Source organism: Bombyx mori, chromosome 17 (assembly GCF_030269925.1).
Source record: "Bombyx mori chromosome 17, ASM3026992v2".
Classification (NCBI taxonomy): domain Eukaryota; kingdom Metazoa; phylum Arthropoda; class Insecta; order Lepidoptera; family Bombycidae; genus Bombyx; species Bombyx mori.
The window spans coordinates 203,626-270,373 of record NC_085123.1 but is presented as its reverse complement, the minus strand read 5'-3'; the positions used below and the strand labels follow the sequence as shown (position 1 = coordinate 270,373).

The 66,748-nt window shown below is 41.8% G+C and overlaps 1 protein-coding gene, 2 long non-coding RNA genes and 1 other non-coding gene across 4 annotated transcripts; 2 read left to right on the top strand and 2 right to left on the bottom strand.

Moving 5' to 3' along the window:
* Positions 1-9,214: 9,214 nt before the first annotated feature.
* Positions 9,215-11,294, bottom strand: LOC134200384 (uncharacterized). Its single transcript, XR_009975279.1, has 2 exons — positions 10,994-11,294; positions 9,215-9,288 (listed from the first exon to the last, which is right to left on the bottom strand). It is a non-coding gene; the product is annotated as an uncharacterized LOC134200384 (long non-coding RNA).
* Positions 11,295-26,520: 15,226 nt separating this feature from the next.
* On the top strand, positions 26,521-36,419 carry LOC134198675 (ecdysone oxidase-like). Its single transcript, XM_038016821.2, has 4 exons — positions 26,521-26,684; positions 29,294-29,438; positions 30,316-30,449; positions 34,744-36,419. The coding sequence occupies exons 2-4, from the start codon at positions 29,327-29,329 to the stop codon at positions 36,253-36,255; spliced, it is 1,758 nt and encodes a 585-aa protein (XP_037872749.1). The 5' UTR covers positions 26,521-26,684; positions 29,294-29,326; the 3' UTR covers positions 36,256-36,419.
* Positions 36,247-36,332, top strand: Mir2800 (microRNA mir-2800). The gene has a single exon (NR_107386.1). It is a non-coding gene; the product is annotated as a microRNA mir-2800 (primary transcript).
* An 803-nt stretch (positions 36,420-37,222) lies between the features above and the next one.
* Positions 37,223-44,655, bottom strand: LOC134200401 (uncharacterized). The gene is made up of 2 exons (XR_009975300.1): positions 43,313-44,655; positions 37,223-37,877 (listed from the first exon to the last, which is right to left on the bottom strand). It is a non-coding gene; the product is annotated as an uncharacterized LOC134200401 (long non-coding RNA).
* Positions 44,656-66,748: the final 22,093 nt, after the last annotated feature.

The following is a 66,748-nucleotide window of genomic DNA, read 5'->3' as shown; positions in this document are numbered from 1 at the left end:
GCTATTTCAGCTACCCCTGGAGGGGTAGGTGAGCTCATGGGCTCAACCTGAGAGAATTTGCTAACACTAGCCCTAGCAAGAGTAATGCTTCGCTGAATCTACGACCGGATCAGAATCGCAACCCACTGAGAAGATCCGACGAGAAACTCAGTGGGCTATGTGTATGGGTTAGTTCGCTTAGAAATCGTCGATTACGACGAAGAGCTTGATGAGGGCGGTGAACAGTGCTTGAGAGGTCTAAAAGCAACAAGAGTGAATCCGGGGGATCTGACAAGACAAATTTCTGGCAACGGCGGCTTTGCGTTGCCCCGTTGCGGTCGGATAAGTAATTAGCGGCCGCCACGATAAGAGGGCTATGTGCCGCGCTACTTATTCAACTTAGCGTTCTGACGCTGTCTTAAGATACTTACGTATCGGTACTAAATTTAGGTGGTCCTGTAAATCCACATTCCTCACATACGACGGTGCTCCTACAGCTATCCTGCAGAAACGGGATTGGATGACCTGAAGTGAGTTAATGTGTGTACGGGCCGCGTGAGCGAACACTACGCTTGCATAGGTCATGACGGAACGTATGCAAGTTTTGTAGAGTGTCACCTTGTTATGAAGGGACAATTTACTTCGCTTGCAGATCACAGGGTACAGTCGACCGAGTAGGAACGCGGCCCGCTCGCGTACTGACTTCATGTGGGTCGAACGATTGTGAAGAAGAAGGTTTATGAATAACACAACTAGATTTATGTGGGCCATACCACGCGCGTGTTCAATAATACTATCGACGGAATATAGCTTTTTTTTACTAGTTTGGATTCAAGTATGTATTAGAATATAATATCTTATAGTACCCATGTAAGTCTATAATGATCGTATATCACTCGATGATTCGGTGACGCAATACTTAGCGCCCCGGTTCCGACGGTATATCCAACCGCGTTATTAAACTTCTACCCGTCCAACTCATCGTGATGTTGGCATCTATTTTCAATGCCGCTATGGCGAACTGTATCTTTCCCGCGGTGTGGAAAGAAGCGGACGTTATCGGCATACATAAACCCGGTAAACCAAAAAATCATCCGACGAGCTACCGCCCGATTAGCCTCCTCATGTCTCTAGGCAAACTGTATGAGCGTCTGCTCTACAAACGCCTCAGAGACTTCGTCTCATCCAAGGGCATTCTTATCGATGAACAATTCGGATTCCGTACAAATCACTCATGCGTTCAACAGGTGCACCGCCTCACGGAGCACATTCTTGTGGGGCTTAATCGACCAAAACCGTTATACACGGGAGCTCTCTTCTTCGACGTCGCAAAAGCGTTCGACAAAGTCTGGCACAATGGTTTGATTTTCAAACTATTTAACATGGGCGTGCCGGATAGTCTCGTGCTCATCATACGGGACTTCTTGTCGAACCGCTCTTTTCGATATCGAGTCGAGGGAACCCGCTCCTCCCCACGACCTCTCACAGCTGGAGTCCCGCAAGGCTCTGTCCTCTCACCCCTCCTATTTAGCTTATTCGTCAACGATATTCCCCGGTCGCCGCCGACCCATTTAGCTTTATTCGCCGACGACACGACTGTTTACTATTCTAGTAGAAATAAGTCCCTAATCGCGAAGAAGCTTCAGAGCGCAGCCCTAGCCCTAGGACAGTGGTTCCGAAAATGGCGCATAGACATCAACCCAGCGAAAAGTACTGCGGTGCTATTTCAGAGGGGAAGCTCCACACGGATTTCCTCCCGGATTAGGAGGAGGAATCTCACACCCCCGATTACTCTCTTTAGACAACCCATACCCTGGGCCAGGAAGGTCAAGTACCTGGGCGTTACCCTGGATGCATCGATGACATTCCGCCCGCATATAAAATCAGTCCGTGACCGTGCCGCGTTTATTCTCGGTAGACTCTACCCCATGATCTGTAAGCGGAGTAAAATGTCCCTTCGGAACAAGGTGACACTTTACAAAACTTGCATAAGGCCCGTCATGACTTACGCGAGTGTGGTGTTCGCTCACGCGGCCCGCACACACATAGACACCCTCCAATCCCTACAATCCCGCTTTTGCAGGTTAGCTGTCGGGGCTCCGTGGTTCGTGAGGAACGTTGACCTACACGACGACCTGGGCCTCGAATCAATTCGGAAATACATGAAGTCAGCGTCGGAACGATACTTCGATAAGGCTATGCGTCATGATAATCGCCTTATCGTTGCCGCCGCTGACTACTCCCCGAATCCTGATCATGCAGGAGCCAGTCACCGTCGACGCCCTAGACACGTCCTTACGGATCCATCAGATCCAATAACCTTTGCATTAGATGCCTTCAGCTCTAATACTAGGGGCAGGCTTAGGGACCCCGGTAACCGTACTCGTCGAACTCGACAAAGAGGTCGACGTGCAACCTAACCCATGCATCAGCCCGCTGAGTTTCTCGCCGGATCTTCTCAGCGGGTCGCGATTCCGATCCGGTAGTAGATTCATTCGCGAAACAATTGCTCTTGAGTTGTTAGGTCTCCTTCGGAGGCGCTCGGGCAGTTGTTAGCAAATCCCACCCCTCTTGGCTGAGCCTTTGCTCGCCCACCTGTCCTGGTGAAACTGGAAAGGCCTTCGGGCCACCAGTAAACTTTCAATCATAAAAAAAAAAAAAAAAAAAAAAAAAAAAAAAAAAAAACTTAGCGCATCTAACTTATGGGCTTAGAGTCGTAGGTTCGATTCCCACATTGAGCAAACCTTCGTGTGATGAACAAGAATGTTTGTTTTTTGTCGAGGTGGTTAATCTTTTTATATAGTTCCTCTGGTTCCAGGTGATCGAGTATCACTTGTGCCCCATTGCTTGTCACTTTAATATCAATGTCGTATGACCTTACCCCGTATGATTCTTGCATCACACTGCTCAGCAATGCGCGATCGATTGGTCGAGGAGGATGAACCTACAACTAAATTCTCATTCGATAAACAATTCGCGTATACCCTCCTCCACACGTAGCAGTAGTCTCGGTACAGTGGTCACCTTGAAACATGAGTTCAACGTGTAAATTGCATTAGATCGCAGTGCGGAAGGTCGCGTGAGACTGGAATAATTCGCACGGACTCTGTTTTCTATATTATATGATTTACGTGACGTCACGTTAGCAACCGTTCACTATATGCCATTGTTAATGTTCAGGGCGATGATTACGTTTAAGTCGCTTGTTAATGTGGCAGCGAGATATACGGTATGAGGATTGCTTTAAAGCTGGTGTATGTGTGACTGTCCCAGTGGCAGGAGATATTGTAAGTGTGGCATAGCAGTTTTTTTTTTTCGTTGATGGGTGGACGAGCTCACGGCCCACCTTATTTTAAGTGGATACCGGAGCCCATAGACATTGACAACGTAAATGCCACCACCCACCTTGAGATACTGGTGGTCAGATCTCAAGGTGGGTGCTGCATTTACGTTGTGGATGTATATGGGGTCCAGTAAACACTTAACACCAGGTGAGCTGTGATCTCGTCCACCCATCTAAGCAATAAAGAAATAAAATAAAAAAGATATAAGTTCTAAGTTCTCAGTATAATTACAACGGCTGCCCCACACTTCAAACCGAAACGCATTACTGCTTCACGGCAGAAATAGGCAGGGTGGTAGTACCCACCCGCGCGGACTTACAAGAGGTCCTACCACCAGTAAATAGGGTTTCGGAGAACATTCAAATTTGTTAAGTATTTCATTAGAAAAGTTGGTACATGCCGGGGGGATTCGAACACCGGTGCATCGCTCAACACGAATGCATCGGACGCCTTATCCTTTAGGCCACGTAGACTTCAATATAAAACTTTAGAATACTATTGAGACTTCGAGCTTATTTATACCTAGGGGAGGTTACGGCATTCACGTTGTGATGCCAATAGACTCCAGTAACAACTGTACACCGGGTAGTAGGCTCAATCACCCGCCTCCGCAACAGAAATAAAATGAAGGAATAAATGATGGGTTCCTTTCATAATTACCGTTTAAATCACGCTTACAAAATAATTTAAACAAAGAGTAACAGGCCAATACACGCGGGCCGTTGATTCGCCACTGCAAACAGACCACTGCAGGACACCGTCCACTGTCGCTAATTATAAAACGATATAAACGATAGATAATGACTAATAATATATTATTGGTGTTCTAAATAAACAAGGTAACAGAAGTTTAATGACTAATCTCCGAAACACTCTTGACGATGCTTAATCTTTTTTTTATGGGTGGACGAGCTCACAGCCCACCTGGTGTTAAGTGGTTACTGGAGCCCATGGACATCTACAAAGCAAATGCGCCACCCACCTTGAGATATAAGTTCTAAGGTTACAACGGCTGCCCCGCCCTTCAAACCGAAACGCATTATTGCTTCACGACAGAAATAGGCAGGGTACTTGCGGACTCACAAGAGTAATCTGTAAAATTTCTTTATTAATTCGATGAACCACCAACATGCGTTTCTAAACAACTCAATGACTTTAGAACTCGATTAAACCTGAGTTTAACTTTATACAACAAGTTTCCGCATTTATGAGATTTGACAAAAAATAAAGCTGATAACTAGTCAGGTCATATGTATTGTCACACAGTAAAAACTTTTCTTTTAGAATGCTGGCCACAAAAAAGTTTATTGAATTCGAATTTCGAATTGTTCATGAAAATAAAAATGTATACTTTTAGAATTTTACTCATTTTTAAATATGGAGTGGACGCTTAAAGAAGACCGTGTTGCAGTTATTGCGTTGCATCGTTGCGGTTACGCGCCAATTCAAATTTTTAACATACTGAAAAATTTGAATATAACCAAAAGATTCATTTATCGTACCATCGAATGTCAGAAACAGCAATGCTGAATCAATTTTGAAAATCAATGATAAAATAATAACTTCTCATCAAGAAGTGGCCAGTGCCTTTGAGCGCTACTTTGCTGATATCCCAGCTTCTACTACAAAATCTTTAATTTCATCTCCTACCGTCGCCGAATCATTACTGCAAGATCATGTTGATAAATGCAGTGTTAACTTTAAGTTCACAAATATTGCTATAAAGGACATAATTGATAATTTCAAGCTCATTAATATTTAAAAAACTGGTGATTTATGGGGAATATCAATTAAGGTTATAAAATCCATTATTGATATAATCGCACCTTACCTTGCTATAATATTTAATTACTGTATTGATAGTGGTGTGTTTCCTGATCTAATGAAATATAGTAAAATAATACCTCTGTTTAAATCTGGTAGTACTTTTGACCCCACTAACTTTAGACCCATTTCAGTACTACCTACATTGAGTAAAATTTTTGAAAAAATTATTTTGGAACAGCTTTTGAACCATTTCTATTCCAATAACCTGCTTCATAACAAACAATATGGATTCACTAGAGGCCGTTCGACTATTGATGCAGGTGTAGATCTTATTAAAAATATTTTTCAGGCTTGGGAGGAATCGCATAATGCCATTGGGGTATTCTGCGACTTATCTAAAGCTTTTGATTGTGTTGAGCATAATACATTGTTGAGGAAATTACACCATTATGGTATTAGGGGCGTTTCATTAGAACTTATTAAATCTTATTTATCCGGAAGAATCCAAAAGGTAGACGTTAAAGGAAAGAGATCTTCCGGTGTCTTACTTAATATGGGTGTTCCTCAGGGTTCCATATTGGGTCCTTTCTTATTTCTTGTGTATATCAATGATATACCAAAGTTTATTGAAACCCGTCACGAGGTCGTATTATTCGCTGATGATACATCCTTATTGTTTAAAATTAAACGACAATTGGAAGATTTGACGATGTGAATGATGCTATCTTACGCGTGGTACATTGGTTTAGTGTTAATAATCTGTTATTAAATAACAAAAAAACAAAATGTATAAAATTTACCACACCTAATGTTAGACATGTAGACACTAATATCATTGTAAGTGGAGAGACACTGGAGCTTGTTGATTCGACAGTTTTTCTTGGTATAACAGTTGATTCCAGGCTGCAGTGGGGTCCTCACATATGCAAGTTAGCGAATAAACTTAGTTCTGCAGCGTTTGCGGTAAAAAAAATACGAACGTATACTGATGAAGATACGGCACGTCTAGTTTATTTCAGTTATTTTCATAGTGTTATGTCCTATGGCATTTTGCTATGGGGCAATGCTGCCAATGTCGAAACTATTTTCATCCTGCAGAAGAGGGCTATTCGTACTATTTATAATATGCACCCGAGGGAATCCTTGAGGGACAAGTTTAAAGAAATCAAAATTCTAACTTTAGCGTCCCAATACATTTTTGAAAATTTATTGTACGTGCGTAAAAACATTGTAGAATTCCCCAGAGTCTGCGATTTGCATAATGTGAACACTAGGAACAAACATAGGCTTGCGTTGCCGGCGGCTCGAATTAAGAAAATAAGCAACTCTTTCAGGGGGCTGGGTGTACAACTTTTCAACAAGATCCCACAAAACGTTCAACTACTACCTGTTCATAAATTTAAGAAAACTGTCAAGGAACGTTTGTGCAACAAGGCATATTATAAAGTTATGGATTTTTTACTAGATGGCACTACGTGGGAATGAGGCGTTCGCTCCTGGCCTTTTCATTTTTCATTATTATTATTATTTATTTGAATTGTATTTTTTTGACTTGTTTTTTCGTATACTGTAATATGTTTTCTTATTTAAAAAAAAAAAGAAAATAGTTGAGAAAATACAAAAAAAAAAAAAAAACCCGCTGAGTTTGTTTCGCCGGTTCTTCTCAGGACTGTGGCTTTTTTTGGTACCGGTGGTAGAGTTAGCATTTTCTTTTATATTTTGACATTCAACAAGTGTGTTTTTGATGGCATCCAAGTTGAAATAAATTATTTTGAATTTGAATTTGAATTTGAATCAAACGATACAATGAAGACTCTAGTGTAGATGACAGGTCAAGAAGTGATCGCCCTCGATCTATTAGGACTCCAGCAGTGATAAAAGCTGTGAAGGCGCGAATTCAAAGAAATCCCAAACGTAAGCAGAAACTGTTGGCCCTTCAGATGGGGTTAAGCAGAACCACGGTGAAAAGGGTGTTAAATGAAGACTTAGGGCTTCGGGCATATCGAAGAAAAACAGGACATCGTTTGAATGCTCGTCTAATGGACCTGAGACTGAAGAGATGCCACGCTTTGTTGAAGCGGTACGCGGGAAAAAAATATCGGGAAATTCTTTTTTCGGATGAAAAATTTTTTACCGTAGAAGAGAGCTACAACAAACAAAATGATAAGGTGTACGCACACAGTAGTGAAGAAGCGAGCAACCGTATTCCGCGTGTCCAACGAGGTCATTTTCCATCCTCGCTCATGGTATGGTTGGGAGTTTCGCATTGGGGCTTAACAGATGTACATTTTTGTGAGAAAGGTGTAAAAACGAATGCAGTTGTGTATCAAAATACAGTCCTGACGAACCTTGTGGAACCTGTTTCTCCTACCATGTTCAATAACAGGCACTGGGTATTCCAACAAGATTCGGCGCCAGCTAATAGAGCGAAGAGCACACCAGACTGGCTGGCGGCGCGTGAAATCGACTTCATCCGGCACGAAGACTGGCCCTCCTCCAGTCCAGATTTGAATCCGTTAGATTACAAGATATGGCAACACTTGGAGGAAAAGGCGTGCTCAAAGCCTCATCCCAATTTGGAGTCACTCAAGACATCCTTGATTAAGGCAACCGCCGATATTGACATGGACCTCGTTCGTGCTGCGATAGACGACTGACCGCGCAGATTGAAGGCCTGTATTCAAAATCACGGAGGTCATTTTGAATAAACTTTAGTGTCATAAGAATCTATGTTTTGTTAAGTTCATTTTGGTATATGAATGGTTACATAATGAATAAACCTGTTTCAATTATTTTACTATAGGTATAATTAAACTATAGACTAGGTATAATTAAAATTAATTTTCTGGTGGGATCGGTCATTTATTATTTTAATTTTATTATTTGCAACTAATTTGGATAATGTTCTAACGTTGACAAACAAGACCGTAGTCATCCGAAACAACAGACAACTGTAAACTTATTATTATCAATTATATTATTGAGGCCCTCTTTGTTAATAATCTCTATTATATTATCAATATTGGATTAATTCAAGTTTCTATTTTATATAAGATGAGGAAATTGAAAGGACTGCGAAATGAAACACGGAAACGTCCATGATCTTAATAATCTCAGACGGACACGCGAGCGACACCGTTTTTAATACCGGGTTATTAGTTTTGACCAACGAAAGTGATGGCCACGACCACTCTTTTTCTACATCTGTAGCGCTGCGTGGTTAAAGTTTACTAGTCAATATGTATGTGTGTATGTACATTCTTCTTCTTCTTACCGTATCTTTCCATTCAAGCCTATCTTACGTGACCTCTGCATATTACGTGCTCTTCTCTTGCATATCCTCTACCACGCAGAGCATCCAAGTATTTTAGGAAGGCCTTTATAAACATACATGGTATTATTATATTAACTGGTCTTCTTCATTTAATTTGCTGAAGGACGCCAAAGGGGCATCACATGTTGTGAGGCACATACTCAAACTCAGTCTTACTGCTGATTCAATCTTTGCACAAACAATGAGGAGGAGGACGAACCCTCTTTACAGATATTCTGTGATTGCACCTTGAGCCTGTGTGACCTTAAACAGAAAAAGATACTTATCCCTTGGAGAGCACATTCTCTGCTCAGAGGAAGTAAAGAATATCTATCTACCCAAGTAAATATATGTTTTGGATACGCCGAATACTCTGGGGTAGTCGCAAGTAGTCCATGAGGGCCGCAGTGGCCGGTGGATTTATAGATACAAAAACTTCTGCGAGTAATAATATGGATGATATGGAAGATATGGTGGTAGGACATCTTGTATTGGTAGTAGGACGTTTTGTACCGGTGATACCTCTTATACTGGTGGTAAGCCCTCTTGTGAGTCCGCGCGGGTAGGTATAATCACCCTGCCTATTTCTAATTTGAAGCAGTAATGCGTTTCGGTTTGAAGGATGGGGCAGCCGTAACTATACTGAGATCTTAGAACTCATTTCTCAGAGTGGGTGGCAGCATTTACGTAGTAAATGTTTATGGGCTCCGGTAACCACTTAACACCGGGTGGGCTGTAAGCTCGTCCACCCAACTATGCAATAAAAAAAGATATTTAACTTTTTAAACGGTTTTATTTAGCTCGACCTGTACGGAATTTGTTTTTTATTTATTTGGGTCAAAATTAGAAATTGAAATTTAAGCACCTTCCCGTTGTCAGATTGATCTGAAATTTGGTACACACATTTAATTTAGATGACAATACAATATAATAAAATCAATGACATTATAAATCTAAGATGGCCGCCGATACAAAATGGCGGATTACATATTTTTCCTTAAACGCCTCAATATGGGTATCAAATGAAAGGGCTACACTAGTAAAACACGATGATTATGTCAAAATTTAAAATTCAAGATGGACGCCGTTCCAATATGGCGGACTAGGTACATATTTTTCCACAACCACCACAATATGGGTATCAAATAATAGGACTACACTAGCAGAATACTGTCATTATGTCAAAATTTCGTATTAGGTGTTACAAGTTACAAAATGGCGTATTAGGTGGGGGCATGATTAGTCGTGTCGAGAACAGTTGCGTCCAAGATTGTGTGACGTTAGAGGGGCAGATAAAAAAAATTAGGTAATTAGATACCTCGTTAGTAAGCGGTAGCTATACCACCCAAGTTAAGGTAATAGGTTAAAACGTGCCGAGGACTGTATGGCATTAGGGTGGGTAAAAATGTAATGTCGTCAGCGCTTCCCCCTCAAGATTGGGCGCATCTTGTTGTATATTAAGCCTTGCCCCTTTGCTGGACTTCTGGCGGGGTCGACCGTCAAAATGCCCCTTAATCGTGGGAACAACATGGTAACAATAAATAAAAAAGCAAACAAAAATAAAAACGAAACTGCTACACAACGAAAAAGAAGGCTCGAAAAGGCAAAAGAAAAGTATAGAACGAAACGTGCAAAGGAAAGTGAAAATGAAACCCACAGTTGACTACAGAAACGAAGAGAACGGTTAGCAACAGAAACACCTGAGCAACATGATACCAGGTTAATAGCACAACGTGAGAGACAAAGGCAGCTGGTAGAGTCAGAAACACCTGAGCGTCATGAGTGCAGGCTAGCATCACAACGTGACAGACGAAGAGAGCTAATAGCGTCAGAAACACCCGAGCGTCATGAGTCCAGGCTAGCATCACAACGTGACAGACGAAGAGAGCTAATAGCGTCAGAAACACCCGAGCGTCATGAGTCTAGGCTAGCATCACAACGTGACAGACGAAGAGAGCTAATAGCGTCAGAAACACTTCGGCGTCATGAGTCCAGGCTAAGATTACAACGTAACAGACAAATAGAGCTATTAGCGTCAGAAACACCTGAGCAACATGAGGCCAGGTTAACAGGACGGCGTGAGAGACGAAAAGAGTTAGAAGCTTCAGAAACACTGAGCAACGCCACGACAGGTTAAATAACCAACGTGAGCGTGCACGGCAACGCAGAGCTGAAAATCATGTACAAGCGTTTGAAAATGACATTAACACATCGTGTATACACGTTTGTGACATTTGCACGAAGCATTGATATCCTAACCAAATTCATACTGTACGTTACAACACAGCTGTATTAGGATATCTACCTGCAGAACTGTCTTCAAAAACAACATTACTTTTATGTTCGCGCTGCCAAACACATGTGACCAGTAATAAAACAATAGCACCATCAAAGGCGTACTGGAATAATCTGGATCCAGGTTCAATACCAGATGAGATTCAAGCGCTGACGCAAGCAGAGCAGCGATTGCTGTGTAGAATCATCCCGCTTGTTAAAATCGTAAAATTTACTGGGCTATACGGGCAGTACGGTTTCCGCGGATAAGCAGTGTTGTTTGCCCAAGATATCTTTGAGGTCAGTGAAAGATTACCTAATATGCTTCCAAGATCTTCCAGCCAGGTGGGTATCGTTGTAGTTACAGAACGTTTGGAGAATTTGAACATCACAAGAGAGTTCACAATATCTCGCGAAAAATTCTACAGCGCTTTAAGATGGTTAACTAGAAATAACCCACTTTATAGAGATGTACGCATTGACGAAAATGTCCAGATTAGTGAACAAGACTTAATACGACTTAGTGTGCCAGATATACCTGAAAACGGTGAACCTGAAAGAATTGAAATTCCAAATGTATTCATTAGTATTAATGACGTTGCTAGAATTATTCGGGCTTCATGACATCAAGGTGACCACAGCGTTTTCACTTCGGGATTTGCCGGCGTGCAATGTAACGGCATGCACGCTATTTACCCTAAAGCCATACAGTTTCCAGCAAAATTCAATTATGGTACGGCTGAAAGAAGGATGTTGCCCTTAGTTTTGTCATGGGCATCCACCGTCCATAAAATGCAGGGCAGCACCGTCGACCATGCAGTAGTATATTTGGGCTCAAAATTGTTTGAGGAAGGACAAGCATACGTGGCTCTAAGTCGAGTCAAGTCTCTGGAAGGGCTATCTATGTATTGAGGAATTAGATTGTACTAAATTATCAGGTAAGAAACCATGTAATAATGATGCACTGAATGAATTAAATAGAATGAGGAATATTCGGTTCGGTAGACAATTTCACTAAATACTAAAAACAAGAAAATAAAAATCGGTAAAAAACTTTTAAGTTAAACGGTTTTATTTTATGTGCACTGAAAACTACAAAATAAATAAATAGTTACTTACCTATCAACCTACGTAGGTCATCTCGGTCATTAATATCTCTGATGGTAGTGGTTGTCATAACATGAACCATGTCAGCGGCCGAAAGGCAGTTCATGAAAGAACACTAACACCAGGGTTTGCTTGGTAGGTAAACTAAGCACACACTATAACAAGTAGGTATTTTGACCTTCTAGTTCAGAAATATTTTAGTACTAGGCAGAATAGCTTTTAGGCATATTAGACTAAAATAAAAACGTGGGGCCCATTATTATTTCTGTATTACTTTCTACTATACTAAGTGTGGATTGTATCGACTTATTATAATCATCATCATCATCCTAGCGGCTTATCCCGGTCGCATCCGAAACCTCATAGCTCCGGAGTCCAGGGTCCGCTGAATCGACTTACTATAATCGTAACTGGAGGTTTTGACCATCAATAACCAGCCGTGGCGGCTTCACCAGCGAACGCCGAGCTCATGATCTACCAAAGTATAAGATATGCTCTACCATAGGTATGATTTCAGAGGGGCCCCACGTTTTTATTTTAGTCTAATATGCCTAAAAGCTATTCTGCCTAGTACTAAAATATTTCTGAACTAGAAGGTCAAAATACCTACTTGTTATAGTGTGTGCTTAGTTTACCTACCAAGCAAACCCTGGTGTTAGTGTTCTTTCATGAACTGCCTTTCGGCCGCTGACATGGTTCATGTTATGACAACCACTACCATCAGAGATATTAATGACCGAGATGACCTACGTAGGTTGATAGGTAAGTAACTATTTATTTATTTTGTAGTTTTCAGTGCACATAAAATAAAACCGTTTAACTTAAAAGTTTTTTACCGATTTTTATTTTCTAGTTTAATCGCTATCAACAACAAAACTAATAGCAATACAAATTTCTTAAGCGTTTTATAATTATCCCTTCATAGCGCTGAAACGTCACTTGCAGATTTCGGTACAAAGGTTGACAACCATTACAATATCGTTTTAATAAATTATTTTAACTGTTAATGACATTTGAGCCGTTGTTGTCATCATATTATATGAAATTATCTGGGTTTTCGGAGTTTGCTTCTAGGAATCGATTTGAAATGCAGCTTTTTGTACGAAAATTTGATGGAAAATAAAATCCAGCGTTAACAAAAAACGTAATGTATTTTATAAAAGTAGAATAATATATAACGGCTTATCACTTAACACTACAATTGTAACAATCAACTGTATTGTACTTAATTGCCACATCCTGTAGCGTCTAGTTTACTAATAATATGTAATGTAATGTAATGTATGGAATGTAAAAATAATATGTTAAAACAATTAAAGCCATTAGTAACTATGTTAAGGTTGATGTTAATTCAACACGTTCGAATAAATATGTTAGCGCTAAGCAAAATATTATAAAACTAGCTTTTACTCGCGACTTCGCCCGTGTGGGATAGTTACTTTGGCAAAACGCTAAATTTTACCCGTGACTTCATTTACGTAGAAAGTTTAGATATTTTTGAATAATAGAATGTCAAGGAGCTATTTAAGGTACCAAAATCACGCTTTTTAACCGACTTCAAAAGAGGAGCCTTTTTTTTTTTTTTATTGCTTAGATGGATGGACGAACTCACAGCCTACCTGGTGTTAAGTGGTTACTGGAGCCCATAGACATCTACAACGTAAATGCGCCACCCACCTCGAGATATCAGTTCTAAGATCTCAGTATAGTTACAACGGCTACCCCACCCTTCGAACCGAAACGCATTACTGCTTCACGGCGGAAATAAGCGGGGTGGTGGTACCTACCCGTGCGGACTCCCAAGAGGTCCTACCACCAGCCTATCAATTCGACTACAATTTTTTATCTATGTATGTTCACGGATTTCTCAAGAATGCTTGAACCGATTCTGATAATTCTCTTTTTTGTTCGTAAAAGGTAGACTTCCCGAATTATTCTGTAATCATCAAGGTGATGGGATCCTGAAGAAATCCACGAAAATCTATAATTTTCAAAGCCTATCTTGAAGTGATTTGGGTGTTTCTTGTCATTGTTTTTAATCGGTGCCGCCGCGCACCGGTCGGTCGGCGCCTTGTACATCAATATTACGCGCTTGATCATTATTTGCTGCGATGTTATTTTAAAGCTGCGATATCTTCTCATACTCATTAAAATACTCATAGCGAGATACTCACTAAAATCAAGTGTGGGTAAATTTCTTTAATATGAAATACTTGTAATGAATAACGTATTTATTTGGATAGGGATTAATAATATCTTCATAAAAACATATTCACAAATAATGATTTATTTTTGAACAAATTTTGGTTAGCTTAAAAAACGTTATAGTGAGCTAACCTTAACATATAGACATATTATTATGTTGTCGCGGACTTTTTTTTAGATCTTTTAAAGGGGAACAATTCTGTCATACATTATTTTAGCGAAACTTTAACCGTTTCCGCAGTGCACGCGACGGAAGCTCACAAAAACGAATCAACAATAGTAACATTGTTGATCAAAGGCCTTCCTCAATAAACGAGCTATCTAACACTGAAAGAATTTTTCTAAACGGACCAGTAGTTCCTGAGATTAGCGCGTTCAAACAAATAAACAAACTCTTCAGCTTTGTAATATTAGTATAGATTAAAATTAAATAAATTTTAAGCATAATGTAGCAATGTACATACGCGTGTAACAACAAATGGTAGTGTGTCTACTACATGTGTCGTGGAGGATGACTGATGTAATATTAAGACCTTGTTTTAATTGTCATTGAAACGATAGAATGTTGTTTAGTTTAGAATCGAAAACATGCATGCTGAATGCCGTGACGCCAGTATAAAAGGCGGCGTGTGAACAGATGCATTCGCGGTGGTTCCACAGGTGCTTTTAGGTACCTACTTCAAGCACCGGTCACCGCTCTCTTCGAACTCGTCGCTTGAGACGAAGGGCTCGGCGAGTAAATTAACTCATAGACATAGCCCACTGAGTTTCTCGCCGGATCTTCTCAGTGGGTCGCGTTTTCGATCCGGTGGTAGATTCTGCGAAGCTATTACTAGGGCTAGTGTTAGCAACGTCCTCAGGTTAGAGCCCCGTGAGCACACCTTCGCTCGGTTACGCTGGCCTCTCTTTGAACCCTCTACGGTTACCAGATTAGTGGAGAAAAAAATGCATTTGCAAAGCAGCTGCCTTTGATCTATTGGGTTCCGGAGGCGTTCGAGCTGCTGTTGCCAAATCCCACTTATCCTGGCTGAGGCCGTGCTCGTCCACCTGCCCTTGTGAAATTGAAAAGCTACCAGGGCCTCATGGCAGAAATAGGCAGGATTTTTCGAATTGAATTGAAGAATATTATCATTTGTATTATTTTTATTATTTTTATCTTAATTTATTCATTTAGGCGGCCTCAAATAAATTAATTTTGCGGGTTTGATTTTAATGCACGATGTTATTTCTTCCTTGATCGCGGAAATCATATTTGGACATGTGCAAAGTGGATGTTTCCTTAGTACAATTATTATTGATACACGGGTTAGATTTGAACAGCGACACAGTCACGGCGCTACGTCCGAGTCCGCCGTCGTCTCGGCGCTCAGTTTGAGTACATAATTCATGCTCCACTACCGTCACCTGAATAAACTGATTGAAACAACAAAATTTTGTATGAAAATTATTCATTTCCTGTATTTAAAAAAAATAAGAAATGAAGTTTTGTAATATCAGCTTTTACAACATGTACATATTTTTACATGAAACAATGAATATCTGTTATATTAACATGAGCGGCCGATATAATTGCGTGTTATCTCTTAAAATGCATGTCATCGGCTTATCCCTCGCGGAGCCACTTTACATCGTTTGTAATATCCGTGTGAATGTTATATGAGCTGTTTAGTCTGTAGGCGGTGTACAAATCATAAGCTTAAAGCGAATTCTGTTGCTAACGATGGTAGAGAAGAAATCACGTGCCACACCTCAATACCAATATTTTCAAATCACATTATGCATACATACTAACTATCAAGTCTACCGAGAAACTTGTCGTTCAGGGTAGGGTCAATGGTAAAAGATCTTGTGGACGAAACCCCATGCGTTGGACTAATCAGATGAAAATCCTTACTATAACCCCACTTAACGAGTGCGTGCGCCTTACCATACCTCGCAAACTATGGAGAACATCTGTCAAGGCTTTAATAAACAAGGATTCCACATGACCACGACTGAATATACGGCCGCAAAATTATTCAATCTAGATCTCATGCACTTGCTGTCCTCTGTGTAGACCACGCAATAAGTAGGGTGGGGCGCTACCCTCTAGAAATCAATTCAACATCCAGAGATTTTCATCATCAACATTCATCGGTTGATCTGTGGCATCTTTTGACTATAGTCATTGAATTCTCTTGCATTTTCCGATCCATGTGGCCTTAGTGTAGTTGAACCAGTTAAATATTAGAATAACGAAATCCGTAAGCAGAATCATTCAATTAATTTACCGCTGATGTCATCCCTCGCTTGTGTAGTGGTCAGTAGCGCTGACTACTCGGTCGTAGTGAGAAGTTTCGTCGGTGTTTCCCGAGCGCTATGACATGTCCTTCTTCAAACGAGGCTTGTGGAGAGTACTCAACGGTAGGCAGCGGCTTGGCTCTGCTCCTGGCATTGTTGAAGTCCATGGGCGACGGCAACCACTCACCAGCCGTTGGGCCGTAAGCTCGTCTGCCTACAAGGGCAATAAAAAAAGTTCTGTTAAAAGTAGTAGGTACATACTTCATTTAAGATTTTCCGTTTGCTCTTTTCTTGTTTTTGTTTTTCGGTACCTACCTATAATACAAAAGAAAAGAAAAATATGAATCTTGAAGATTTATTCCCTTGTTTGTATAATAGCCTGACTACGTTAAGTTCGTCTGATCTTGTAGATTATACCACGCAATAAGCCCGCAGGGGGAGAAAAACACTTACCTGTGAGTATTAAGCGGACGAGGCAGGTGTTTCTCTGGAAAACTTCATTCCACGAGCAGTCTGCCCAAGACAGAATGGAAATTAGACATCACTGGGAATTGTTAAAATAGCTTACCAATCATATTTCACTTAGGTTTAAGATTTAAATATTTAATCAGCTTAGTAACATAAAGCGTTTGTAGGATATTAATACCAAAAATAACTCTTTATGCGCCATTACGGAATGAATGAATAAATGTCGTGTTACTTGTCGTAATTACTCGTGTGTAAGACTTGTTCGGAGCTCGCACGGATATGTACCAACATCCTGCCTTGTTCTGCCGCGATGCCGTTATGTGTTTCAGTTTGAAGGTTGAGACAGCTCTTATAGGTATACAATTGAGACTCGACCTCATGTTTCAGCGTAAGTGCCATAATTCACATTGTGATATCTATAACCACTTAATGCCAGGTAGGCTGAAAGCTCGTCTGCGCATCTGCGCCGGTAACAAATGACCATTGTTTTATTCCACATTTATTATAAACTACGCGAGGCGCTCCTGCGAACATACATAAAATTAAGATACCATTAAGATACCATTTATGGTTCTGTAATATTATGTACAAACAGATAAAAAATTTATGTTCAATGTAACCGTCAAAACGTCAAAGAAATCCAAACACAGTGTGCAATCATCGTCTACTGAACACACTCTCGTAGTGTCTGGGTAAATAAATAAAATTAATTAAATCACATAATTGGTTTTAAGAACATTTTTATATTAAAAAAGTAGTGATTTAATAAAATAGAATTTACGAGACGTAAATCAGCCTCAACATTCGTGGACGGCGCGGTAAGTGAATGCATAAATTTACTTCAAATCAATATTGTGTTTTATCTCATTGAAAGGATCTATGTCTCGATCAAAATAACATACGGACTGGAAATCTGTTCGGATATGTTTCAAATTTCTTATTAATGACGTGGAAAAATAAACATATTCATTAGCTAGAGAGCAAAAGAAAACGTCAACACTGGAATGCATTCGGTATCTATACTAGTGGTCCCCACTGAGCTAAATTTCACCACATTTCTGATTTTAAACAGCATACCAAGAAAAAAGTGAATTTAATATTTAATTTAATGTAATTGTAATGAATATTACACTCGGATAGGTAACTTTATATCAAATCGATGTGCTTAAAAAGGTTTTTTCCTATCTAACTACCAGTAGCCTCGTGGAGCCATTCTTGTTCCACCTTGATTGATGGGCGAGCTCATGGAACTCAGTCTGAGAGACGATGCTAACAAGAGCAGTGCTCCGCAGAAACTACCACTGGATCGGAGTCCGGTGAGAAGGTCTGGCGAGAAACTCAGCGGGCTGCGGAATGCGATGAAACCAGCGTGTTAGCATGTTCGAAGTGAGATCAAGATATCACTTGAATAAAACGCGGGATACGATGCATGTTCAAACAAAGGTTGCGTGAGAGGCTGACGCAGGGTAGAGAAGGGTCCCCAGTTTACCCTACGTATGATCGCTTGGCACCCCTCCGCCCCCCGACCCCGTTACAATGACCATACGACAGGATTTTACGCTGGTTGTCGGGACAATTTCTAAGGAGTAAGTAGAGCTTAGTGAAGTAGTATTGAAACCCGGGTTGAAATCTCCTACTGATCGGTGTGTGGTGGCGAAGACCGTTTCATCGGGTATACCTATACCCTCGTCCACCAACCAGGCCTCACAAGCTTAAATACATGTCTGTGCCGTATTTTACAATTATCATTTAAATTTACTCCCAGCAAGAAAGCGAAAAAGAAAAGAAAAAACTAACGCTCCAACCCACACGCCTGAATACAACTAAGCTATTTGGCGGCGGAATCTAGTTGGAGGGTGGGCGCCATCAGTTCGGACAAGGCCCTACCACCGATTCTGTATTCGGCTCAGTTTGGCACTACCCAGGGGTCACTTGTAAGGTATCGCGGGTTAAACCTACGGATGTGAGAAGCACCGGTCCCCCTAAACTGAGCCTTAAAAAGTATGCCGAGTTTTTCTTGACGCATTAATATTAAGATCATAAACAAACAATGCGACACTATAAGACTTATCCTTGGAGAGCTATTTGTAAAGTTTTTGTGAGAAGTGTACTTGATATTATTTGACATAGCTTCCATGGCAGTCGACAGGCTGAAACGGAGTCACGATCCTCAGCAATGAGGGAGCGATGGAGAAGAAGAAGTAGTACTTGATAATTCTGAGTTACTAAACGTTTGAAAGTCTTTGAAAATTAGTATAGCGTTTAATATCGAAATCTCGTTACGTATGTTTCACAAGGTACGTAAAGTTGGGTCCCACGGCAAGCAAATACAAGCAAGTTTATTGACTTGCAAATCTTCTCGGGTTTACATTTTCAAAGTAAATTAATTGACAATCGTAAATTTAGAATTAATTAGCTAGTTAATTTGGTAGACTGGGACCGAGGAGTAGTGCGGAGTAAGGGCCGTAAAGATAATCAGTGATTCTTAGAGAGCAGCCTGATGTTGGACTCGCCCCTAATAACAGTGGTTACTGGAGCCCATAGACATCCACAACGTAAATGCGCCACCCACCTTGAGATATAAGTTCTAAGGTCTCACATATAGTTACAACGGCTGCCCCACCCTTCAAACCGAAACGCATTACTGCTTCACGGCAGAAATAGGCAGGGTGGTGGTACCCACCCACGCGGACTCACAAGAGGTCCTACCACCAGTAATTTCGCAAATTATAATTTTGCGGGTTTCATTTTATTACACGATGTTATTCCTTCACCGTAGAAATCAATCGTGAACATTTGTTGAGTACGTATTTCATTAGAAAAATTGGTACCCACCTGAGACTCAAACACCGGTGCATCGCGCAACACGAATGCACCGGACGTCTTATCCGTTAGGCCACGACGACTTCAAAATTATGTACAAAAAAATAGTACTTTAAAAGTCGTGAAGATCGAAACGAGAGATATAAATAAATCATCCGTCTGTGATCGACCATATGTAGCAATTGTGAAGGCCAATATCACCAACATGAAAGCTATTTTAGAAGCCTATCCCTTGTATAGTCCAATTTCCTAAAGCTGAATTACCTTTCCTACCCGTTTAAGCCCCACACACATTTTCTGTGCCAACCACAACTTTATTTATTCTACAGGAGTAATCTGAAGAGTAATAAATAATATATCTCAAAGTGCTGGTTTCTATTTTATAGCTCAATAAAGTGTCGGTTGGAGTATCAGCTGTATCTAGACTATTAGCTCCATCTAAGCTATTAGGCCTAGTTGTATTAACATTAACCATAAAACCAAAGCGGTAAAGTAAAAAGGTAAAAAAAATGGCTAAGATAAATTAAAAAATTGCTGCGGATTTTTTTTCAGTATTTTGGTCCTACTAAACTTCGCACCTCTCCTATCTCTGTTTATTAATTCAGCTATTGAAACCCCAAACTTACCTCGAGCTAACAACTGAAGGAAGAATTAAGTAAAATAAAAACGAGTATATTTCAATACATTAAAATTGCGGGACGCATCTATAGTACTAAACATTATTTAGATAAAATTAAAATTACGATTTAATTTCAAAACGATTTCATTCTGTTTGATGATCGAGTTATACTTCTGTGCAATAAAAGTAATGTGTTGTAAAAGTATTATGGGATCTTCCGTCTGCCGACGCTCATCTCATAGTCGTAGATGTGTGTGTCAAAACGGTGTACAACTCAGGTCATCAGCCCTGGTCCCAATTTGACGCCTGGTGAAGTTTCCGCGCTCATTTCTACATCGACCGGTTTTTTTTTCCAATTGTCAGTGGCCGAAATCGGTGACGCGTGGGGTGCTGGAGCAATTCATAGCACTTTACAGGGCCCTGCATGCTGTCGCTTTAACCCGCGATGCTGCATCATATAAAATTTCATCACTACAGGCCGTGAGCGGTCACTGTCAGAGAGTTCTGCGGAATCTCAACTTGTGGTAGGACCTCTTGTGAGTCCACACGGGTAGGTAACGCCACCTCGCTTATTTCTACTATCAATCATTATGTCTTCAGATACTTAAGAGTGAACAAACAGTTGGAATACTGCGTCAAGCATGTTGGATGATTTGACTATTTCGTAAACGTAATATGAACCATAATTCGCATGTATCAATCTATTCATTAAACAGATCGGTGGATAAGCTAAAGGCATTCTGTAGTAACATCCTATAACTGGTGGTAGGACCTCTTGTGAGTCTGCGCGGGTGGGTACCACCACTCTGCCTATTTCTGCCGTGAAGCAGTAATGCGTTTTCGTTTGAAGGGTGGGGTAGCCGTTGTAACTATACTGAGACCTTAGAACTTATATCTCAAGGTGGGTGAAGCATTTACGTTGTAGATGTCTATGGGCTCCAGAGACCACTTAACACCGGGTGTGCTGTGAGCTCGCCCATCCATCTAAGCAATAAAAAAAATTTTTTTTTCTTTCCTACCTATGCTGATAGCCTTGAGAGGCTATTTCAGCTTCTCCTTGACATGTAGGTGCGCTCAGGGGGCTCAAAACGCAGTGTTACTAACACTGGCCTAACAAGAGCAGTAACTTCGCAGAATCTACCACCGAATCGGAAACGCGACCCACTGAGAAGACCCGGTGAGAAACACAGTGGGCTATGCCTATGGGTTAATTTACTCGTCGACCCTTTCGTCGCAAGAGATGGGTTCGGCGAAGACGGTGACCGGTTGAATCTATAATACTTTGTGCGTACATTCTGGCCATGCACACTTGCTCCCCTACATCACAGTGGATGTGAAGATCTGAAGATCAAAGTCAGTAGTTGGAATTAAGAGAGGCCTATGCCCAACAGTGGTACCAGATGGTAATGGTAATTTGTAAATGTTTAACAATGGTGGGATGGTCTTCCACAGAGCGGGTGATATTGCTCAGTAGACCGACGGTCCGAATGTGGTTATTCGGAACTTGTATATCCGAAGAGTTATCCTGAAAATGTCGTAGGCGGTACACACACAAATTTATCGGAACGAAACGTAAGCGGGCGTTAGTCGATGCGGGTAGGCTCTGACTGAAGTCAGCGCGGTGCTGTGCGCGGACGACGACGTATCGACCCGACGTCACAGCAAACCGGTTTTGAGTGCGTGTGTCCAATGTAGTCGACTGGTGCGCATCGATAGGGCTGAAATTTGTGTCAGAATAAAATGTAATGTGGTGTGTGTAAATGCGTACCAGTTGTGTGTAACTAGTGGTACCAGTGGACCAGGACGGTATCCGTAAATTCCAACATAGCGATTCTACATTATATTCCTTATGGTTCTACAGATTTGGTATCACTTACTGCGTACATTTGACCTCATGCAGTAGAGCAGTAGAGAGAGAGAGAGCAGTCCGGATTGTTGATAATCCTGATCTAACGGATTATTTGGGACCGGTCCGATTCTGTGAATAGACTCTGATGCTCTCTGTGTTTTGTACTCCGTTTAAGATGATTCCGTAATATTTTTTGCCAACATGCCACGCATTAGAGGTAACTTAATTTTTACCTCCTAGAATCGCTGCAAGAGCTTTATAATAAACTTCTCTTAGATAATACTAGAGCCTTAATAATTGGACCTCAGATGGGCCGAAACGTAAGCCCGTCTGCCATCGCAGGCAATAACAAAACACAATTTCTTACAATATTACACGTTCGACCCAAATTAATTAAATAATTTTAAAAGGTGTCTCAAATAAATTTGGTTGTAGCTCGACGAGATGGGGCCGGTTCATTTACAATTACGCAATATGATGTAATTTTCATTTTCTTGGAATCATGCTGGTGAGGGTGCGAGGAAGGGATCAGTTTGGTTGAGAACTCGGTCCCAGACCGAGCATGTGACGCCGCCAGCTGCTTTTGACACTGTTTAATGGCCACGCTATCAAAGTGTGTAAAAATAAAAGGAAAATCTCATTAATTTCCCGATTACATCATATAAAACAGAAATTGGATTTTTGTACACATTTTTCTGCTTTTAAAGAAAATCGAGAAAATGTTAAACTTAATGGATTTTCCCCTCGGCTCTTGTTGTTTCTGTCGCTTATATGTAATCGAGTGATTTTATTGATTCTACTTGGACGGTAAATAGACTGTGTAATTCTGAACAACTATCTTCATTTAAAAAAAATACATTGTTTCAACTTTCAGTAATTCTTTAGACTAGAGGTCCCGCAGTAGTCGAAATTCGACTATAATTAATTGGAATTGTAAGTTTGTACACTATTAAGATTGTATTTTATACTTCTATAATCACAAATTTCGCCAAGACTACACTATAAAAAATATTAACAAAGACAAACAATATTTAATCTATTCTCAATTTGACAACAGACGTCAAGAACAAAAGTTTGACAATAAATAGTATGCATGCGTGTGTGCGTCAAATACATGGTATGTAGTGTGTGTAATGTTTTCTTTATTGATTTAATGTATCTTTTATGCATTATTTAAAAAAAAAATAGCATTGTGCACTTCTTCTCTATATTCTCAATAAGTGTGGAAAATTTCATACTCCTCCGTCCGCGCAATTTTCGTAAACAGGGATACAAAGTTTTTGCTTCACGTATTAATATATAGATTAGTTTGATCTTGGATCTACAAATTTGAAAAGCTCTGCAGTTTCATTTGCCTCTAAGTTGGAATCCCAATTTGATTCGCAGATAAATAAATCAGGATTTTCGATAGTAGTGTTCTCTCATTATAATCGTCACTCGGTAACCGTTTAGTACCCCCTACTACTCGTCAATAAGTTCAGTGAATAGTAGAATGTTTACAAAAGCACCTGAATTGCTGACGAGGTGTCGTAATTGTATCCTTCCAAAGTCGAACCATCAATCATTATGTCTTCAGATACTTAAGAGTGAACAAACAGTTGAAATACTGCGTCAAGCATGTTGGATGATTTGTCTATTTCGTAAACGTGTGAACCATAATTCGCATGTATCAATCTATTCATTAAACAGATCGGTGGATAAGCTAAAGGCATTCTGTAGTAACATCCTATAACTGGTGGTAGGACCTCTTGTGAGTCTGCGCGGGTGGGTACCACCACTCTGCCTATTTCTGCCGTGAAGCAAAAATGCGTTTCGGTTTGAAAGGTGGGGCAGCCGTTGTAACTATACTCGAGACCTTAGAACTTATATCTCAAAGGTGGGTGGCGCATTTCCGTTGTGGATGTCTATGGGCTCCAGTAACCACTTAACACCAGGTGGGCTGTGAGCTCGTCCACCCATCTAAGCAATAAAAAATAAAAAAAACTTATAATTTCACATTTTTAAATTAAAATATTTTACTCTGCGACTTTTCAGTTTCAACCTGGTCAAAATGATATTCCGGTTTTTTACTAGAACCTTCTGCAATAATAATGTCCCGTTCATACGACGTCTCCCTCTCCGTCGTTTTGCTTGTCGAAATACACACACGTCTGTACACTCAATTAAAAGATTATGACTGGTTCATTTAACGTGAGCGTGGCGTTGTATACGGTATGATTTATCGAGCGCCCGCGGACAGCTCGAGATCAAAACTGGTAGATTTATCCTGAATGTCTGCGAATTGAAAGCCGCAATATGTTTAGGTAATGTAGTGATCTGGGTTAGGTAAATGGCTTAGTTGGAGGGGTTTCATGTAAAAAAAATATTATTATTATTTAGTTAAGATACTTTTTCTATCAATTTATAAATAATTAATCGTTCTACGTTCTTCTAATTGCGTTATCGAACTCCGACCCGCCCGACTCATCGTGATGTTGGCATCTATTTTCAATACCGCTGTGACGAACTGCATCTTTTACGCGCTTTGGAAAGAAGCGGATGCTGTCGGCATAGGCCCGGTAACTTAAAAAATCGTCCGACGACCGCCCGATTAGCCTCTTCATGTCTCTATGCAAACTATACGGGCGTCTGATCTACAATCGCCTCAAGCACTTCGTCTCATGCAAGGGCATTCTTATCAATAAACATTTCGGATTCCACATGAATCACTCATGCATACATCAGGTGCACCGCCTCACGGAACATATTATCATAGGGCTTAACCTAACTAAAAATCTTTCTACTTGAGGGCCTTCTTCTTCGACGTCGCGAAAGCGTTCGATAAAGTCTGGCATAATATATATAAAAATATACCACCCATTAGTTTCCTCCGATTAAGAAGAGAGTCTAGATTGAAGTGGCGAAGTCTGTCTCCACATCTTCCTAAACAGCTTGTAGTTGTAAGACAATTTCCATAGAAACCGTATCTGGACACTTTCCTAAAGTTTCTTGTACGTGTCATAGTAAGGACTCCACACAATGCAGCAATATTCCAAGGTATTGCGTACTACTACGAGAGCATTATAAATGCTTTAAAGCCCTTTCTAGTAATATTTTCAATATGTGGGCTGAATTGTATTATCAATGGTCACATCCAGATTTTTATTAGAGTCCACCTTAGATAGCGGTACTCCATTAATATGATACGTTCGGATAGTTGAACATCTTTTCCTAGTGAAACGTGTTACGTAGCACTTATTGATATGCAGACTCGTTCCATCGAACCTCACCAGCATAACAAACTATCCAAGTCCCTCTGCAATAATTCAGAATCAAGAGATGAGTTTCTTTTCTTGAAGAATTTTTCCATGATTTGATTTTGATGTTTCTTTGAAGATTTCAATAGAATATACTTACTGTAAGTACACGTGGTGAGCAGCGCCGGCTATGAACCCTTAAGCACACTTTCTACCCGCCGTTGCCTAAATACAATGGAAAAAAACTCATAGAATTGTAATGGAATTTTCTTATTTTTTAAACACCTGTCTATTAATTTCACAATAAAAGATAAATAAATGAGTGTAAAGACAATTAATTCAATTTAAATTAATAGACTATTTACATATTATGTTTCTTAATGAATGTAAATTCGTGTAACAAGTGGATAAGCTCCTGGTATAATTGATGACAAAATTGTTGCGTCCTTTTAATATTTTTTTTCCCTACCTATGCTGATAGCCTTGAGAGGCTATATCAGCTTCGTCCTAACGTACAGGTGAGCTCACGGAGCTCAAACCGGAGTGTTGCTAACACTGGCTCTAGCAAGAGCAGTCCTTCGCAGAATCTCAGTGGGCTGTGTCTGTGGGTTAATTCGCTCGTCGAGCCCTTCCTCTCAAGCGACGGGTTCGACGAGGACGGTGACCGGTGCTTGTGGTACCTAAAAGCACTGTTAATGGATCGGGATGATCCGTAATGACGTGATAATTTGTGCTGACTGTAGGGCAGCCGTTGTAATATAACAACTGAGACCTTAAAACTCATGTCTCGAGGTGGGTGGCGGCATTTAGGTTGTAGATGTCTATGAGCTCCGGCAACCACTTAACACCAGGTGGATCGTGAGTATGACGGGTATCACAGGGACACCCTGCGAACTGATGCGGATTCCTATAAAAATCATCCTCATCATCAAGGAGCACCTTAGCACCCTCAGTACACTGCTAAACTCGCTGGATCCCTCCCCGGATCTACTCAGCAGATAGCGATTCCGATCCGGTAGAGATACACACGCGAGGCAGCGGCCCTTGAGTTGGCTGGCCTCCTTTGCAGGCACGCAAGCAGCACGCCTTTCTCAAGGATCTGGAGAGAAAATCACCTTTCCTAAAGTTTATGTGCTCCAGCAGCTATGTCTTTGTGTTGTAAAATCTATATTGTAATCGTCAAAATTAAATATCTCTATTGTAAACTGTACTTTACTTTCAGTAACATTGATACTACAAATTGAACAAATAGATGTGTAATAAATAACCGATAAGGTTTCACTTTAAACCAATTTAAGTCGTTGAGAACTAAACAGTCACGTAACTATATTTGGTGAATAAGAACGTTATGTATTTGAATAGTTGTTTCTGCAAATAATATAAAAAATATTGGAATTAGTACGACGCAAAAGAAGCCAGGGTAATCGACATACTTTAAATACATACGCTTATTATATCACTAGGCCGGTACAATTAGCCCTAAACACTATTGGTTTTGTGCTCATTGATTGTCACTCATCAGTAAGGCTAGCTGCCTATTTATTAGTTACTTAAAATGGCATCGAATTGTTTTTTACCTGCGATGCGTAAAACTATTTGTGTATTTGGGCAGAAACTGTTGCGCACAAATCAATCTCGTGGTACTTTCTGGCCTCGAAATTAGTTCCTTCTAGTAACCACAATCGGGCAATTACAAATCGGATTTTCCTAATGAAGGCGAAGAGTTCATTGTCTACGTGATTTGCAGACGAACTGTCCATTTCGGAAATCATAGTGAGACTCGTCCGAAGCAAGACTACTATTGCCCGCTACTATTACAAAGCCAAATTATTGCAAGAAAAAACCTTTAGATAATAACTATAGAGAATGTTGTATTTGTAGAAATGTTATTATAAATTAACATACAAAATATTGTTTCAAGTTGACTATTATTGTCAGGACGATAATTGAGCTGATATCACACTTTGCAGAGCAAGGATAGTGTAAGAATAATCTAACACGGTCTACGAATATTCTCTATATTCTGCACAAACTGATTAACGATCACAGTGGTCGGGCTTTTTTCTAACAGGAGAAAATCACCTGATTCTCAGCCGCTGCGCGGGTATGTGGGAGTTGAACCCCACCAAAAACTCCTGGCCCTCACAGCTGGCGTCCGACCGTCGGGGCCATTGAGACAGCGGGACAGGATGGCTGCAGAGCATATTACATCCATTCCGCCATCCCCCAGACGCCGGACCAGCGGCCGTGCACTAGTTGCCTCGGCGACGGGCCGGGAACACGCCTTGATGGCGTCGGACTGCACCTTCCCCCGGAGTGGTCGGGGGAGCGCGACCTACCATCACTCGACTTCCTATTATGGCGAGCGGGCCGAGCACGCCAAGGTCCCTCCGCGCACAAAACCTGTAAAGCCCGAAACTCTTAGGGAGTCGGGTCACAGATGAGACTCCGGTCCCAACCCTCTACTCGACGGCGGCGAATTTTTGCGTAGTGATAAGAGCTTTGCTTCACTCGTCTCGTTGCCTCCTTCTGCGAGATGATGCACTCGCAGACGTCGAGAATAGCCTTCCGGAACACGTTGACGCCATGAATCAACGCCACGACGCCAGGCAATGACAAGTATCGTCCTATTTTTGCGTTACACCTCCCAAGTGTGTGGCGCATTTACGTTGTAGATGTCTATGGGCTCCAGTAACCACTTAACACCAGGTGGGCTGTGAGCTCGTCCACAGATCTAAGCAATAAAAAAAAAAAAAAGCGGGGCAGACAGCGAGCGTATACTCCGCCCTGTCCAGGTTATGTCCACAGTGGTGACATCTTTTCGTCGTCTCAGCTCCTATCTGGTGCAAGTTCTTCTTGAGGCATCCTTGCCCAGTCAGCACCTGCACCAGATGAAAGGTGAGGCGTCCTCCACCATGATTACCCAGTCGTCAAAGACCGGATAAACCGCTTCCACAGTCCGTTGACCGATCACGATTTGAGCACGAATCGCCGAGAATGGGCCTTCCGCGCCCGCAGCTCACTTTTGGGCACACGTGCCACGCCCAGAGGACGAAGCTCCCTGCGTCGCCGATTGGCAGCCGGCGACTCCACCTCCAGCTCCAATGGCGGCTGGCTCCCATAGGCGTCGATAGATAGCGCTCTCCGCGGCCCCTGAACCCACAGAGCCTCGCATTTACTGAGTGCTACGTCGAGGCCCAGCCTCTTCATCCTTCCGACGACGAGAACCCCTCCCGCTGTGACGAGACGGGCATACTCTTTATAATCATCCCCCCAGGCCACGACCAACGTATCGTCCGCGTAACAAATAGCGCGGAGATCCGGGAGGAGGGCGCCACTCTGCACCCAGTGGTACCCGATATTTCACAAGAGGGAGCTGATAACCGATCCCTACGGAACACCACCCATGACCGGAAACCGGTGAAGGATCCCATCGTACCCGATACATTCGACCGACCTCACCTCCAACAGGACTCAACCAGCCGGCGGAGGTAGAGGGGAAATACATGCCTCTCCAATACCCCCTCTATAACGGTCTAGGGCAGGGTGTTAAAGGCGTTGTCGATGTCAAAAGACACCACCAGCGCCACCCGCCCGTGAGACCGTCTCGTCCGACAGTGCCCGCTCGTGAAGAATCGTATCCGCGGTGGAACAGCCGTCCTAGAAGCCGTACTGCTCCACCGATAGGTCAGGTCCAACCCCGACCAGGTGAACTGTGGCCAAGCTAGTCTACATAAATGTTTTCTTTCAACCCTTTATTCGTTTTCCTCCAACCATTCTCTTAAATAACAGTATACAATTGAAACTGCGACCTCATGTCTCAAGATGGTGACGACTCACGTTATGGAGTTTATGGATTTGATAACAACATAGCCACCTAACGCAGTGAAAGATAAAAAACAAGAAACTTCAAGTTCGTGAACAATTAAAATGATGTTGATATTAAAATACACACGACTAGCCTTATCTACGACTGTACGCTACGAGTCTCAGTTTTCAACTACAGTAACAGTTGTGTGATTATTGTAGCATTTTCAAGATATAAATAAGTTACATGGAATAATGGATGCTGCCGCTACAAGATGCACCATATCCGCAGTCCAAAAAGCCTTCAATGTCATAAGCATCCTTCATCTAACATCCTACGCTTTGCCGGATAACGATAATGATAATGGTAAGTTTTTTAAATCATCAACTTAATGTCCCTAAGTAATGGTGCTCCCATTGCAATCTCTCATCTCTATGCTTACATGCTTTTCATTACGGACCTGCTGTTTCCACTGTCCTTATTTGATGTCCCAACGATTGGCGCGAGATTTTCTTGGAGCTGGATCACTAGTATTATCCTCCTCCTTGATATAAATACATATATGCATATATCCTTATAAAGAAGTATAAGACTACGACTACTTTATTCATGTCCATTTATTGCGTATAATTTGGTACCGGATTTTTCTTTCCCAGCAAAAATATCCGCCGACGTTAAATGGATATTACCTATTAAGTTTGTAAAATTTTAACTAAAACTTTGTGAAAACTGGTTACCGAAAAAATTGATTTCAATTAATTTGAAACACTCTTCGAACCGGTTAACCTTTTAAACTAATACCATTAAACTTTTTTTTTTATTAAAATGTAAGTTCACGACCATAACCCGATAACAGGGCATCTAACCTATTTATTAGTAGTACAAGAGATACAAACCACTTCCGCATTACTGTTACTACTTCTCCATTATTCGATCGCGATTGATGTTCATGCTTCTTATTAATATTTTTGAAGGACTGGTGGTGAACTGTTTCTAGCTCGCAGGATTATCAGGATATCATGGTGCTGTCGACTTTTGATGGTTGGCAGGGCAGGGCAAGGGCAGGTCAAAAACAAAGGTTAACCGAAAAAAAAGAAAAGCGTCTGTTCAACTCAGCTGTTGAAATATATATATATTACTTGTATTTAGCCCACTATCTACCTGGCGCAGGGGTTCGCGTCACTAACTGCTGAGCTGAGAGTTGTGGGTTCGGTTCACAATACGGGCGAATATTTATTTCCAGATTTTCCAAAGTTTGACTTCGTAGTCGTTGGAGGTGGTACAGCTGGCTCCGTAGTATCTGCCAGACTAGCAGAAGATAAGAAAACTCAGGTGCTACTTATAGAAGCTGGAGGAGATCCACCTGTTGAATCTAGTGTGAGTAAGATTTATCACCATCATGCGTTATTAAACTATTGCTCTACACATTGATCTCTCATCTTGTTAGACTTATATCACAACATGCACTGCGTGTATTTTCTGGCACGAGGGATATAGTATCAATTCTTGCTAAAATAAAAGATATGACCCACTGAATTTAATTTATTTTTACATTTATATTTTATACTCAAGTGTTTTCTTTTATCTCTAAGTTTACTTTATTACCCCGATAAATGTTTTAGACTCATGTCAGATAACAGTTTACACGATTTTAACAAAAACAGTCGTGACCAATGAAGTTCATACCGCACCCCGCCTATTTTACAAGAGCGGGCTGATAAGTACCTAACTAGCCTTATAATAAAACACTTAACTTTACGTGATAAAATTAATTAAATTTTTTAACATAGTATCCGTGAACATCTACGCACTTATTCCATCTTCGTTCTAATGCAGTAATGCCTTCCATTAAAAGATTTCTTTCGAGGCCTACAAAATACTCCTCTACAGCGGCTATGACTTCATCATTTGTGGCAAATTTCTATCCGTCCAAAAAAGTTTTGAGCTTAGGGAATAAATAGAAGTCTGATGGCGCTAGATCAAGCGAATAAGGTGGGTGGGGCAACAAGTCATAATTCAATTCGTTGATTTTTGCCATAGCTTTAACACATGTGTGAACCCTAGAGTTGTCTTGGTGGAAAATGATTATTTTTTTGCCAAGCCTGGTCGTTTTTGCTAAATACAATGGTGAAAAATATCTAGAAGATTAGCGTAGTATTCTCCATTAACTATTTGTCCTTTAGGAAGGTAATCTATCATTAATATCCCATCTGCATCTCAAAAGACGGAAGCCATCAATTTTCCAGTCGACTTTACAGCTAAGACTTTTAGTTTCTGGCGTGTTTTGATTGACCACTGTTTTGATTGAATTTTTGATTCTGGCGTGTAATAATGAACCCATGTTTCATCTTTTGTTACAAATCGACGTAAAAAATCGGCCTTATTACTCTGAAAACGGTCCAAACATTCTTTTGAGTTTTGCACCCGAATTCTTTTTTGATCGTGCGTAAGCAATCGCGGCACCCAACGAGCCGATCACTTTTAAATATTTAGTTCCTCACTTACGATATGATGTACTCGTTCTTTTGAGATACCTGTAGTATCAACTATTTCAGATAACTTTAATCGTCGATCTGCTAAAACAGCTATATCGTGTACTTTCGCGACCATTTCCGGAGTCGTGACGCTTCTTGGACGTCCGGAGCGGGCTTCATCTTGGACACATGTACGACCGCGGTTAAACTCAGCCACCCAGTTTTTTACTGTAGCATAAGAAGGAGCACATTCACCCAAAACATTATTTAACTCGTCATAGATATCTTCCCCTTCACGCCCTTCATATGAAGAAACTTTATCACGGCTCTTTGTTCAATTATATCCATTCTGAAAACACTTGACGAAATATATTTTCAAATGACAAAAAATCAATAAAATTTTCACGCCATGAAATTCAAATTTAAAACAAAGGTGGCCAGAGATACGAATTTAAAAAATGACATATTTTTTTATTTATTTTTAACTTTTTAAATATCACTGGCTATCACTATACTTTTCATCCCGCCCTCGTATGTACTACAGACATAAGATATACTCACATTTATATTTCTAAATTTATAATTATGTAGTGTTCATATTAATTTGAATATTATTTACTATGAAATGTAATGTGGGAGCAGCCGGCGGGTCGAAGAATATTTTAAGGGTTCTACCCATCAAAGAACTCCCCTTGTACTCTCTCACTTCTCTCAAATCGGATACGGTAGTAACTATGCCCCCCCTCGTAGGCCCCTCAGGCCGACTCGCGGCGTTCGATGATGACGAAAAAGCAGAGCTGCTGGCCGATACATTGCAAACCCAGTGCACGCCCAGCACTCAATCCGTGGACCCTGTTCATGTAGAATTAGTAGACAGTGAGGTAGAACGCAGAGCCTCCTTGCCACCCTCTGATGCGCTACCACCCGTCACCCCGATGGAAGTTAAAGACTTGATCAAAGACCTACGTCCTCGCAAGGCTCCCGGTTCCGACGGTATATCCAACCGCGTTATTAAACTTCTACCCGTCCAACTCATCGTGATGTTGGCATCTATTTTCAATGCCGCTATGGCGAACTGTATCTTTCCCGCGGTGTGGAAAGAAGCGGACGTTATCGGCATACATAAACCCGGTAAACCAAAAAATCATCCGACGAGCTACCGCCCGATTAGCCTCCTCATGTCTCTAGGCAAACTGTATGAGCGTCTGCTCTACAAACGCCTCAGAGACTTCGTCTCATCCAAGGGCATTCTTATCGATGAACAATTCGGATTCCGTACAAATCACTCATGCGTTCAACAGGTGCACCGCCTCACGGAGCACATTCTTGTGGGGCTTAATCGACCAAAACCGTTATACACGGGAGCTCTCTTCTTCGACGTCGCAAAAGCGTTCGACAAAGTCTGGCACAATGGTTTGATTTTCAAACTATTCAACATGGGCGTGCCGGATAGTCTCGTGCTCATTATACGGGACTTCTTGTCGAACCGCTCTTTTCGATATCGAGTCGAGGGAACCCGCTCCTCCCCACGACCTCTCACAGCTGGAGTCCCGCAAGGCTCTGTCCTCTCACCCCTCCTATTTAGCTTATTCGTCAACGATATTCCCCGGTCGCCGCCGACCCATTTAGCTTTATTCGCCGACGACACGACTGTTTACTATTCTAGTAGAAATAAGTCCCTAATCGCGAAGAAGCTTCAGAGCGCAGCCCTAGCCCTAGGACAGTGGTTCCGAAAATGGCGCATAGACATCAACCCAGCGAAAAGTACTGCGGTGCTATTTCAGAGGGGAAGCTCCACACGGATTTCCTCCCGGATTAGGAGGAGGAATCTCACACCCCCGATTACTCTCTTTAGACAACCCATACCCTGGGCCAGGAAGGTCAAGTACCTGGGCGTTACCCTGGATGCATCGATGACATTCCGCCCGCATATAAAATCAGTCCGTGACCGTGCCGCGTTTATTCTCGGTAGACTCTACCCCATGATCTGTAAGCGGAGTAAAATGTCCCTTCGGAACAAGGTGACACTTTACAAAACTTGCATAAGGCCCGTCATGACTTACGCGAGTGTGGTGTTCGCTCACGCGGCCCGCACACACATAGACACCCTCCAATCCCTACAATCCCGCTTTTGCAGGTTAGCTGTCGGGGCTCCGTGGTTCGTGAGGAACGTTGACCTACACGACGACCTGGGCCTCGAATCAATTCGGAAATACATGAAGTCAGCGTCGGAACGATACTTCGATAAGGCTATGCGTCATGATAATCGCCTTATCGTTGCCGCCGCTGACTACTCCCCGAATCCTGATCATGCAGGAGCCAGTCACCGTCGACGCCCTAGACACGTCCTTACGGATCCATCAGATCCAATAACCTTTGCATTAGATGCCTTCAGCTCTAATACTAGGGGCAGGCTTAGGGACCCCGGTAACCGTACTCGTCGAACTCGACAAAGAGGTCGACGTGCAACCTAACCCATGCATCAGCCCGCTGAGTTTCTCTCGCCGGATCTTCTCAGCGGGTCGCGATTCCGATCCGGTAGTAGATTCATTCGCGAAACAATTGCTCTTGAGTTGTTAGGTCTCCTTCGGAGGCGCTCGGGCAGTTGTTAGCAAATCCCACCCCTCTTGGCTGAGCCTTTGCTCGCCCACCTGTCCTGGTGAAACTGGAAAGGCCTTCGGGCCACCAGTAAACTTTCAATCATAAAAAAAAAAAAAAAAAAAAAAAAAAAAAAAAAAAAAAAAAAAAAAAAAAAAAAAAAAAAAAAACTCTCACTCGATGTGCGATCTCCGCTCGGAGTCAGAACCTAATCTACTAACCTACTTGAAAAATAATTTTAATATGCAAAGGATTAACATCTGTACTCGAGGTGCCTTGTGTATTAGTGATGGCATACGAGGGCTGCCATCACTGCTTCCCAGGTTAGTCGTCTGCGAATTGAAACAACGAAGCTCATGAATATTTTTTAACTTACCTACTGCTACTAATGTTTCTACTCCTTTGTTTGTGATGTGCCTAGACTGGTATTTTCTTCTATCTCTACTAACACACTGTGTTTGTTTATTTCTTTACATCTTCCAGATGTTATATGTTGTTTAAATTGTACCAGGTTTCGTGATTTGGGAACCGTCTCAAGCCAATGTACGTATCTGCGTTTGTATCTGCGTTTTCCACTTACATTGATGAACTCTTTACAGATTCCGTCGATATTAGTGTACCTTACAAACAGTTCTGTCGACTGGGGATATAAAGCAATAGATAAAAGTACAACTAAAGGGTGCAAGAGATCAAGAAACGTAGGTCTCGCTTTAGGAAGAATGCTTGGCGGCTCCACCGGGACAAACTATATGCTATATGGGGAAGGAAACAGACGGCAATATAATAAATGGGCCAAAATCGTTAACGATTCTAGTTGGGACGCAGAACACCTTCTACCATACTTCAAAAAAACCCAAAATATCCAAAATACTAAAATTTTGAATTCATGCGAGGAGGATTTTTTTGGATATGACGGTCCTTTTAAAGTGACCATAGAGAACCGGTTTCCCGTCCAAGAATACTTAAAAGCTCAGAAAGAGTTAGGCAACATGGTAGTTCCAGCGTTCACTTTAAATAAAACCATAGGTTATAGTCCTGCAATGTATAGCATCGGCTGTGGTCTTAGGCAAGATACGGCCTACGCTTATCTTACGCCGATAAAGGATTATCCTAATTTATACGTCTTAAAGCATGCCCTTGTCACTAAAATACTTTTTGATTCGCATAAAAACGCTATTGCAGTTAATGTTTTAATAAAAAATAAAATAAGGACGATAAGAGCAAGTAAAGAGATTATTATATCAGCTGGAACTGTGAATACACCTAAACTATTAATGCTATCTGGAATAGGTCCAAAGAAACATTTGAAGAAAAAAGGCGTAGATTTGGTTTATGACTTGCCAGTTGGACGAAAATTACAAAGTCTATCGTCAACGACAATAATTTTTAATATGAAAAATACAAATATTATGGATACAGACAAGAACCCAAAGGAGTTCCCAGCTGTTAGTTACATCGGATATGTTGCATTGAACAAGTCGCAATGCTACGCAGACTACCAAAGCTTAAGTTTCATAAACTACGCGAGCGATCAGATTCGGTATTGTACTCAGATTTACGAGTTTCCTGACCGCATCTGTAATAAGTTCTTTGGACCATACTGCAATGTGAAAGGTTACGACGAGAACCAAATGGTGTTCAATTTAGTAACGGACTTACATCCAAAATCTCGCGGCAAGGTCTTACTGCGCAGTAACCATTATAAAGATCCACCGCTTGTTTACGTCCGCTACTTGACCGAAGAATCTGAGGTTGATAATATGGTTAAATATATTAAAGATTATCTTAAAGTACTTGACACTAAAACATTTAAGAGTCTTGGAGCTGAATTGGTAGACCCTGAGATAGAATGCTGCAAAGATCTAAAGTTAGGGAGCGATAAATATTGGAAGTGTTATGTTAAATGCTTGTCGGCTATAAGGCATTATGACTGTGGAACATGCGCCATGGGTTCAGTAGTTAACAAGCGACTGAAGGTGTATGGAGTCAAAAAGCTTCGTGTTGTGGACGCCAGCGTCGTGCCCGTCATCCCAGATGGCGTGTTAACGTCCGCTGTACTGGTCATAGCTGAAAAAGCCGCTGATATGATTAAAGAAGATCATAATTTGTAGTAGAATATTGTGTCTTGTAAACTTAATTCAGTTGAGCACATGAAAAGGGTTTCAGGAACCATATTTGTGCACAATTTGTATTATTATATTCTGTTTATGTGTATTGTGTTTTGTTTATAGTAAAAAATAATAATAAATAAAGAATTACAGATAATATTATTAAATATGTCTTGGTTGTCACACATATTTGACAGTGTAGGATTCGTTTTGCTACATGAAGCGTGGTCCGACGATGTAAAACCTATTGTGCACCCGTCTGAGAGCATCTCCATCTTGCCTATTTCTAGTGCGAAGTATAAAATGTTCCGGTTGGACTTCTAGACAGCCAATATATAATAGAACTGAGACTTAGACCTTAGTAGGTAGTTTACATTCGGACGTCATTATATCACTGAATACTGAATGGTGAGCCGGAAATTATGAAGCAGTAATGCGTTTCGGTTTGAAGGGTGGGGCAGCCGTCGTTACTATACTTGAGAACTTAGAACTTGTATCTCAAGGTGGGTGGCGCATTTACGTTGTGGATGTCTATGGGCTCCAGTAACCACTTAACATCAGGTGGGCTGTGAGCTCGTCCACCTATCTAAGCAATAAAAAATAAAAAAAAATATTTTGTCTACTACGACAATTAAAATAGTAAAGATATTATAGATAATTTGAGTATTGAATGTCGACATGCGGTTTCAGCCACCTCGGTTCCCGGATATTTAATCCAGGCGTTGGGCCATGGACTGTAGTCGAGGACTAACACCAAGATTCAAATTTCTGTCCGCCACATCCCCGACGGGTCAAAACTCCGTAAAGATACAACTTACGCTCACCGTTACTACCCTAACTGACCTTTCTCAGAGCACATTTAGGTATTTCAAGGATTTATTATTTATGTGTAATACCAAGAGTAACACCAAGCAGTGCTCTTTTCATCCAGATTCTGGTATATTTATGTCGAGGATAATAATATGTCAAGTGATCTTTAAAGGTTTTATTAATGTTGTTTAATTTAGAAATACAAATACTTCATAAGAGAAGTCATTGGTTTTCAAATATGGTATATTTTGTTTGTTACCGAAGTACTCGTCATGCTAAAGAAGCGGAATATAAAGAAAACCTTCAGAGTCATGAAACGGGAAGCCTAAACATTTCAGATGTTTTGTACAAATTTTACATAGCAAACTACCAACCGTGTTAAGAGCCAATATAAGTAAAGCCAATAACACAACAAAACAAATAATATCCACGGAACGAGACTGAAGTGTTTCATCGAACGTATCTAATCTGATGGAAGCGGTACCTTGAGACTCGTTACAATCCTATTATCTTCAACAAGTAACTTTGGTTAGAGTTATTCGGTATCTACCTTCCTCATTCTTATAAGACTGCGTCAAAGTCGTTACGGTTAAAGTTCGTTTCATACTCATATTTTGTGTGTGCTTATACACACATTAAGTATCCAGCTTTCGTTTTTAATTTCATTTGCATACATGTTTTCCTGAGCGCCACGACATGTCTTACTCGAAACAAAGCTTAATGAGGACAGTCTTCGGAGTAGGCAACGGCTTGGCTGTGCCACTGGCATTGCTGTTGTACCATCGTGCACCTACCATCACGTGGATTTTGCTTGTCTATTTCAAAAACAATAAATTCAATTCGTTTTAATTATGGCGATTATGAGTAATCGATACACTAGATTACGAAATCCACAATTTACTTACGTCTTCGCCACAAGGTGTTCACAATATTATTTTATTCAGTTTATATTTTAGTATCATTACGATTCCGATAGAGGCACCCGTCACGCGCGGACGTGCTCATCGACCACTCGATCGCCCGGCCTTTGTTCGCCCGGCTTTTGTTAGCCCGGCCATTGTCCGCGCGGCCTGTGTTCGTGGTACATCTGCCGACCAAGTGTTTTTCCTGGAAGTTTTTATTTGTTTTGTTTCCTTTTGTTATTTCTGTGTTCGTGGTACATCTGCCGACAAACTGTCTTCCTGGAAGTGCTTAATTGTGTTGTTTCTTTTTGTTATTTCCGTTTTGTTGTGTTTTTTCTTTGTCCTGTAGTAATCGTGCCGCATCGCCACCTGTGTTCAATAGAACCGCTCAGGTCCGAGAAGTTGGGGCCTCGCCGCAAGGCGAGTGTTTTCTAAGACCCAGGGTAGCCCCACCTGGGCACGTAGACATCATGGACGCTGTATTTGCGGAATTTCTCCGGCTTCGCTACCCAAAGCTCACTTCCGAGTTTCAGGCCTTCAAGGCCGATCACACCGCGAGCCCTCTCGTGGACTCCGCCGAGCTCGCTGCTCCTGCGTCGCCTGTACATGCGTGCAAAGCTTCTGCATCGAGCACCGCAGCCTCCGTCGTGCCTGCCGTTCCCGCGTCGCCTATACTGGCGAGTAAAACTGCTGCGTCGTCCGCCGTGGTCACCATTCCAGCAGCGCGATCATCCGCGGCCTCCGTCGCGCCCTCCAAAACACCTACTCGTAGGTCACCTGCGCCCGCCTGCTCGTCCTCCGACTCTGACTCGGAGATGGAGGTCGACCTTGCCCCCGTCTCATCGACGGATGGATTCACCCTGGTGCAAAAGGGTAAGAAGCGTGCCGCGGAGTCTCGAGCTCCCGCGGCCGCTAAAATTAGCAAAGCCGCGAACGCGTCGCGCCCCCGCCCTCAGACTCCCGTTGCGCCTCCAGCCCGTGCCACTCCGTCGCCGCGTCCGGTGGCACAAAATAAAACCCAGACCCCTCCCCCGGTAATCCTTCAAGAGAAGGCAGCTTGGGAACGAGTTTCCCTGGCCCTTAAGGCCAAAAATATCAATTTCACGAATGCCCGTAACCTCGCGAACGGCATTCAAATTAAGGTTAGAACACCCGACGACCATAGGGCCCTCTCCTCTTACCTCCGTAAGGAGCGTATAAGTTTCCACACGTATACGCTCCAGGAGGAGCGCGAACTCCGTGCCGTTATACGTGGCATCCCTAAAGAGTTGGATGCCGAGCTCGTCAAGGCCGACCTTCTCGAACAAGGCCTACCGGTTAACTCCGTACACCGCATGCACACAGGCCGCGGAAGGGAGCCATATAATATGGTTCTCGTCGCCCTCCAGCCTACCCCCGAGGGTAAGCAAATATTTAACATCCGAACGGTCTGTAGCCTTTCCGGAATCGCAGTCGAAACCCCACACAAGAAAGGCACACCTAGCCAGTGCCATAACTGCCAATTATACGGGCATTCTTCCCGTAACTGTCACGCGCGCCCCCGATGCGTCAAGTGCTTAGGCGATCACGCCACGGCCCTATGCACTCGCGATCAAAAAACCGCGACGGAACCGCCTAGTTGCGTCCTGTGTCGAACACAGGGTCACCCCGCAAATTACCGCGGATGCCCCCGAGCCCCGAAAATAAATCGCCGCGTCGCCCGCCAAAACCGCCTCCGAGCTTCCGGCCCAGACATCAAAGCCTCGGCACCCTCTGTGTCGCAGGCTAAGCCAGCGTTCGTTCCGGCGCCGGTGCCCAGTGTCTCGGCCTGGGCGAAACCGCTGCCGTACATGAACACGGCTACAACTCCCTCCTCCGCGATTCGTCCCACCCCCGCGACTCGTCCCTCTCCCGCGACTTGCCCTCCGACCGCGTCCGACAATCTCGCTTTAGCGATCGACTTCTTTCAGTCGATCAACTTTGAGCGCGTTAACGCTTTGGGCGACGCCATTCGCGCTGCCTCCACTGCACAACACTTTATCGCCGTTGTGCAAGAATACGCCGACGTATACGCGTCATTAAATACGTACGTCCTCCCCTCACTCCGCCGGTAATCAATGGCGTATATAAGTAGAATAAAGCCCCTATCCGTAACGATAGGATTTTTTAACGCTTACGGTCTCGCAAATCAACGTGATCAGGTTTCTGACTTTTTGCGTGACCATCAAATTGATATCTTTTTAGTGCAGGAGACCCTACTTAAGCCCGCACGCCGTGACCCTAAAATCGCGAACTATAACATGGTCAGGAACGACAGGCTCTCTGCTCGTGGTGGTGGTACCGTCATTTACTATAGAAGAGCCCTGCATTGCATCCCGCTCGATCCTCCCGCGCTCGCTAATATCGAAGCATCAGTGTGCCGAATCTCACTCACGGGACACGCGCCGATCGTTATCGCGTCCGTTTATCTTCCACCGGATAAGATCGTTCTAAGCAGTGATATCGAGGCGCTGCTCGGCATGGGGAGCTCTGTCATTCTGGCGGGCGACCTAAATTGTAAACACATCAGGTGGAACTCACACACCACAACCCCGAATGGCAGGCGGCTTGACGCGTTAGTCGATGATCTCGCCTTCGATATCGTCGCTCCGCTAACACCGACTCACTACCCGCTAAATATCGCGCATCGCCCGGATATACTCGACATAGCATTATTAAAAAACGTAACTCTGCGCTTACACTCGATCGAAGTAGTTTCAGAGTTAGATTCAGACCACCGTCCCGTCGTTATGAAGCTCGGTCGCGCTCCCGATTCCGTTCCCGTCACGAGGACTGTGGTTGATTGGCACACGCTGGGCATTAGCCTGGCTGAATCTGATCCACCATTGCTCCCGTTTAACCCGGACTCTACCCCGTCTCCTCAGGATACCGCTGAAGCCATAGACATCTTAACGTCACACATCACCTCGACATTAGATAGATCATCGAAACAAGTTGTAGCGGAGGACTTCCTTCACCGCTTCAAATTGTCCGACGATATTAGGGAACTCCTTAGAGCTAAGAACGCTTCGATACGCGCCTACGACAGGTATCCTACCGCGGAAAATCGTATTCGAATGCGTGCCCTACAACGCGACGTAAAGTCTCGCATCGCCGAAGTCCGAGATGCCAGATGGTCTGATTTCTTAGAAGGACTCGCGCCCTCCCAAAGGTCTTACTACCGCTTAGCTCGTACTCTCAAATCGGATACAGTAGTAACTATGCCCCCTCTCGTAGGCCCCTCAGGCCGACTCACGGCGTTCGATGATGACGAAAAAGCAGAGCTGCTGGCCGATACATTGCAAACCCAGTGTACGCCCAGCACTCAATCCGTGGACCCTGTTCATGTAGAATTAGTAGACAGTGAGGTAGAACGCAGAGCCTCCTTGCCACCCTCGGATGCGTTACCACCCGTCACCCCGATGGAAGTTAAAGACTTGATCAAAGACCTACGTCCTCGCAAGGCTCCCGGTTCCGACGGTATATCCAACCGCGTTATTAAACTTCTACCCGTCGAACTCATCGTGATGTTGGCATCTATTTTCAATGCCGCTATGGCGAACTGTATCTTTCCCGCGGTGTGGAAAGAAGCGGACGTTATCGGCATACATAAACCCGGTAAACCAAAAAATCATCCGACGAGCTACCGCCCGATCAGCCTCCTCATGTCTCTAGGCAAACTGTATGAGCGTCTGCTCTACAAACGCCTCAGAGACTTCGTCTCATCCAAGGGCATTCTCATCGATGAACAACTCGGATTCCGTACAAATCACTCATGCGTTCAACAGGTGCACCGCCTCACGGAGCACATTCTTGTAGGGCTTAATCGACCAAAACCGTTATACACGGGAGCTCTCTTCTTCGACGTCGCAAAAGCGTTCGACAAAGTCTGGCACAACGGTTTGATTTTCAAACTATTCAACATGGGTGTGCCGGATAGTCTCGTGCTCATCATACGGGACTTCTTGTCGAACCGCTCTTTTCGATATCGAGTCGAGGGAACCCGCTCCTCCCCACGACCTCTTACAGCTGGAGTCCCGCAAGGCTCTGTCCTCTCACCCCTCCTATTTAGCTTATTCGTTAACGATATTCCCCGGTCGCCGCCGACCCATTTAGCTTTATTCGCCGACGACACGACTGTTTACTATTCCAGTAGAAACAAGTCCCTAATCGCGAAGAAGCTTCAGAGCGCAGCCCTAGCCCTAGGACAGTGGTTCCGAAAATGGCGCATAGACATCAACCCAGCGAAAAGTACTGCGGTGCTATTTCAGAGGGGAAGCTCCACACGGATTTCCTCCCGTATTAGGAGGAGGAATCTCACACCCCCGATTACTCTCTTTAGTCAATCCATACCCTGGGCCAGGAAGGTCAAGTACCTGGGCGTTACCCTGGATGCATCGATGACATTCCGCCCGCATATAAAATCAGTCCGTGACCGTGCCGCGTTTATTCTCGGTAGACTCTACCCCATGATCTGTAAGCGGAGTAAAATGTCCCTTCGGAACAAGGTGACACTTTACAAAACTTGCATAAGGCCCGTCATGACTTACGCGAGTGTGGTGTTCGCTCACGCGGCCCGCACACACATAGACACCCTTCAATCTCTACAATCCCGCTTTTGCAGGTTAGCCGTCGGAGCTCCGTGGTTCGTGAGGAACGTTGACCTACACGACGACCTGGGCCTCGAATCTATACAGAAATACATGAAGTCAGCGTCGGAACGGTACTTCGATAAGGCTATGCGTCATGATAATCGCCTTATCGTAGCCGCCGCTGACTACTCCCCGAATTCTGATCATGCAGGAGCCAGTCACCGTCGACGCCCTAGACACGTCCTTACGGATCCATCAGATCCAATAACCTTTGCACTAGACGCCTTCAGCTCTAGGAGCAGGCTTAGGGACCTCGGTAACCGTACTCGTCGAACTCGACAAAGAGTTCGCCGTGCAACCTAACCCATGAATCAGCTCGCTGAGTTTCTCGCCGGATCTTCTCAGCGGGTCGCGATTCCGATCCGGTAGTAGATTCATTCGCGAAGCAGCTACTCTTGAGTTGTTAGGTCTCCTTCGGAGGCGCTCGGGTAGCTGTTAGCAAATCCCACCCCTCCTGGCTGAGCCTTTGCTCGCCCACCTGTCCTGGTGAAACTGGAAAGGCCTCCGGGCCACCAGTAATCCTTCAATCATAAAAAAAAAAAAAAAAAAAAAGTATCATTACGGATATACTATATTGCAATTCTGTTAAGTTATTCAACCAACTCTTTATTTCAAGCCACTGGTAAAGCTGTTAAATTGAGAAATATAAAAAAAAAATGAGTCATTACAAACACCTACCAGACCGAAGAACCCTCACGACGTAAGTTCCGTGAAATATTATCGGAATTTTTTGTGCGTAAGAATCAAGATAAGATCTGCCATTATTCTTGGTGATCTTTCATCTGGAGGGTCCTGTATTCACGACACGCCTCCAACGGATCTCAGCTGAATTTATTGTTGTTCGAATTTGTATTACACCTTATCACGGTGGGCGACAGCGCGGAACACTTTATTTTAAATGTAGATTTCTGAATTTATTTTACCAGTTTTTTTTTCCGTTCCAAGTTGTACTAGTTAAGTAACGTCCTCCTAGAGACAGTACAGTTCATCTGCACATAAACACTAGTTAAAAACTCTTTGTGTATGCTCTGTCTAGTTCGGGAAGAGACGTGTTTGTCGGCTAATCAGCGCTACCATATTCTGAAAACATGACCTGTGAAGATATCTGTTGAAGTTGCAAACAATGATGCACTCCAGTTTGCTGCCCAAAATGCTTTGATTTGGTTCCCAGTTAGTTTCTGCAGCAATTTAACAAAATTTTCCGATTCCCTGAAGCAGCGGTAACTGCAATCGAAGCTTGAGAGCACGACGGGCTAGTCATGTGGTTCTTACAACGTTTTCCATAGAACGGTTCAACACAACGTAGAAAGTTGACTCATCGTAGACAATAGAAATCGCTTCCGCAGCGCTACCGAACTCGATAGCTCTGTGTTGACAGTTTAAATGAAGGTTATATAAGAGCTGAAGTTATTGGACAGGTTTAACTTTGAACTTCTTTGTGAAAGCCCTGTAAGGCTTAGCGTCTGTAAATTTGCATACGTAGGTACGTGTAGTGCGGATATAAAAGCTTAAAGGTAAAATTTAATTTTGTAATGAATGTAGGGAACACATTAATCCAGATTTTTTGGTAACTACTGGTGCTTACTGGTAGTAGGACCTTTTGTGAGTTCGCGCGGGTAAGTACCACCACCCTGCCTATTTCTGCCGTGAAGCAATAATGCGTTTCGGTTTGATGGGTAGGGCAGCCGTTGAAACTATAATTGAGACCTTAGAACTTATATCTCAAGGTGGGTGGCACATTTACGTTGTAGATGTCTATGGGCTCCAGTAACCACTTAACACCAGGTAGGTTGTGAGCTCGTCCACCCAAATAAGCAATAAAAAAATAAAATAAAACTAGGAGATTATTTATGTTCTCGGAAAATAACACCGTTAGCTATGGCCAAGAAGACATAAAATATGGAGAGGTCGAATAACACATCGCGTTGAAGGCAGTCGAGACAGTGCGTGAGTTGGCTAGTTTGATGCTATGCTATGAGCTGACCTGATCCTGTCATCCTGAAAGCTATCATATAATAAGACATAGATGTCCGTAATACGACTTATGATGATAGTAACAGACGAGTATATAGCCCACGTGATGATGAATGGTCATCGTTGTTCTTGGACGCTAGTAGCAGCCAGGCCGCTCTCAGTCACACAGTACTCTCCTCAAGTTCCGGTTGAAGAAGCACTTGTCGTAACGCTCAGAAATATCACGAAGGGAAGTTTAATTCAGAGACGAATACTGGTGACCAGTAAGATCTCTGAATACAGTCGTCGTGGTCATTCAGGCTTTCTCAGTAAATAATGTGCAATGAAAACATTAAACATCCATGATATTTCAACTTTTGCATCAAAAGCTAAGTGCTAAATCCTGTTACCGACCGCAAAAGCCACCACCGACTTCCCACCTCAGCTATTCGCCTGTCGTACCTTAAAGCCGGGGCTTACGAACTTGTAGAATATCTGATCACAATGCAGATTTATGAGCAGCCAGAATCCCTCTAAATAATAAAGCGTTTCAACTTAGAAAATAAACGGGCCCTCGGGCTGGTTTCACAAACTCTCTTACGAAATCAGCTCTTTTATTTATTTATATTTCCTTGCAAACAACTAAACTCAGTCGTTATCTAGAATAGACTCACGGCCCAGCTTAACAGTAGGGAATAGTAGTGTTTATCGAAGACCATAGGTATTCAGTGTAACATGACCGAACAATTTACCAAGTATACATATAGTTTGCATAATTTTGCATTTGAGCGGTAACAATAGTTGCATAACAAACCTGTTCCCGCGGAAGTCGGGTTCAGTCCTCGTGACTGTAACATTTATCATTAACATTTAACATTTATGAAATATAACACTTGTAGCGTTACATATTAATTTAGCACGTTTGTAATAAAATCAGTTTTTGAGACCATAGTTTTTCTATTTCTTAGATTGGTGGACGGGCTCACAGCCCACCTGCTATTAAGTGGTTACTGGAGCCCATAGACATCTACAACCTAAATGCCGCCACCCACCTTGAGATATAATTTAAGTTCTAAGGCCTACGTTACAACAGCTGCCCCACCCTTCAAACCGGAACGCATTACTGCTTCACAGCAGAAATAGGCAAGACTCAAATAAATCAGGAAATAAATCAGTTAGGCTGGACTCATATATCCGGAATTCAAAAATGAATTCCGCGCCAATGACAAGCGACCTCACACAATATATCTTAAAACTGCAGATAAATCAGTAGTCTCGTGGTTTTTAGCTCAGGCAAACGTCTTGGATATGGAAGAGGAATTAATACTCATCGCACTACTTTTAGCTTTAAATAGTAATAAAAAAAAAAGGGAAACGAATATACTAGATTCATCCTCTTAATGAGAACAGAGTAAGGGAAAGTCAGTTCTACATTTTTCACACAGGCAGATTTTTTTTATCACTACAGAAGTCAGTAGCATCATTTAATGAATTACTATGTTTGCTGGGGGATAAAATCAGAAATAATTCAAAACCTGATCCCGACGTGTGTGTGCTCGTGTGTTCGAATGTACGGAACACGCGCGTTCTGAAATCATAATCTTAAACATTCCGATCCGGAATTCAGAACACTCGTCAGTATCATTCTTACAGATCGATCTGAGAAAATCATAATCTGAAAAAATCAGAATGTCTGTAAAGCATAATTGAATTGTATGCAATTCGGGGCTTTCTGAATGAACCATATGAATTCAGAGAGAGGAATTCCGGATGTATGAGTGCAGTCTTAAAATTCCGACTTGTTATCGTCCCACTGGAACCTCTGGGTCTGCGGAGGGACTTCGGTTCCCTCTGTATTCTGTACCGTATGTTCCATGGGGAGTGCTCTGAGGAATTGTTCGAGATGATACCGGCATCTCGCTTTTACCATCGCACCGTCCGCCACCGGAGTAGAGTTCATGCATACTACCTGGAGCCACTACGTTCATCCACAGTGCGTTTCCAGAGGTCTTTTTTGCCACATACCATCCGGCTATGGAATGAGCTCCCCTCCACGGTGTTTCCTGAGCGCTATGACATGTCCTTCTTCAAACGAGGCTTGTGGAGAGTATTAAACGGTAGGCAGCGGCTTGACTCTTCCCCCTTGCATTGCTGACGTCCATGAGCGACGGTAACCACTCACCATCAGGTGGGCCGTATGCTAGTCTGCTTACGGCAATAAAAAAAAAAAAAAAAACTGCGCCCTCGATCTGCGCTCGCACAACAGATATCACTGAATTATCGAAGTTTAAATCCCATTTTGATAACTTTTATCCCATATATTGTAGAACGCACGAATGGTTCACGGAATAAATTTGACAGGATATCTGTACCGCACGGGTGCGGACTTACCATACAGAGCTACGCCCTGCCGATCGTTAAACAAATGTAAAATGCGTTCTAAACTTGATATTTAGCCATATTACGCCCTCAACATAGTATATTTTTTAAATTAAAATATCCGTTATTTTTGTAAAAATATATATTACTAGCGGCCCGCCCTCGCTTCGCTTCGGAAACATTAAAACACACATGAAACCAAAAAAATAAAATATTTTTTTTTTTTTTTAAAAAGTAGCCTATGTTCATCAGGGACAATGTCGGCTTCTAATGGAAAAATAATTTTTCAAATCGTTCCAGTAGTTTCGGAGCCTATTCGAAACAAACAAACAAACAAATCTTTCCTCTTTATAATATTAGTAAAGAAGATCTGCCGACGACATGGCCGTGGACAACAAAGACATGGTCCCATAGCGTTAGGGTACGGCGTTACGGTACATAAACATTGCGTCCTTTGGTTACGCACCATTCATTTGTTAATAACTTTTCACAGGAGCATAGGATTGGCAACTGGAAGATATAGACACCTGCTTTGATCTAGTAAGATTTTCTGACTTCAGTTATTACAAATCAATTACGTACAGACAATCAACAATCATATGTTCAGTTTGCCATGTCGCTCTTACTGAGATACTTCAATACTGTTTTCCCGTAAAAGGCTATTCTATGTGAGAAATAACTCGACAATAGCCCATAACAAGTTCGCAGGCCGTCCAGATCGGTGCTCTTATTCAAACAAATATAGTGTCTCATAGGGTTGAGACATTTTTAAATTCTGTTCTGTCTGTTGTACAGATGGGCACATGGAGCATACAGAATGAGGTTACCAACTATGTATATACATATATCGCAAAGTGAATATTAATATAAAGGGGAGTATCAATTAATACCACCCCATCTCTTCTGCCGCGGAGTAGTAATGTTTTCTGGTTTGAGGAGTGATGCAGCCATTACACTACAGAATTGAGAGTTAGAGCCCATGTCTCGCAGTGGGTGGCCGCATTTACGTGGTTAATGTCTGTACTTCTATAGACTTCGCCAACCACATTACGCCCGGTGAGCTATAAATTTGCTCAAGTCTCTAAACAATAAAATGAATAAAAATACATTCAAAATATAGTTAGTTCTTTGAACTTGAAGTCGACGTGGCCTAAAGGATAAGACGTCCGGTGCATTCGTATCGAGCGATGCACCGGGGTTCGAATCCCGCAGGCGGGTACCAATTTTTCTAATGAAATACGTACTTAACAAATGTTCACGATTGACTTCCACGGTAAGGAATAACATCGTGTAATAAAAATCAAACCCGCAAAACTATAATTTGCATAATTACTGGTGGTAGGACCTCTTGTGAGTCCACACGGGTAGGTACCACCGCCCGCCTATTTCTGCCGTGAAGTAGTAATGCGTTTCGGTTTAAAGGGTGGGGCAGCCGTTATGACTATACTGAGACCTTAGAATTTATATCTCAAGGTGTGTGGCGCATTTAAGTTGTAGATGTCTATGGGCTCCAGTAACCACTTAACACCAGGTGGGCTGTAAGCTCGTCCATCAATTTAAGCAATAAAAAAAGAAAAAAAAAAAGAAAAAAACCTGTGTGTTACCCAAAATGAAATGTATGACAAACATGACATTATGGTATTTCATGGTTCGAACTTTGGACAAGTACCGATCTCGCATACTTTCACGAATTCACTATTAAGGAACATGATATACATATAAAAAAAAACTGATTGAAACCTAATGGTTTTTGATACTGCTAGTAGTTACTGTCGATGGGTTTGTTGCACCGTCCTACCTCTATTGACCGCAAAACAACTATGTGTATGTTCTGATTTAATAAATAAGTAAAATTAATAAAAACTTAAATAGTGTTACGCCGGTAGCAGCAACGCCATCTATCGCCGAATAGCAGAAACGAATACCAAAAGAACTAGTAAAATCGAGAACGCTCGAGAAGTACATCGCCATCTATTATCAAATAGCGGAAACACATATCGAAACTACTCGACCTGTCAGGAATGTTCTCGATAAGTCTAGGGATGTCGTATCGACTATAAAAGCGTTACAGATATGACACGAAGGCTGCTCGTTAGTAATCGGATCTTCTTGAAGCGAGAAAAGAGTGTGGAACGGAGCGTTAAGTCGTGAATGAGAGAAAACGGAAAGAAAGAGAGAAGAGAATGACAGACAGATAGACAGAGAAAAGGAAAATGGCAAAGAGGGTTAAAAAATGAGCAAGGCGTAATAAAAGTGTTAATTAATTTTTAAATTATTATTATAACAGATGATTTTGGAACAGTAGAAGTGTTATTTTATGCGCTGCGATCCCTAATTCTACATACATATAGAGGATTGTTGAATGTCTTGTCGTAATTGGTCACATGGCAGCCCTACCGGTGTTATTGGAGTGCCGCTATCTAGATCCCAAGTACGGTCGCCTGCATAAAGAATTGAGCTGCCGAAGAATAAATCAAACAATATTCGTATCCGTGTGTTTAGGGCTCGGTCACTTCACCATGGATCGTGATTTGACAGTGGCGACGCGGACAATCTTTTAGTCATATTCATATTATTCCTTGACTGTGTAGTGTAGTGTCTTAGAACAGCACCGCCCCTTCCCTTGATGTGGGTGTCATAGAAAGCCACTAAGGGATTAACGGGGATGAATGGGGAGTAGCGTTCTCTGAGTATTCTACCAGCGTACTGCAGTCACCAGCCGATATTTACCTACTTGGGCGGTCGTATTTTAAATCCACATTTGAATATACCACTATCCTGCCACCGTGTGTTTCAATTTGAAGGGCGGGACAAGTTGAACATTACTATTAAAACTCCGACCTTGGCTCATGGTCGATGCCCGTATCCACGCCGTGCTTTTTATGAACACCGGCGACCACTACACGTCGGGAGAACTACAAGCTCGTTCACTTATCTAAACAATAATAAGTTACAAGTATGATTATATTCTTAAAAAATGACTAATTATATCACGTCGAACCGCAGAGAACCATACGACTCATTTCCTTAAAAACGCCGTGGTAGCAACCGGCGGAGTTGAGGAAACTAAGAAGATTACGTTTTAAGCGAGATTTCACAAGAACGTGGTTATCAGCAGGAAAGTGCTCTTTATAATAACTTACAGCAGCTGAAAAAAAAAGGAAAGTGCAACACATTAGGGCGCACTTAAATCCGTTCATAACATAATCTGCTTTTGTTACCGTCAAAATAAAAGCCTTCCATAATTTATAAAAGAGTAAAATTTGATTAATAGGCGATCATCAACGCGCTGCGTCGCTAAGGGCCAGGGGCTGACTGATTTATTGGGTCGGTTTTTTTGATAATTTTTAAATCCGAAAACTGTACCCGTATTAATCATGTTATTAATTGGTAAACCCTCGTTAGCAGTTCAGTTTCGGTGATATAATCTATAACGATAGGATTTTTTTGTTTTAGTACATGATTTCCTGATTCAGTGTCTTATATTATAAAATACAAAATAGTTATCTAATGCACACCGAATTATTAATAACTATAGGTAGCATAAAATAACCGACACGCGACATACTGCATACGCCATAATAATATGTACTTAATACACATCAGTGAAGTTAACCTGTACAGATTATTGTATGTAAACTTTCTAATAACGTAGTTTTTAACGAACGAGTAACGAACTTTGTTTTTTGTTTGAGAAACTTCCGGTACAATTTGTTAGTAAAGTCCGTTTAGGAGCATTACTTAGTCTGGCCATAAATACTGTTACAATTAAAAATAAACAAAATATTACATTTGAATTTGGAATCTGTCATTTTTATATGATTGCTCATTGAGTTTTCTCATTTTGGCGCCAATACATTGTACAATATTTTGCGATATTAAAATGGCGTGGGTGATAAAGAGAACCGAATCGCTGTGATTGCATTACACAAAGTAGGTATGGAGCCAAATGCAATTTTTAAAACTCTCCATACGCTTGGTATTAGTAAAATGTTTGTGTACCGGGCTATTAATAGGTGCAATGAGACCTCCTCTGTTTGTGACAGAAAAAGATCTGGCCGTCAACGTAGTGTTCGTACGAAAAAGGTGGTCAAAGCCGTAAGGAAAAGAATTCGAAGAAATCCTGTCCGAAAGCATAAGATTTTATCTCGGGAGATGAAGATAGCACCTAGAACCATGTTGCGTATTTTAAAAGATGACTTAAGAGTTGCAGCCTATAAGAGACGTACTGGTCATTTCTTAACTGATAATTTAAAAGAGAATAGGGTGGTAAAATCAAAACAACGAAGTACTGAAGCGGTACGCAAAGGGAGGTAGGTCATAGAAAAATTTTGTTTACGGATGAAAAAATTTTTGCAATTGCTCAATTGCAAATTTTTTTACAAACAAACATTTTAACAAACAAAATGACCGTATTTATGCTCAAAGCTCTAAGGAAGTTTCCCAATTAGTCGACAGAGTGCAACGTGGGCACTATCCGACTTCAATGATGGTTTGGTGGGGTATTAGCTATGAAGAAGTGACTGAGCCATACTTTTGTGAAAAAGGTATCAAAACATCGACACAAGTGTATCAAGATACCATTCTTGAGAAGATAGTGAAGCCCCTTAACAACACCATGTTCAATAATCAAGAATGGTCCTTCCAGCAATACTCGGCGCCAGGTCATAAAGCACGGTCTACGCAGTCTTGGTTGGAAACGAACGTTTCGGACTTCATCAGAGCTGAAACTGGCCGTCGTGTAGTCCCGATCTTAATCCGCTGGATTATGATTTATGGTCAGTTTTAGAGAGTACGGCTTGCTCTAAACGCCATGATAATTTGGAGTCCCTAAAACAATCCGTACGATTGGCAGTGAAAATTTTTCCCATGGAAAGAGTGCGTGCTTCTATTGATAACTGGCCTCAACGTTTAAAGGACGTTTTATATTTATGTATTAAACTAACACACTGTAAAAGTAATAAATGTTATTTGCAATAGATTTATTTTTATTTTTTATTGTAACAGTATTTATGGCCAGACTAAGTATATATACCTAGTCAGGTCATAAATTCTGTCACATGTTTAATGTAAAATAATTAAAACAAGTTTATTCATTATGTAACCATTCATATACCAAAATGAACTTAACAAAACATAGATTCTTATGACACTAAAGTTTATTCAAAATGACCTCCGTGCTTTGAATACAGGCCTTCAATCTGCGCGGCCAGTCGTCTATCGCAGCACGAACGAAGTCCATGTCAATATCGGCGGCTGCCTTAATCAAGGATGTCTTGAGTGACTCCAAATTGGGATGAGGCTTTGAGCACGCCTTTTCCTCCAAGTGTTGCCATATCTTGTAATCTAACGGATTCAAATCTGGACTGGAGGAGGGCCAGTCTTCGTGCCGGATGAAGTCGATTTCACGCACCGCCAGCCAGTCTTGTGTGCTCTTCGCTCTATGAGCTGGCGCCGAATCTTGTTGGAATGCCCAGTGCCTGTTATTGAACATGGTATGAGAAACAGGTTCCACAAGGTTCGTCAGGACTGTATTTTGATACACAACTGCATTCGTTTTTACACCTTTCTCACAAAAATGTATCTCTGTTAAGCCCCAATAAGAAACTCCCAACCATACCATGAGCGAGGATGGAAAATGACCTCGTTGGACACGCGGAATACGGTTGCTCGCTTCTTCACTACTGTGTGCGTACACCTTATCATTTTGTTTGTTGTAGCTCTCTTCTACGGTAAAAATTTTTTCATCCGAAAAAAGAATTTCCCGATATTTTTTTCCCGCGTACCGCTTCAACAAAGCGCGGTATCTCTTCAGTCTCAGGTCCATTAGACGAGCATTCAAACAATGTCCTGTTTTTCTTCGATATGCCCGAAGCCCTAAGTCTTCATTTAACACCCTTTTCACCGTGGTTCTGCTTAACCCCATCTGAAGGGCCAACAGTTTCTGCTTACGTTTGGGATTTCTTTGAATTCGCGCCTTCACAGCTTTTATCACTGCTGGAGTCCTAACAGACCGAGGGCGACCACTTCTTGACCTGTCATCTACACTAGAGTCTTCATTGTATCGTTTGATGGTAACGATAAACGAATCTTTTGGTTATATTCAAAATTTTCAGTATGTTAAAAATTTGAATTGGCGCGTAACCGCAACGATGCAACGCAATAACTGCAACACGGTCTTCTTTAAGCGTCCACTCCATATTTAAAAATGAGTAAAATTCTAAAAGTATACATTTTTATTTTCATGAACAATTCGAAATTCGAATTCAATAAACTTTTTTGTGGCCAGCATTCTAAAAGAAAAGTTTTTACTGTGTGACAATACTTATGACCTGACTAGTTATATACATATGTTTCTGAGGGTTTTGCCCTTCAAGACACAGGGGAGACAGTGCGATTTTGTCGACCAGTTGTCTGTTGTTTTGTTAACACATGATGATGATTTCAATCTGTTTCGTGTAAGCTGCGCGACCCTTAAAACGCTGATGTGATGTTCTCACGAGCGACAGGGATCGTTAGACAGACAGACGGACGGCTCGCTCGCTGCAGACGAAGATGTTATGAATATATCGTTTTTATCGCTCATCGCCTCAAAATGGTGCTCACCCGTGCAAGGCCATAAGAGTCAGTCCCCACACGCCCCACCACCACCAGTAACTCAAGTATATTATTATGTTTGCTGGGAGCGCGCGTTACTTAATGTAGTAACAACATCCTCTACTTTAGTTGTTATGTTTAGGGCGGGGTTTCACTTTTGGCGTGAGAGGTTCTGTCTAAAATCGAAACAGTGATCACGAGCGTTCATTATTACGAAGATAAATTAGCACGAAGTTTTATATGAAACTATTACTATTTTTCCATATTTGGATAGACAGACTTTCGGCCTGCATGAGAAGTTATAACGTGCCTAGGGGACGCGGTTTAAAATAGCGTTAAGATATCAGTTCTTTTACAATAGCGGCTGTCGTGTCCTACTAATCTGAATACATAATTGCTTCACAGAAAAAATGACTTCACAGAAAGGTGGTATCCACCAGTGCGGGTTTACAATGCGGCCCACCACCGATACATGTTAGTTGGTGATCTCAATATGCTATTAAACATAGTTCCCAGTAAATTTTGCAGCTCTCTACTTTCTACTGAATTCGTTAGTCGCCTTTTGCGACACCTACTTAAAGAAAGAGATCGGGTCGTGCTATTTTAGGCCAAACACAAACAAATCCCTTGAAGTTCTATACAGAACGCTTTCGTTCATTTAATTATTAAATTATTAAATTATTTTGATAAAATTTAACGTCTGTCACCAGCACCACGCCTTTAGCGAAATAGAGAAAACATTGACGTTGATCTTCCATTAATAATATTAAAGGGCCAATCTAAGTCCCATGCGTGACTAACTTGCCGCATAGCGTTGATCGGATTCGTCTGGGCGACTCCTAAGGGTGAAGCGATTCCTAATTAATAATATGTTCAATGAAAGCACACAGCTTTGTGTGGTTTCCTCCGTACTTACAATACAGAAGATCGGTGATCATAAGACCTACTATTAACATTTTTAGTGGGTCTATTTTATGATGTAAATCGCGTATGATCTCAATTTTTAATGATGTTGTAGCGTGCAACACTGGCACGTCAAGTCGGATTCTGGTTCGGATGTCATCGAGCGCGATCGGAATTCCCGAGCACGCAGATGTCACCTGACGTCCGTCGAACAAGAGTCGCGCGCCTTGTTAGGTCTCCTTCGGAGGCGCTCGGGCAGCTGTTAGCAAATCCCACCCCTCCTCCAATCATAAAAAAAGTCTCGCGCCGAATTCACTTTATTCATAATATGTGTATTATATAAAAATTAATTTAACAAACCACAATGTCTTCTTCCCTTAATTTTTGCGTTACCAATAAAAAAACGTAATGTCGAATTAACAAAATATATGATAGGTTGATTTAGACCAGGGGCTCCCAAACTTATTTTGTCTACTGCCCACTTTGAGGATAAATTTTTTTTTTGCGCCCCCATTTTTCAGAGAGCTCGGTCGGTGTCTAAGCGTCCTCCTAGATGGAATTACAAATCGCCTCCCAAGCCTCTACCCAACGTCCCCTTTTTTTGATTTCTTACTGCCCCCCTTTAGGCCTGCAGCGCCCTCAAGGGGGCGTTATCGCCCACTTTGGAAATGGCTGATTTAGATACATTGGTTCTGGTTGATATAGTACATAGATGGCGAAAGACTTAACAGCCTATATCTTGGCTGTTGGTAGAACCTAATAAGGCTACTCAGCCTTTGGAGTTGCCAAGAACCGAACCAGCTGAAGGCACTTTACTCAAATAACGACGAAAATTGATACACGTTCTTCAAGAACGAAGACACGACTAAGAAGAGATACGCTAATTTAGGTTCAAATCGGCTCAACTGTGCAATGGGTATTCAACCCGGCTCAAAGCGGAACGGAGCAGAAAAAGTACTCCGCGTCAGAAACAACCAGCACCACGCTATCCACCCGAGCGGGCTCGCTGGGGCGTGGGACATGGGGCGTCCACATAAATATGCGTATTGTTCTAGTTAGGTAGGTGAGCACACGGGGCTCAAACCTAACGACGTTGCTAACACGAAACACAGCAAGAGCCGCACTTCGCAGAATCTACCACCGGATCGGAAACGCGGTGGTAGATTCTGCGAAGCACGGCTCTTGCTAGGGTTCGTGTTAGTTACCTACTAGTTAAGGTTACGCTGAAATAGCCTCTCAAGGCTCTCAGCTTAGGTAGGAAAAAAAAAGTTATGTTGATACTACTGGTTTGGAACTTGACGCTTGCTAAGGCACTCATCTAACTTACAGCTGAAATCGTTGCATGGCACATGGTTTGATGATCTAGTGAGTTTGAGTGTATTTATTTTTATCTTGCATCTGTTTCTGGCAACATTGATACAGATGAGAATCCTAGATGGGGCCCATTCAGCTCGGTAAAAACTGTGGCGGCTTCAAAAAGTACAAAATTGTCAAGTTTAAATGCTACTGGATTTGGAGGATAGTCCTTCGTCAAAGGCCTTCAATTCTTTTATCATTAATTGAATGACGGCATCATCATGACCCACCCACCATCCAACTCTTGAGCCCGCAGAGCGCTACCACAGGTGATTGTTAAAACGATTTCCCCTTTGCACAATTTAAATTCAGTTTCAATCTCTTTTACACGAAAACGCAATGAATTATTAATTTCAGAATTCCTAGCTGCCCGCCTGGCATAGCAATCGGTCATATTACACACGGACTTCACGCTCCGCTAAACAGTTAGAGCATAAATAGTTATATGCTATTTATAGCTACGTTTGTGTTACAACTGTTTATATAAATATTCTTAAGAATTCTTCTGGTGGGATAGTAAGCCTGGTTGGTAAAATGATAGAAATGATTGTTTACTGTGTTTAGCTATTACACACCACGCCAGTTCTAGCGCGCGACCTGATGATCCGGTGATTGAACCTCACCGCCCAAACGGTGGATCCAGAATCACTATTCAATCGTTTGCTGAACAATGCGTTTCGTGCATTATACACACGCAAACGTGCCGAGAAGCATGATCAGGACCGATGCGCAATACATTGAATACCATCATATTAGTCTGAATACATTGCGCATGAGACATCCATAATAATAAGTAGAATTAACTCAGCGGAGGGCTACGGTCTGTAGTAAATGCCATTCGTTCGCTGCGTCAGTGTGTCCAGCCAGGAATCTTTTAGCTCATTAAACTTTAATCCTCAAAGGCGCGACTTCGGCCGCTCTCCCCGTCATTTCGCTCGATTGCTCAATTGTTTTGTAGCATTGAAACGTTCGGAGCTAAAATATAATTTTCGAATCTTTTGATTTTAAGATGTGTAGTCAGATTTGATTTTGAATGAGAGACTATTTAGTCAGATGTCGCGTACTTTTTATTATTGATTCTTAGAGAGTTCTGGATGGCGGATCTAATCGTGTAAAGATCTTATTACTTGGTTCTCACCCGTTGAAGCTGCTTGAACAAACTGCGCTCTCAAGATATCTTGTAATGTATAACAAAAAATTGAAAATACAAAAGATCATGACGACACTGGCTCTCAAAATCATCATTATTAACAAAATAACCATTATCACAATATATTTAATGCAAATAAAGAGATTATGTTGGTTTCAATGAATTTAAATGAATCTTCCTTGAATTCTATCGAGACGGAAACAGAATCACAGATAAATAATAAATCGGTATAAGGATGGGGAAAAGTAGCGATAAATTTGGAAATATATAAGTATATATTTAGTGGTTTTTGAGCTAATTCTTCGTTGGCTCCCATTAAGTTAATACTGGTAGCGCGAAAGATCTAGCCGTCGTCAATGCATAGCTAAGCACGGAGAGAAGGGAGGGCGCCATTTGTATCGCTGTGAAAGTTTCAGTTGCCTAACAGCATACGGTCGTCTCGTTAATCAAAGTGGATCCCATGGTCGTTTAGTGGCTAATATTTCGCATGAGCATAATAAAACACTACTTCATTTTAGTTGGGTCATATTTGTGTGTGTGTTGATATTTCCAGACTTCTAAAAGTCAGTATCAGGTTACTGTCAGTCCACGCTGAACGGACCAATTTATTGTGAACGAATACGCAGTTAGTAAGTAGTTCAATGAGCTTGAGCATGGGTGAGCACTGTGGATACGCTCGGCCCACCTGTCTGAAAAGTCTTAAATTTGCCGAGGTTCTATTCCCATTGGAGTCAGAGCGTAAAGGATTGAACGTAGGCAATATCGTAAGCTCTTCGGAATCGTAAGTTAAAGGAAAAACGCTGATTTATTAATGTTTGGGCCAGTTCTGGGACTTCTAAATTGTTGGTCTAAGCTAAAATTCACGTTAAACAAGTGGTAGTTAAAATTGTAATAAAACGGAAAATGTGTTCCAATCTATTCTACTCGACAATATACTCGTACACGACGCGCGCCCATCCCTAGAGGTATCGGGACGCCTCGCCCGACACCGAGCTCGGCGCGGGGAGAATAATTAGGTTTTAACCTTTACCTTTATAGAATTTTCTCACAAAGTGTTCACAAATACATACCAATAATTAAAGATCCGCTCGATGCGGTTGTTCATAATTCCCGAAATACTGGTTGGCCAGTACTTCTGTGGCTAACCACGCGGCTATCAGACTTAAATAATCATGTTCTTGTTTCAAAGGTAGTTTCATCTGTTTTACTACCGTTAATGAGATTAGCATCTTATGTCTTGAGAAGCAGTTTCATTTAGGTCCTGGCAGGCAGCGGCTTGGCTGTGCCCCTGGCATTGCCAATGTCGATGTGCGTCGGTGAGCACTCACAACAAAGTGGGCCGTGAGCCCGGCTACCCCTCTGTCTCGTAGGTCATGCTCAATAGTGTGTATAGAATATTGGAAAATGTTGATATGCTATTGATGGTGATGGACATATGGTAACGGTGTGTCCAACCTGAGGTGGGGAGCCACTGGTAGCGTTCAGATTGTATTCATTTTATATTTAATTTAAATTACAAGTGAAAACGTAGTTATTTAAATTGGTTTTTAAAATAAATAAATGTCAATATAACAACAACAAAATATAAGTAATGACTTTGTACATTTTAAATAATACAATCTTTTCCATCTATATTGTTTTCATATAATCATACAATGTTTATCTAAATGATATTCTAAGTGGTTCTTATAACGCATGCAATAAATTGCAATATTAAAATTAATGCACGTAATATTAAACTACGCGATATTTAAAACACTTTGCTTTACTTTTTTTTATTGCTTACATGTGTGGACGAGCTTACAGCGCACTTGGTGTTAACTACTTACTGGAGCCCATAGACATCTTCGACGTAAATGCCCCACCCACCTTAAGGTATAAGTTCTAAGGTCTCAAGTATAGTTACAACGGCTGCCCCGCCCTTCAAACCGAAACGCATTACTGCTTCACGGCAGAAATAGGCGGGGTGGTGGTACCTACCCGAGCGGACCCACACGAGGTCCTACCACCAGTAAAAAAATACTAAGTTACTAAAACAACAAGAACAGTATTGCAGCTTTGCTGAGCTCGACAACTTTTTTTGTCCTTTTTACATATTAATGTACACATAGCACATATGGCAGTGTTGTACCGGAGCCCACAGATACCACAGACGTGTGTGTCGCCATCCACTCCGAGGCATGTGCTCAAAGTGTCACTAATATTGCGTAGCACCTGATCCACTGTTCAGACAGAAGAGCATCGCGGTTGCCTGGTAGAAATCAACAGAATAGTGAAACCCACTAGACTACTGACATGGACAATACGCTCTACCACAAACAATTGTCTGGAGCTATAAATTGTGTACGTTCAATATTGAGATTTATTAGAAAATACATAGTGTTTTGATTTAATCGTGGAAGTCGTGAGCATTTAGTAGGTACGTATTGGTTTCCTTGGAAAAGTTGGTATGTGTTTGTGGATTATGAGCCCGGTATAGTCACATTTGTATGTAAAGATCGGTTTCAGCTGAAATAAATTGACTTAATTCCCTAGCAACATCTTGCAACCTACTAGTACTATGTCGTCAATGTTACTCTCATTATAAAATATGCCCTATTTACGATATTAATTACGATGGGTTTTTCGGTATTCCCTTATTCTCGATTTTTTATTTTATTTTTATTTTTTTATTTTACGGGCTCATGGTCTACCTGATGTTAAGTTGTTACCGGAGCCCATATAAATCTACAGCGTAAATCGCGCCATCTACGTTGAGACATGAGCGATAAGCTCTCACTTTTAACAGTACAACGGATACCCCGCCCTTCAAAACGAAACGCATTACTGCTTCACGGCAGAAATAGGTAGGATGGTGTTGCCTACCCGTGCGGATTCACAAGACGTCCTACCACCACAAAACGCTATAACTAGGATCCCACCCGGCAGTAATCTATCCTCAAGATGGCGCAGTAACTACTGTGTCGATATGTACTATCTCGTGACCTATGGCTTTCCTTCAACGGACACTGCGGCATTTGGTTTCCCGGTAATTTATGTATGTGCCAATAGTACAGGAATATAACATATGCATTGCAGATATCGAATTCTATTGGAATAAAAGAAACATTCATTCGAACCAATATAGCGTCTTCGTAGACGTTCGTGATTTAATGTTTCAAAATCAAGCTAATTTAAATAAACTATCTTTACTTTTCTTGACTCTTCAATAGATTAATAACAGATATTTGCAGGTTTCGTCATTAAAAATGAGTAGGCACACATACTGGCATAAAAAACGTATAAATGAAGTAGATATACTTGCATGAATAATATGCCATGGTAATGCACGAATACTTACTCTATAAGAGGAGTATTGATATTTTAATTACCCCTCATCCGAAAACACTAGTAGCGTAACGTAAGGGTAGTTTCACAATAAGTAGGAATAGGTTTAATATATGCTATTGAATATGTGACGAAACTCAAGGGGAGAACCATCTAAGTTGTAGCGACAGCTAACTGCTTTCAAAATACCGATTGTCTATAAGATAAGATCCGAGTTGCTGCTGGAGTGTTTACATACTTTAGACAAACTGGAAAGACACATGCGTCAATCTAGCTTCGGTATCTGGCCATGCTAGCGTCGAGGACGGTGAGAGGGTTGATGAACTTGCTAAAAGGATTCCAAATGAGCAATTATTTGATATAAAACATATAATGGGACATTATTTTGTGCTGTCAAATTGAGCAAAAACCAAATCCTTGTTCGAACGGAGCAGTATCTCGGGTCTACACGTTCCAGAGCGACACTAATACAAATAACGACAACATCTTTTAAAATTCAACTCAAATATCTGCCCAGAGCATACTCTAGAGACCTGGGTGTGGGGTGGCCTCCGAGTAAGACGAAATGAAATAGCTGAAAACTCTACCAACGGATTCTGGATGGAAAAGGTAGAAGTCATGCATCACATAATCTATCAAGCATCAGGTGACAGTTATCCGGACCAAGATTCAGGATAAAATCTTATTCCTCAACCCTGTAATGAAATTTATGTGAGCGGTGCTTGAGAAAGAGGGCGAACAATCAGGAGCTCGACTTAAAAGATCCTCAGGGTCGGAGTATCGGGCTGCTCATCCGTCCAGTAACTCAACTGTAAGATAAGATAAGTTGTCTGGAGTAATTAATTCGGTTTTCCGCAAACATTGGCGTAATACATTGCTATCACTACGGCTTCCAGAGCGGTCTTTTATTTTTATAAACCTACCTATGCTGATAGCCCTGAGAGGCTATTTCAGCTTCTCCTTGACGTGTAGGTGAGCTCACGGGGCTCAAACCAGGAGTGTTGCTAACACTAGCCCCCTCGTAGAATCTACCACCGGATCGTAAACGCGACTCACTGAGAAGATCAAGCGAGAAACTCAGTGGGCTGGGCCTATGGGTTAATTCACTCGTTGAGCCCTTCGTCGCAAGCGACGGGTTCGGCGAGGACGGTCACCAGTGCTTGAGGTACATAAAAGCACCGTTAATGGATAGGGAGGATCCGTAATGATGTGCTGAGGGCGACGAGAGCGGTCCCTTACACGCTACTAGTATTGTTGTGGTATCTGAATGGATACAATTGGAAGCGAACGTTTTACAGAACAATTGGACGCCCGACGGCTGGGGAATGATCTCGGGAACACCGTCACCGACACCTTCCCTGATTTAAGCTCCACGCTTTTAAAATATACGGTCTTCCCATAAAATATTCGATTTTCTTCCATGTGCAATCACGACTAAAACATTGTAAATTATAATTAAAGCAAGTAGCAAGAAATCAATTAGTTTTATTATAAATGCAATAAAGCCACTGTGTCTCGCGTAGACAAACATAATTACGCAGCCCGCGGTAGAACGTGTACTGTGAGTCCGGGCTAATTGAGACATCAACCTCATGTCTCAAGATATGTACTGCACTCATGTTACGAATATAATGTCTATAGGCTGTGGTAACCATTTAACACCAGGGAAGGTGGGTTTGTCTACCCATTTAGTCAAATAAGAAAACCCGATAAGTTTAAAGAAACTCAAAATAATTGAAGCAGAATGATCTCTCTGTGCATAATGACATTTTTAATTTCGAACAAAAGGGTTGTGTACATAAAGCTGACAGCGGAGATGGATGAGATTACCCTTTTCATTTCAGACGACACTGTTTCGTCCAGAGCTTTATGCTCTAAGCACTGAAGCCGACTTGAGCCTTTTGGCCTAAAATTGTCTTCGCCGAGTCGTATTTTATAATGTTCCATAAACTTTCTGCATCACTTAATAGAGTGGGCTGAGATGGCATTGATTAAGTGTATTTATTTGAAATGTTGTCCTTGTTTTGTCTCAGCGTCAAGCTTTATACACTATAATATACTAAGTTGAATGTATTTTCTTTTCTCGACTACTTGCAACGGATTAGCAGAGGCGAGTCTGCTAAAACGAGACCCACTCTTAGAGACGCCCATCCAACGACATTGGACACTTACATATTAACGTTCCCAACGATTAATGAGCTTACTGCTCATCTGAAAACCATAGACATGACAACGTGAATACCACCGTCCATGTTCAGAATTGCTGTCAAAGTCTCATTGAACTGCATGTGACCGCTTTGATAATCGTTGCGTTAATGTTGAAATCATAACAGATTCCTTCATTGTGTTCAATAAACAGTATGTAGCGAGTTGTGAGGTGTCAATGTCCTGTCTATTTCAGCAGAAACTAACGATGCGGGTCGACAGAGTGTCGGCCGTGTCGCGGAGACCTTCCTCGCTGTGTCCCGGCTCTGATCCGACACGGCAGACAGGAGCTTGGTCCAGCAAATATAAATGAGATAAAAACAAACGTATTTATGAAGGTGCGACATTATCATAGTACCTATATAAAATACGAGGAAACGAGATGTGTAGTGGCATCATTCTAATCTGAATTAGTGGGCTATAAGCGATTCTCCGGTTTATACATATTTCAAGATAATAATGTAAGATTTATTTAAGACATAAAATGTAAAAACAGAATTAAAATGAAACAAAAGAATACATTAAAGTATGAAATAAAAAGTCTTGAATATTTCAAAAGAAGTTGTTGCCTCAGAAGAAGTAAAGTTGTTTTCATTAATTGCGTCAATTATTTCTGCGCCGAAATTAAGAGGAATCGCAGACACTCTCGCGTCTCAGTCGAGAGACCTTTTTACTAAGTCCAAGAATTGTAACAAATTTAGGAATTTTAAGTTTACCCAATTTAATCGTACCTTTTTTTCCGGCCCGGTTCCGAATCTCCTACAGGGTCTCCGTGCCTAGGGGGCGCACAGGGTATGTGGAACTTAACAATCTGCAAATGCTGGGAGCAGACCGCGGGCCTAAAGACGTTTTAGGGCCCTACCGCACTAAATGACTCCCCTGCACTCTTACACCCGACGTCCGATCTCCGTCCGGGGTAAGAACCCGGTCAGAGTAGGGGGTTCCCGCGGTCAACACTACAACCAGACACACGGCGCCACCCCGAGGACGCCCGACCGACGGGTCGTCGAGGCGATAGTCGACGACAAGCGACGACGGTCTCCGCGGACCCAATTTAATCATGTGTTTATCTTTAAATGGTTCTGTTTAGTTAGTAGTAGCTATGATCAAGAAACACCGAGGAGGGAAGTTTATTCCAAAGCTGCATCATACCTGGCAGAAAATATCTCTGGAAGCACACTGTGGATGAACGCAATGGTGGACGGTGCGATGGTTAAAACGAGGTGATGAAATCATTTCAATCAATTCCCTAGAGTTCTACTACTCTCCTACTAGAATATAGGATCCAAAACAGAGAGCGAACCGAAGTCCTTCTGCAGACCCAGAGTTTCCTAACGATCCGTGAAAATGGGATAGTCTGTATTTTTATTCGAAATTCAATTGGAATTAAGCAATTACTATCTATCATGTTTTCGTACTGAAATATAGTAAAGATTCAAAATACACCAACAATACAACACAACCACAAACTACGAACGAATGCAAAATACAGTTCCCTGACATCGGACTTATTATTAAAGGGTTTCCATTAAAAATTTACAGAAATTTATGTTTTCATGTAATTAATAATTAGTGTTTATATGTCGGACTGTCAGTTTAGGTCGTTCTGTTGTTGAAGGGAGTCCTTTGCTCTTAATTTATATTATTAACGTACAAAAATAATCTTGCCTGCCAGATCCTCCATCATGCTCGTGCTGGTAGACTGTCTCTAGAGGAGGTCCGAGTATCATTCCACGGTACTCATACAGAACAACAACAGAAGGATCTTCAGGCTGACGGATGTCGATGCTAAGGCCCGGATGCTGTGTGTGAAAATGTTTAAATGATGTAAGCCATCTATATATTAATACGCGAAGCAAAAACTTTGTATCCTTTTTTACGAAAATTGCACGGACGGAGGAGTATGAAATTTTCCAGACTTATAGAGAATATAGAGAAGAAGTGCACAATGCAATTTTTTTTTTAATAATGCATAATAGATACATTAAGTCAATAAAGAAAACATTACACACACTACATACCACGTATTTGACGCACACACGCATGCATACTATTTACTGTCAAACTTTTATTCTTGACGTCGGTGATCAAATTGAGAATAGATTAAATATTGTTTGTCTTTATTAGTATTTTTTTTAGTGTAGCCTTGACGAAATTTGTGATTATAAAAGTATAAAATACAATCATAATAGTATACAAACTTACGATTCCCATTAATTATAGTCGAATTTCGACTACTGCGGGACCTCTAGTACAAGTAAATTTGTCAGGATGAGGTTTTAATAAAACTAGTGGTCGCCCGGTAGTCGAAATTCGACCATAATTAATTGAAATTATAAGTTTCTACACTATTATGATTCTATTTTCAAAGACTATTAAACTTCTGTAATCACAGATTTCGCCAAGACTACTCTTTAGACAAATACTAATAAAGACAAACAATATTTAATCTAATCTCAATTTGACAACAGACGTCAAGGACAAAAGTTTGACATAAATAAATAGTATGCATGCGTGCGTGTGTCAAATACATGGTAGTGTGTGTGACGTTTTCTTTATTGATTTAAAGTATCTTTTATGCATTATTTAAAAAAAAAATTATCATTGTGCACTTCTTCTCTATACTCTCTATAAGTGCGAAAAATTTCATACTCCTCCGTCCGCGCAATTTTTGTAAAAAGGGATGCAAAGTTTTTCCTTCACGTATTAATATATAGATAATAGCTGTCGCTACACATTGCAGTAAGTTTTTAAATATTAATTTTAATAACAATCGACCGTTTGAATACGATCAGAAAATAAATAATTAACAGTTTAACGATGTTTATGTTTGAATCATTCGTTTGAGAGCTGTATTTGTTTTATTTAGAATTTGTTTTTATAAGCCGAGAGTTTGGGAAATTTAGTTTTTAGAAAAAGTACAATAACACTATTTCTAAGTGTACATAGATTATCTTACTTTATTTGCAATGTTTTGTTCTGGTTTAGATCCATGCCCGTTTACGGTCTCGCAAACTGATGCGATCAGATTTATGATTTTTTGTGGGACTATCAAATTGACATATTTCCCTCCCGACTCAACATCAAAATCGCGAACTATAACATGGTTAGGAATGATAAGTCGGGCTTTGGATAGCCTGCCAACCGAGAGGACTGGTAGTCGTGGCGCCGACGACTGCCAGTCCGGCGTCCCGAAGGGAAGGGTGATGGGAGAGATGTGTTCCGCACTAAACACTTTACTTTCCCCCCTTTGCCTTTTCATGAGTTCTGTCTCATGCGAGGTTTGGACGTGGGTTGTCGAGCGACAAGAGGTTTTAGTCAGTTCGACTCCGACATGCCCCGCCCTCTATCCCCAGTGGAGGGCGGAAGTCCGGCAATTTCCTCGTGACTAAAAAACAAAAAAGAAATTTTGACAAAAAAGACAAGTATTAATTTACTACTTAAGGAACGTCCACTTTTTTTTGCGTCCCAGGCGATCCCTTCGCGCGCTTCAACATAAAAGCGTTTTTGTGGCGCATCTCAGTGACGGTGACAGGACACTCGCCGAGCGTCATCGCGTCCGTGTATCTTCCACCCAATAAATAATCTAAACAGTGATAACGAGGTACTCGCTCGGCTTATGAAGCTGTGACAGCTGTGACAGGCGACCTTAATTTTAAACAGGTGGAAACATCAGGTGGAACTCTCCTACCACAACCACTATCGGTAGATGCCTCGGTGTGTTGGTCGATTATTTCGCCTTCGGTATTCTCGCTCCGTAAACCCGCTTAATATCGCGCACGGATATTCTCCACATGGCTCCAATTATCGAATCTACTGTCAGATTTAGACACAGACCAGAAGCTATGCAGAACGGTCCCGCCCCCAAATCCGGAGCCGTTCATCTTCTTAGATCCTAAATTGACGTCCCAAACAAAATAGCAGAATCCCAAAATGTTACAGAATTATGTGCGTAGCTAGCAATAGTGTATTTAGTTCGGTGATATAATTAGTTTTGATTTTGACATAGACATCTACAACATAAACGCCATCCTCCACCTTGAGACATGAGTTCTAAGTCTCAGTTTTGTAATACAACGGCTGCCCTACTCTTCAAACCAAAACGCATTACGGCTTCGTGGCAGAAATTGGAAGACAAGTGGTACTTGCCTGTGCGGGCTCACAAGACGCCCTACCATCAGTAATTACACCAATTATAATCTTTGCAGCTTTGGTTATTATTACATTAAGTAATTTCATACCAG

Excerpts from the sequence above, each read along its gene's own strand:
- LOC134198675 (XM_038016821.2), top strand. The coding sequence starts at position 29,327 with ATGGATGCTGCCGCTACAAGATGCACCATATCCGCAGTCCAAAAAGCC. Across the intron at positions 29,439-30,315 it reads GGATAACGATAATGATAATG|ATTTTCCAAAGTTTGACTTC; the intron begins GTAAGTTTTTTA and ends ATTTATTTCCAG. Across the intron at positions 30,450-34,743 it reads ATCCACCTGTTGAATCTAGT|ATTCCGTCGATATTAGTGTA; the intron begins GTGAGTAAGATT and ends AACTCTTTACAG.